The following is a 72,089-nucleotide window of genomic DNA, read 5'->3' on the forward strand; positions in this document are numbered from 1 at the left end:
AAATATTGTAAGGTTTGTTTATATTCAAATGTGTACAAAATTACAGTATGTTAACGTGTAATTTCAAGCTTATTTTATATCACTATAAATTGTGAAAGCCACAATTTATTCTAAAGGCAGCATATCAATCCATATGATCAAAGTAAAAGCAATGATTATGAATTATAGTACTCTCTGTATCACCCTATCCTATCCAGAAAAGAAGTATTCTTTACAAATCTTTATACTATAAGAGAGTTTAATTCATTTTAAGTGTCAAAATCATTGGTTCCCTTTACTTACCTTCACTAAAAAGTTCATAAAAATATATCTTATAAAACTGAGCATACTGAATACAACACAGCCCTTGGTAACTAACAAGTTGTTTGTTAAACTATATCTCTGCAGGAAATAACTTTTTTTTCCTTCTTCTTAAATTGAGGCCCTATTTTTATAGATAACTTTGATTGTTGTCATTTCTGACAATATGAGTTTTTCAGGATTTGCTGTTCATTTACAGCTCTGAATGACTTTTCAGTTCCTAACTTCTACTTTTGTGACACAGAAGTCTAAATGCCCCATTACGGTTGGTCCCAAGTAGTGGCATTTAAAATGTGCCTGGCTGGGTGGGAGAAGGGCTCTCCACTGAGGTATCATGTGTTTATTCCCCTGCATACCTTTCACGGTCGCTTGGTTGCTGAAATTTCATGCTTCCCATATACCTGAAAATTTGGCTTCATTCTGGCTTTGATATTTTGCTGTTTAAATGTCTCTGGATTAGACCAAAGGTGTAGTGCAAGTGGTAGAATGCTTGCCTACCATGTGTAAGACCCTGAGTTCAATCTCCAGCAACACACTCTCTCTCTCTCTCTCTCTCTCTCTCTCTCTCTCTCTCTCTCTCTCTCTCTCTCTCTCTCTCTCTCTCTCTCTCTCTCTCCTGATTTCTGACCACTGCTATTCTCATTTAATATGGAAGGGCACTTGCTAGACCAACTCTTACCTCATTCTTCCTTCCTGAAGTTCAGTTTATAAACACTACCAGGCTCTGAAAGTCATTGACTGCAGGTTATTCCTGATGGCATCTGAAATTCTCTTAGTTTCTAGGGTTTCCACCCCTGACTTCCAGCCAAGTCATTACCCTCACTTCTGCTGTTCTGATTACAGTGTGTAGGAAGCTCTTCATGGAAAGCATTAAACTAGGGGAAGGAAGTAGGTAATAGCTGATAACACATTTCATCAAATCAAAACATTGGGGCTCCAGTGGTAGAGCACCAAATTTGAAGTCCCAAGTCCAATCCATGGCATTAAAAGAAAAATACTCCAGCCCAGAAATTTGAAAAAAAATAAAATGTAATAATCTACTTTTCTTCCTTCCTTCTCTACCTTCCTTCTTTCTTTTCTTTCTTTTTTTTCTTTCACTTTCCTTTCCTTTTCTGTGCTGGGGATTGAATTTAGGACCTCACACATGCTAGATAAACTCCTTTCCTTAGCCTGTCAACTGTTTTCTTAATCAGAAAAAAAATTTAAGAATAGTAAAAGTTAGTCTTACTGATATTCAATTTTCTGTGTCTTCCACATCATGAGTACTTTAGCCATAAATATGATCTCAACAAATTTAGAGTTTAATTATACTGTTATCAGGTCTATGAAAAGATGAATAAATTCATCAGAGTAGGTTTTAATGTTTCAATCAAATAATAATAGTAGTCTACTATATTCAATGTACCATTTTAAGTGCTCTAAGTAACACACTAGGCAATTTTAAAATAAAAAAAAAGAATTCAGTATACAAACACTGGCCAAGACTGAATCAAGGACAATTGCCATGTCTAATTGGCACTTTCCATTAGTGAAGTTGGTTCTTTCATTTGGAATGTATGTTACCTGAATAATACTATCACAGAATCACAAATAGTTAAGTGTTAAAATTCAGCAATATTAAATTAAAAAAAATCAATATCAATAAATTGCTCTCTGGGTCCTTGATGTAAAATGAAACTATGTGTATTTAATGTGGAATAAAAAATCTAGGGAGCCACAGAGTAAACAGTTAATATCCATTCTCCTAGTTCAATAACTTATAGTAATAAATAAAAACCAGACTAGTATGTATAATGTTAAAACAAATTATATGATAAAGCTGCCTTTGAGTTCACAAGCTTTCAGTAAGGCCCAGAAATCATTGCACAAATTTGTTTTAATATTTTTATATCATAAATTTTCCACATAAGAGCAAACGTTTCATCAACAAAAATTAAAATGCAAAAAGTTATATTTTTTTAAAAAAAACATAAAACATAAGTGGTTTTTTTTTTAAGTTTTTTTTTTTTGTCTTGATACAGACCTACCTTGAACTCACTGGGGTTATGGGTCTCACTGTATCCAGCTTCCTCTCTGTGTTTCTTTCAATGTAAACTTTTAACTCATTTTTAGCTGTTTTTCTTATTAATAGTTGGGACTTGCATGCATAGCCAATGGGAAATAGTGAAACTGTGTGTGTTTTTAGGCTTTTGGTTGGCATTGATGACACAGGTTTGTTTCTTGCATTAAGACAAAAGACGATACATGTACAACAAACACAGTCGGTAACAATCAGTTTTTAAAACATCATTGTCCATATTGGGCAGATTATGTTCTCATGGCACTCTGTGAAGCAGATGTCAATTCTGCAGATTGTCTTCTGGCTTGTCCCCTTCATTTTCGGCCTTGTCCATATCCTGGTCTACTGAAACAGTGGTCACAACTGCATTCTGACTTTGAAAAGATACATCTGTGCCTGATGGTGGTGGTTTATACAAAAAGATTGCCAGGCCATTGAAGAAAATGGTGACAATTTTACAAGTAACACCTAAGTGCAGAAAATAAACATCAATCAAAATTGGGTCCTTCAGTTATTTCTAAACTTGAGCATTTGTTTACACAGAAAGTCACCACAACAAAGAGAATTCCGTGGCACTATATTTCTATGCTTTAAAATAGTCAGGAGGGGCTGGGGATATAGCCTAGCGGCAAGAGTGCCTGCCTTGGATACACGAGGCCCTAGGTTCGATTCCCCAGCACCACATATACAGAAAATGGCCAGAAGTGGCGCTGTGGCTCAAGTGGCAGAGTGCTAGCCTTGAGCGGGAAGAAGCCAGGGACAGTGCTCAGGCCCTGAGTCCAAGGCCCAGGACTGGCCAAAAAAAAAAAAAAAAAAAAAATAGTCAGGAGGTTGATAATGGTGGATCATGAACTTAATCTCAGAACTCCAAAGGCTGAGGAAAGAGGATCTAGAATTTGAGGTTACCCTAGACTACATAGCAAAATTCTAGGCAATATAAAGATGACTCAGAAACAAAAGCCAACAAACAAACAAACAAAAATCAGCTGGGTACGGGTGCTCAAACCTATAATCCTGAAATAGTGAGGAGGCTGAGATCTGAGAATTGACGTTCCTAGCTAGCCCAAGCAGGAAGGTTGGTGAGTCTCTTACCTCCAATAACCCACAAAAAAGCCAAGAGGAGGAAGTGGCACAGCAGGGGAAAAAAGAAAAAAGCTCAGGGACAGTTCTCAGGCCCTGAGTTCAAGTCCATGACCAGCACACCCTCCTCACCCCCCCACACTCATTAAGAAAGAAAACACGTACAGTTCAGTAATGAACTAGCATTTCTTTTCTTTATAAACAATAAAAATGCACACTGGTAATTGTTATACTCTTAAATAAATCCATGCTCCTTTCAAACACACAGGGTCTTACTATGGTGCTACAAGTTGGCCTGGAACTCCTGATCTGTCTACCTGAACCTCACAAAGGCTGAATAGCTCTATACTGCATTTTTAACCTTGTGAACATAATATTATATTCAAAAAATTACAAACAGCTAAATGACAATGATAAAATGAAATCGTTTATGTCATCCTTGAATTTGAATAAGTGGAAGAATTCTAATGTCCAAAATGGAAGATAATAGGGCTGGGAATATGGCCTAGTGGCAAGAGTGCTTGCCTCGTATACATGAAGCCCTGGGTTCGATTCCCCAGCACCATGTATATAGAAAGTGGCCAGAAGTGGCGCTGTGGCTCAAGTGGCAAAGTGCTAGCCTTGAGCAAAAAGAAGCCAGGGACAGTGCTCAGGCCCTGAGTCCAAGGCCCAGGACTGGCTAAAAATAAATAAAGTAAATAAATAAAAACTTAAAAAAATGGAAGATAATATTAAAAACAGGAAATACTACAGGGAGAATGTACTTCTAAATGCAGAAGAAAGACTTTGGGAACTATATCATGTTGGATATTTAACCAAATTTCTCTCCGATGTCAGTTAAAAATACAGAACATTAAAACTTATTTCATAGGCTTTTTTTTCCTAACTGATTTTGAGCTCACCATGTGAAGACAAATGAGTTCTAGTACTAAGGATTTCATAAATGTCACTAAAATTAAAAGTGTTCTCACAGCACATTTTTCTAATTTCTGAATTATATTTGTTATCACTGATATTTTACGTAAAAAAATGTGCATTTGAAAAACATGACCGTTCACTGTTAACAATGTTTTTTTGTTGGCTTATTTTGAAAAATGTAGAGATATGTAACATCTTTTAGAAGGTAAAATTCTCATGTTCATCACTGGACAGAGGAACAATTTCCCGTCCATGTCTTTTGGCAAAACATAAAAACAAGCCAATTTATTAAATCCAAGAATGGGTTGAATAAAAAGTGAATTTTTATAATTTTCTGAAGTTGTATATTTATTTCTCCAGTGCATATTCTCTTTCTGAAAAATTATGAATCCACTAGGATAGTCTGGTTTTAAGCACAGGTGAGTATAAGGTAGTCATGGTATGTGTTTCCACAAGACAGCAGGGACAACCACAGGGCAGACACATCAAAAACATCTCTACATACTCTAATTTCTTAAGACTGTTGTTAAATTTTAAATGGTGGGGTGTGTGTGTGTGTGTGTGTGTGTGTGTGTGTGTGTGGGTGTGTGTGTGTGTGTGTGTGTGCTCTATCACAACAGCCACAGCTCTACTTTCCACTTCTGGCCTTTCTTTCTTTTCTTCCTTTCTTTTTTGGGGGGGAGGGGAGGGGGCGTTGATTGGATAAGTCTCAGAGACTTTCCAGCCTGGGCTGGTTTCAAACTGCAATCCTCAGGTCTCGGAGTAGCTAGGATTATAGGCATGAGCTGTCAGCATGTGGCAGCGGCAGAGTTCAGAGCACTGCATTAGCTTACGTACCTTTCTCTATCATTGACCCACACTTCCATTCCTCCCCAGACAGCCTTTGTACTTAGACCCTTCAGGTGTCAGCCTTGTGAGCAGCCACGAGGACAGGTGAGCGACCAGTGCCTAGCCTTCAAGGGTAAATTTTAACCTTGTAAGTACCAACTATAACCACTGGAGGATTTGCTTGCTCTATTTTTTATTCTTACCTTTTCTTTCCCCACTTTCTTAGTGGAATGCTGCTGAACATTCCACCGTAAGTCTGACAAAGCAATCAACGGTTAATGAAACTTCCCAAACAATCAAGGTGTCACTTACTTATGGCTACTAGCATATGGGCCATCCTGATGTTATCATACACCCAGCAAGCTCCTCTAGTACCACATTCATTTACATCCCAGAGAATACATGTGCTATCTATTGTCACACCGAATATAATTGGTCCGGGTATTGTGCCTAAAAGAATTATGGACAAAACACAAATGGGTGAAGATCACGACTTATGATTACAGGCTTTTAAAAATATAATTACACATATATTCTTATAGATAAAAATAGGCATTAACCTTACCACAGACCACATGTAAATTAACCAAATCATATGTATGTCAAAGAGATGTAAAGAAGCAAGACAGAATATCTAAAATAATTACATGTAATTACATTTCTAACCGGCTCAGAAAAAAGGATTTTAATAGAAATCTCTAGAATATATTGTTTTAATTTAATAAGGAACTTAACGTATTTTTTATTTTGAAAATTACATTCTTGTATTTATTGATCACTACAGTTATTTATTATTTTTACTTATAATGAATATATATTTGAAATTACTATCCCAAAAATCAAGGTAAATTTTATTTGATGCATAACTGAGTCCACTGACCTATAATATATGGTCTTTTGTCTGTGCAGAGACATATACACTAATGTGGCCATACGTATATAAGTTAAAATGAAAGTGTGTGCATGAGAATGCGTATGTCTGTGCACATATTTAGTCAGGTGAGGATACTTCTGTGCGTTCATGTGAACACAAATACTTCTAGGAAACCACGAAGCTCTAAACTTGCAACACCATCCATCTCTGCAGAGTCCATATTAACAGATGGAACCAAATGCAGATTTGAAATATTCCAAAAGAAAATCATTTATACAAAACAGTCCAAAACAATGAATTTTCTTGTCACTCTTCCCTCAACAATTTAGTTTAACAACTATTTTCATAGCATTTCTCTTGTTTTATCTGTGTAAACTGGACATGCTTTAAAGTATATGTAGGATGACTGTACATAAGTCGCCTCCGCTTGTTACGGATCAAACATACATATGAACACTTTACTGGCCAACCACCAGTGTCTTACATCTATAATCTTAGATACTCAGGAAACTGAGATGTGAAAATTGCAATTTGAAGCCAGTACAGACAGGAAAGTCCATGAAACTCATATCCACAATCAACTATGAAGAAAAATAGATTAAGCCAAAAGCGGGGCTATGGTTCAAGTAGTAGAGCACTAGCCTTGAGCAAAAAGCTCAGGGAAAACACCTAGGCTTTGAGTTCAAGCCCCAGGACTAGCGCACACACACACACACACACACACACACACACACACACACACACACACACACACACACTTGACTGTGAGGGATCATTTTCTAGCCTCCTTTTACCACAGTTAATTGTGTAACACTTAGCAAAACCTTGAATTTCTCAGGGAATTCATTTCCTCATCTGAAAAATGAGAAAATAGTCTAGATGATCACTGATGTTCTAACTTTTTGTTTTAATTAAAAATTTCAATGTTAAACTTATAATATTAATTTCTTTTAAATCCCCATATATCTGTTACAACATAAAGTTTTCTCTCATAAATTCTTCCAATAATATTTTTTCTAGTGTTGGGATTTGAAGGCAGGACCACTTGCCTTCTAGGCAGGCCATCTACCAAATGAGCCACTTATTTTGCATTGGTTATTTTGTGAGAAGAGATCTCAATTTATGTCCTAGTCAGCCTTGACTGTTTTCTTTCTGATGATGCTCCCTCACCTAGCTAAGAAAACAGACATACACAAGTGCAACTAGCCATTGTTTGAGATGGATTTTCATGAACTCCCTTACTCCCTAAACTAGCCTCAACTTGCCTCAAACTACAATCCTCTAATCTCTACCTTCAAAATAGCTAGTATTACTGGATTGAGTCATTGCAACTGGATAGCAATTCTTAACCAGACATGATATCTTGATCTCATTTATGTTTCAAATGTTTCATCTCATTGTTTTTCATTGGCAGTGCAACATGGTTGTATTCTAAATGGGGAGGACAGAAATTATATGTGGGTGGTCATATTTTACATTTCAAATAAATCATATACACTTTCTAACAATGGTTAGTAAATCAGGAAAATGGAAATGTACCCATTGTAAATTTCATGTGAATGTACATCTTGAACAATTATGTAGTTTTCTTTCTTTTCTTCCCCCACCCCCAGCCCCCCGGCCAGTCCTGGGTCTTGAACTCAGGGCCTGAGCACTGTCCCTGGCTTCTTTTTGCTCAAGGCTAGCACTCTACCACTTGAGCCACAGCACCACTTCTGGCCGTTTTCTATATGTGGTGCTGAGGAATTGAACCCAGGGCTTCCTGTATAGGAGGCAAGCACTCTTGCCACTAGGCCATATTCCCAGCCCTTCTTTATTTTCTTGACACATACCATATGTGAACAAATTAACACCAATGAAGCAGAAGAGCAAACACTTTCCCATAAATTATTTAAAATGGCATACCCAATAATCGAAGTAACATGAACTGTATTCCAAGTGCTAGAGACCTTTGCCTGTGATTAACACACCTGGAAATATTAAACACAAATGAGTTTATATTGCATGTTCATACTTTCAATAAGTTTGTACTTATATCAATTTAGCATTTCTATATTAAAGTAAATATTGTTCATATGAAATAAATAATTTTTGTAAGGTCCCATGCATAGTTTAGTCATGAAGGTTATAAATAATATTTTACAATAAAACCAAGCTAAAAAAGAAAACAATGTTAACAGAACTAATATATTACAACAATGCCAAAAAGTCATAATCACTAAGAGTTTTACCAAAATTCATGGAAAAAAGACATTTATTAATAAGATTTATTTCTCATTAAACTGCTCGGCTATTATAAGAAAATATATTCCAACATAAAAAACACCAAAGACTACGTAAAGACAAGCTCACAGAAACATTGTCAGCAGGGAAAAGCTGAAAGCCTTTCTTCTGAGATCATCAGAAAAAAAAACAAAAAGATTTTCTCACAATCTCTGCTCAACATAGCATCCAAATTAATAGCCAGAATAATTAGGGAAGAAAAAATGGCATGCAAATTAGACAGAAGTAAAACTCTTTTCTTTCTGCAGACAATAGCACCTTACTAGAAATTACAAAGATCCCACCACAAACTATTAGGATGAGAATGTATTCATCTAAATCCACTCAAAGTTCAGCAGGAACTTAACTGAAGGGAAGAAGTCTTTGCTTATTTGTTTTGTTTTTGTTGCCAGTCCTGGGGCTTGGACTCAGGGCCTGAGCACTGACCCTGGCTTCTCTTTGCTCAAGGCTAGCACTCTACCACTTGAGCCACAGCACCACTTCTGGCTTTTTCTACATGTGTGGTGCTGAGAAATCGAACCCAGAGCTTCAGGTATACGAGGCGAGCAGTTTACCACTAGGGCATATTCCCAGCCCCGGGAAGGAAGTCTTATATGCTAGAAAAATAATTTTTAAAAAGGCTGATGATGGGCTGACGATATGGCCTAGTGGTAGAGTGCTTGCCTCATATACATTAGGGTTCAATTCCTCAGCACCACATATACAGAAAAAGCCAGAAGTGGAGCTGTGGCTCAAGTGGTAGAGTGCTAGCCTTGAGCAAAAAGAAGCCAGGGACAGTGCTCAGGCCCTGAGTTCAAGCCCTAGAACTGGCACACACACAAAAAAAAGCTGACGATACCACAAATATATGAAAAGATATGCTATGCTCAGAAGTTGGAATAACATAAAACAACAAATAGGATTATTTAAATATCCATAATACCTAACTGAAATAATCTACAGATATAACAAAATCCACAGCAAAATAAAGTATGTAGGAAAATGAATGAAAGAAATGAAATTAATCAGTCACTCAATGATAGTATAGCATATTTTCTCTCATTTATGGAAGATAATGGATAGCAAATTAGAACAAAACACACCAAAACATGGAAGTAAGAGCACATATTCTAGGAAAATGGAAAGGGGAGGGACAGATGAAAGAAAAAGGTAGGGATAAGAAAGCTTAATAGTGGGGTTGAATGTTATCAAAGCATGTTATATATAAGTATGTAAATGTCATGATGAAACTCTTTACTATGTACTATTTAATATTTGCCACTTTAAAAATGCCAGTGTGTTCTTTTGCAGAAACAGAAAACTCTTAAAACTCAAATGGAAGTACAAAAGACCTAGAATAGCCAAATCAATTTTGAGCAGAACAAAGCTGAAGGCACAAGCTAATTTGAAAATTTAATACAAGCTATAATCATCAAAACACATGATTCTGATATAAAAGCATGTATACATCAATGAAGCAGAATAGAACACCCTGAAATAAATCTACATGCTTGTTAATTGATCTTTGACAAGCAAGATTGTCAAGAACATCTAGATAGTAGCCAGATTTTCTTCAGTAAATTGCATTAAGAGAACTAGATCTTCACATTCAAAGGAATGAAATTGAGCCCTTATCTAATACAAAATACAGATTTCCATTAAAACCAACATAATGGTGCAGAGTTGTAATTCCAGCTTTGAGAGGCTGGGGTAAGAGGATCAGGTGTTGAAGGCAAGCCTGAGCTGACAGTGGCACCCTGCTCAAACAAACAAAAGAGAGGGGAAGCAAAAGAATGAACTAAAGTCTTAAAACATAAAAGTTCCTGACATTAGTTCAATGATTTTTCAGATATGACATCACAAGTACAGGCAATAAAAGCAAAAAATAGATAAATGGTGTTCCATCAAACTACCACATTTTTTACTACAAGAATCCATCAATGTAGAGACAACCTAAAGATATTTTTAAAACCATACAATTGGACAAGAAGTTAATATCCAAAAGAAATCTGAAAATCAGGGCTGGGAATATGGCCTAGTGGCAAAAGTGCTTGCCTCCTACACATGAAGCTCTTGGTTCGATTCCCCAGCACCACATATATGGAAAATGGCCAGGAGGGGCGCTGTGGCTCAGGTGGCAGAGTGCTAGCCTTGAGTGGGAAGAAGCCAGGAACAGTGCTCAGGCCCTGAGTCCAAGGCCCAGGACTGGCCAAAAAAAAAAAAAAAAAAAAAAAGAAATCTGAAAATCAAACAACATAGTAATAACAGAATTTTTAAAATAAGCTAAAGATTTAAATGGCCATTTTCCCAAGAAAGACATACCAATGGGAAAACAAAAGAAAAAACAATGCTTCGAATTACTAGGCATTGGGTAAATATACATCAAAACCAAAACAAGACACCACCTCACACCTGTTAGTACTGGCTATTGAAATACAGACAAAAGACAAAAATGTTGGCAAGGATACAGAGGAAAGGATCCCTTGGGAAACCCTCGAAGGATGTAAATTGACACATCCATTACAGTAAGTAGAACAGAGGCTCCTTAAAAGAGTAAAAGCGGAATTAACATGGGCTCAAGCAATCTTCACTTCTGGTACTTATCAGAGAAATGAAATAGGAATTTCAAAGCAATTTTGTACTCGTGTGCATTGCAGTATTATTCTCAATTGCTTAGATATGGAATCCACCTCAGTGCCAATCAGTGAATGAATACACAAAGGAAATGAGGCGTATAACACCCTTCTGTCTCAGAGATGAGAGAAAAAAGAAATTCTAATATATGTGACATGAATGAACTTAGAGGACTTGATGTCAACTAGGATAACTGAGACAAAAACAAATTACTGCACAATCTCACTGATATGTGGATACCAAAAAAGCCAATCTCAGAGAAGTAGAGGTTAGAACAGTAATTGTAGGAGCCCGAAGGTGAAGAAACGGGATGATCTGGCCAAAGGATGCAAAATTTCAATCATGTCGGGTACGTTCTGGAGACTGATTGCACAGCATGGCCATTGTAGTTAGTAATATTGCATTGTATACTTAAAATTTACAATGGATAGATTGTCAATTTTCTCCAAATACACACCTACACACATGCATACACACACTCAACAAATGTATGGTCATGGGTATGTACAGTAGTTGGATGATGGTAATCAATTCATAATACCTATGGATTTCAAAATATTGCATTGTACACTTTAAATATATACAAATTTCATTTGCCAATATCAATTAAGTTGGAAAAACTAACATTTGTATCAAAAAATTGAAACCATAAATCTTTCATTTATCAAAACTTAGATAAAAGGGTAATGAGTAAATATTAAGAAGCAAGGTACTGACAAGGGAAAAGCCTAGAATTTGTTAGGAAAGCAACAGACAGACTAGGAAGTCTGGAAGGGCAGGGAAGAAATACTTTTGTCAAGAATGTGGAAGGAAGAAGAGCACCGCAAGTCCCACACCCGAGCCGCAACCAGGTGACAGGAGTAGTAAGGTAGAATGCTCTGTGCTTTGGAATCTGGCACAAGTGGATCGCTTTTAATTTCCAAAATTCCCAAATATAATTTAACACATCTCCAGTTCATAACTGAAGACTTCATGAAACAAGCAGAAAAACTTTAACACCAGGATAGCCAAGCAGAAAAATGCTAAGGCACTTATGCATATATGACCTAATTTACTTCCCACTTATCTGAATAGCTCATCCGATGCCATCCCATCGGAGCGCGTGACATCTTTAGGACAAAATTCACTTGAACAATTTACTTGATCAATTTATGCCCCAGTTCAACCCCTCAATCCATATTCCCACCATGGAACATGCTATCTTAGAGACTGTAAACTTGGCCATATAATACATACCTTAATATGGACACAGTTATAGGAGTTCCAGCCATGAAGGTAAAAATCACTGTAATGAAGAAAATGCCAAGAAATATGGGCAAGTTTGTACACTGAGTTGCACATTTTCCAGCTTTAGCTTCAAAGATAAAACTTTCTTCAATAGATGCAATTTCTAATTGCCTTCCAATGCAGGAACAATTGTGGTATATCTGAAAATATTGGGCACAAATGTACTAAAATTGTTAATTTTGACAAAGTATTTTATCACTGTCAAGTCAGTGATTTCTAAACATTTCTTATACTCCTTCACTACCCTAATCCACATGCAGTAAGCAATGCTGAAGAAGAGAAGTTACGACGTTTCAGAACTAGAAACAAGCTCACTTACAAAGGAAATCATCTGTCTTGATGTTTGGGGCTGTAACTCCAACTTGTTGCCTGTTATTGGCTCATGTAAAAACAAACTGACAAGAATATAACAGTTTTATGATCTCACATATACTAAACAAGTTTAACATACCATAATTGCTCAAAAGGTACTTCCATACTAACTTTGTTCTTTTCTATTATAGAGGGCCAAAGAGAAATCTATAGTGACAACCTTCACTAGGTTGAAGGATCAAACACTGTAATTCTTGTAAATGCCACAGTACTAATTACCTATTATATCCTATGACCTTGGAAAATATTCTGCTTTTCACTATAGCCTCTATACTTAGAATTTTTGGTTTGGCTATACTGAGAGAAAACTATAGCCTTCTTAAAGTGATACATTTATGGCAATAAGAAAGAGAATATATTGCCTCATTATCCTGAAAGCTAATTTTACACACAAATAAACACCTCAAGTACTTATCATATATCCTCTATGTAGATTGTTAAAATATGAAACATTGAAAGTTAACATGCTAAAATAAAGCTTGAGTTTGGCCTTTATAGAAAAAAAATCCAGACATTAAAACTGGTTGTTGGTCATAACCATTACTTCCTGAAGTCTTTTCTTAAGTTTTTATAGGTAATACTTGATAATTATAGATTTGGTTTCATTCCAATGACTAGAATTGCATATACTATCTCTGAGTCGATTAGGTCTACTCTGAGTCAACATGGATGTATTTACAATAGACTTTTCTCTTTTAGGGGTACAGGGGCTTAATCCCAGGGACTTGTTCTTGCTAGATACATCTTATTGAATTACATCCCCAGCTCTAAATGGCTTTTTTTTAATCCCACACCCTCATTATATATTTCTTAGTTTTAAAATTATTTTTCATTAATGGTACAATGACTTTCAATTCAATATATCAGTTTGTAAGTATAACGCATCTTGATCAGTGCCACATCTTGTATCATTCTCGCCATTCTATATCCATATAGGAAACAATGGGACTAGGTAAATTGCGGGGATGGACGGTGCGAGGAGAAATGGGAGAGAATGATGAAGGGCAGCTCGATGCTTTTTTATATAACCACCTTTAAAAAGTGTATGTTGCATCCCAAGTGTGGTAGATCAAGATTGTAATCCTAGCTACTTAGGAAGTAGTTCATGGTTCGAAGCCAGCCAAGGCAAAAAGAAATTCGAGACACCGCGTCTGAACCAAATGGCTGGGTGCGGTGGGATGCACGTTATCCTAGCTATCAGGGAAGATCAACGGCTGGATGCGCACAGCTGTCGGCGCAGCTCGGGAAAGCGCAGTGGGAGCGCACAGCGCAGGCAGTGTGGGCAGAGAGCAAGGCCCTAACGTGACAACGCCAGGAGGGAACTCAAGTGCGAGAGCTTGCCATGCAAGCACAACGCTGCCAGGGAATGGGAAAACTTTTTCTTAGTTGTTTTATTTTGGTTTATTCCCAGCAGGAAGATTAAAACTCAGCCTAAGATAAACTGTATTTACTACACATAAATATATTAAAGATATTTCTACATACATATATATCCATGCATGCATATATGGACATATAAAAATATATAGCTTTACACACATGCATACATATCCATATTGATTTTAGAAGGAATTTCAAGCAACATTATAGATTTTAATAATTTCTAATTAGCTTTATAGAAATACTTCCTTACAATCTTCAACTTACCTTCATACTGAAAATGAATAGTACTACTACTACTACTAGTAGAGTACTGCTAGAGTACTAATAGAGTACTATTACTAATAGAGTAATAATACTACTACTCTATTTCAATTTTATGTTCAAGCTCTAAAGACAGAATTCAGAGACTCAGACTTTTGTTCACCTTGCTTGCTTGTAGCCACTACTCTACCAGTTAATTCATGCCTGGGCCTAATCCCTTCACTGATTAAGTGGATAAGTAGAGAGGGAGTCTCCTAGACTTTTCTGCCAGGGATGACTTCAAACCACAATCCTCCAGTTCCCAATCTCCTAAGTAGCGAGGATGACAGGTATGAGAAACCAGTGCTTGGCTATCCAAGGTCTTTGTAAAGTTACCACATTATCTACAAATAGCTAATTCTTCATTATCTCCTCACACCTAATCCTTCATGTGCGTAAATACTCAACAACATTGTCAACAATAGTTGCCCATGCAGGAAGGAAAAGGAGTCTTTCTCCACTTGAGAAATCAGCTAAAGGGGGAGCTGGGCCAGGAAAGAAAGAACAGACTCTGCAGAACACCAGGAGAAGGATGCGGAGAGGAGAATCAGAAATACACAAACACATTCCTGCAGCAAGAGCTTGGTTACCTTTGCTTTCCTATTCAAACCAGAGTTTAAACACCCTGCAAAGCAGGGAGAAAAATATTGCACTCCATCTCCTCCACAGAGAGGATAATAATAGGATCTTAAACAGTTACAATTGGCATTGCAAGGTGCTGTCAAGTTCCCCAGTTCTCCTGTCCTGCAAATAAGAAAAGAGAGAAGGTTAAATTCTCTACGGCATAATTTCTTAACAAAGAGTTGAGAAGCATATTTCATCTCGCCAGTCAGTACTCAACACCTAATTACCCGAAAGAATAAAACAAAAGTTTTTTCCATTGCACATAAGCTCAACTTCTTGTGAAGGAGAGGCAATAAATTAAAAAAAAAAGTTACACAACATAACTGTTATACAGCAGTAGGAAATAGGAAGCCAAGTTTCTGTGTCTGTGCTCTACTGTTCCCATGGGGGAGTGGTTCTGTGAATCCTGCCATGTTCAGCTGTGTCCCTGACCTCTGTCCATCAGATGCTATTAGTTTTCTCCAGTTGTGGAAACCAAAATCTCCCCATTTGTACCATTTCCCTAGAAATTGTACAATTTCTAGGGCAATATTTTGCAAGGATGAATAAAATCAACTTGTCCAACACACTCAATTCCCAGTGAGAAAACAGGATTTACGATACTTTCCTTTACATGCCAAATACAATTCCCTGTGTCCCAGGCCAGGCCAAGTGATGCTTTATACTGTGTCCTAAGAGAAAACAACATCTTTTGCAATATTGAAACTTGCTCTAACTGAACATACTCTCCAACTGAAGGTACTCTCCAAGCAAGATATCATATGGAGAAGGTGTTGGGCCCTATGCTAGCTAATAGCATTACAAAACTGAACAAAACAGTATCATCCTTTTGATGGACAGATAAATTACATTCTAATGTGCTTATTAGTATGGTTATAGGTACCTACTTTTTTTCTTTTCTGATGGTATTGGTGTTTGAACTCAGGGCCTTCTGCTTGCTAGGCAAGTGCTCTCCTACTTGAGCCGTACTAACAGCCCTTTTTCCCCTTGGTTGTTCTTTGGGTAAGGTCTCATGTTCTGCATGGACTGGCCTCAGCTGAGATTCTCCAATCCCTACCTCCTTCACAGCTAGCATTAAAGACAGGAATGCCCTACTACTCCTGTCTTGATGGCTAAGATGATTTTTTAAAATTGTCTCATTAACATTTTTTTGCCAGTCCTGGGGCTTAAACTCAGGGCCTGAGCACTGTCCCTGGCTTCTTTTTTTGCTCAAGATTGGCACTCTACCACTTGAGCCACAGCGCCACTTCTGGCTTTTTCTGTTTATGTGGAGCTGAGGAATGGAACCCAGGGCTTCATGCGTGCTAGGCAAGCACTCTATTGCTAAGCCACATTCCCAGCCCTATCTCATTAACATTTTTCCCAAGCTGGTTTGGAACTTTCATCTCCAGTGCCTCATACATGAACTACATTTAAGAAGCAGCAAGAAAGAAAACCTTTCATAAGTGGAAGCTTGGAGGAAACTAGAGAAGCTTCTGCTTGAGATGAGCCTCAAAAGGCGACATTAGCCAGAGAACGGGAAAGGCACTTCATACAAGACTGGCACAAAAGAACAGAGTAATAAAACATCATTGTACGTGTAGGACTAAGAATGATTACTTCAAAGGATAAGAGTGATAGAAATGTAGTTGAAATCAGTGGCTAGTTAATGAGGGCTTCATAGGCCTTGTAAAAGCAATCCTTGTGAACAGGTCAGAGTAGTACAGCAGTCAGGTGACGGAAGCAGGACATCATGAGTTCAAGACCAGCCTTGGATACATAACATGACTTTATCAACAAAAACAACAAGAAGGAACTAGAAATATGGCTTGGTTGGTAGAGCTCTATTGCCAAAAATAAACATTAAAATATTTTCAGGGCTGGGAATATGGCCTAGTGGCAAGCGTGCTCACCTTGTATACATGAAGAAGCCCTGGGTTCGATTCCCCAGCACCATATATTAGAAAATGGCCAGAAGTGGCGCTGTGGCTCAAGTGGTAGAGTGCTAGCCTTGAGCACAAAGAAGCCAGGGACGGTGCTCAGGCCCTGAGTCCAAGGCCCAGGACTGGCCAAAATATATATATTTTTTTTAATTGAAAAGTGACACTGTAAAATGTTGATTTTAATGAAATAGTCCTAGAAATTACACAGAGTACAGCAAGTTACACAAGAACTCAACCACAATCTATGTGATATACATATATATATACATATAATCCTTTTTTATATATAATCCTTTTATAGCAAAAGATTAGAGACAACTTTTGGGTGTCGTAGCAGTAAGATTCAGTGACTGATTGAATGATTGTTGAAGACGACTCCTTTAAAAGACAGAAGAGTCAAAGGTGACTCTTGCTCTTCAGGTAGAGAAGGAAAACCATTACAGAGGAAGAGGGTATGGATTTCTACATAACAAGTTTGAGAGTATTCAAGTTGTGAATGAACCTGGCCAGAGACTAGAACTCACACATCCATTTGCATGAAGATGTAGATGAAACCATAGGAATAAGAAGACCACCAGCAGAAGGTGAGGCAGCAACACCGCAGTTGACATGGGGCTTGGCAAACATGCAGTTTCTAATGCAGACTCCTTAGTCTCATTACACAAATGCCAAAAGCCTGTAGAGTCCTAACAGGGTACATATGTAAAAGGAGACCCAGGTAGTTTGACGGGATGGGCAGGATTGGAATAAATGGGAGTAGAAAATGATGGAAGGGGTAAGACAGATCAAGCTTCATTATACTCACGGATGAACTGAACCTCCTTTGCATGTGTACACTAATCCCTGCCTCTTTGTTCCAGACCTTGATATACCCTGATGTGTATTTAGGAACAAGGCCACATGCACCTCAACGTGACGCCATTGTACTTGCCTTCACTCGCTTTGTCCCGCCAGCTCACCTTGCAGTAAAGTGCAAGAGAGTCAATGAATTCACATCTATTTTCTAATTCTGGGTGCTAAAGTAAGAGCTTACCTGTCTAGAACTTTTTGTATATCTAAGAAAAGCAGGTAAAACAAGTTCTTGGTTCAAATAGGTTGAGGTAAAGATCACAGGCATGAAAAATCAGGTCCTCACAACTCACCTCTACCGGCTTTCAAACATTTCCAGACAGATATGCAAGATAGTATTTGGACTAATTTCCACATCTTGCCTTCACTGTTTATTCATTTAGAGTATTATCTCTGCCATCCCGTTCTCACCTACGAATCTCTCTAAACCCAGGTACACCAGAGGAAGAAAACAGGATCGTGCCCAGAGGCCTACCCAGGAAAACAAAATCAAAACCTCATCTCAACAAATAGGCCAAGAGTGGTGGAGCACCTGTGCTCTCAGCTGAGCAGGAACAGGAGGTGTAGGAAGGAAGATAATTGTCTGAAGCCAATCCAGGTAGGAACATGAGTGAGACCTTGTTTGAAAAATAACTAAGACAAAATAGAACTGGGAACAAGGCTCAAGTGACAGACTACCTTTCTACAAAGGTAGAGATCCTGAATTCAAACCTTAGTAATACCAAAAACTCAGAAAAATCTTAATCTTTGGTAATTTCTCTTTTCCTAAAGAATATTTAAACTCCATTTTGCTATTAGGCCAGGGAGTCTCCTGAAACTAGTCAAACTAAGTTGAAAACCTCTCATTCTTTTGAATTCCATGGCGTATCTCCAATTACCTACTTCATTGTTTATTCACTGTTGTATTTTCTAATCTCTCCTTCAGAATGAGGATGTGGCCACTAAGATTAATTATAGAAAGCATTCAATAAGTGTTAAATAAATGTAATGGAGATTAACCAAACACTGGTCATAGAACATGCTGTACCACATAAATGCCAAGGAATGACAGATACATGAATAGCAACCACAAATCACAATTATTGACACTGGCAAACATTTCCATGCAAATTACACTTAATTTATGTCATCGGAATACTGTATGACACAAAATTACAGAGTCCTGGACCAGGAATACCACCTACTTCAACAGTCTCATGTCATGTGACTGAGCAATAAAATCTGCAAGCAGAGCTCCATTGTCCCCTGCCGTGCAATGCCACCTGCCTGATTTGCTTCTCAGGGCTCAGGAATTCATAGTAAAACAGAACAGGCCAAGGAAACCAGCCACAAGTACAAACACATCCACAGGACAGAGAAGCACGCATCTCCAAGTAATTTCAACCCCTAAGACTAGCTTCATGTTCTCTTCCGATCTATTTTAATTTCCTATTGAGAACATTTTCAGGCCACCAGTAGTGATGTACATCTATAATCCAAGGCACTCAAGAGGTAGAAATTGGAAGAATTGTTGTTTTGAGGCCAGTCCAGGCAAAAAGTTAGTAAAGCTTCATCTCAGTAAACAGGGAGCCATGGTATCATAGGCTGTCATGTAGTTCCCAGTTGTGTAGGAAGTACAGGTAGGAGGATTACAGTTCAAAGCCAGTCCCAGGCAGGGACATGAAAAACTACCTAAACAATAAGGAACTGGGGTGTGGCTCAAGACTACCTCCCTAGAAAGAGAAAGAGACACAGACACACAGAGAAGCAGAGGCAGAGACACACAAACAGACATAAGCTGAAACAGAGAAAGACAGAGACAAGGAGACAGAGAGACAGTCAGAGATAGAAAGCAAGACAGAGACAAAGAGGACACAAAGAAGAAGACACAGGAGAAAGACAGGAAGACACATGGAATGTTAGTGGAAGGAATAGTTCTAACTTAAAATTTTTTAACTAATAAGAAAATATAACACAAACTTTTTCCCAAGGTGGGCCAGTGTGTTTTCTCTTATTCTAGCAAAATGCAGAGGACAGGGCAATGTATACAGAATATCAGTTGACTTGGTTGGTGGTTCTGAAGGCCAGAAGTCCAAGACCATGTGACCATCTGTTAGAAATCTGGCATAGTCCTCTTGCGCACTGTAAGATGGCGGAGGGTCTCAGGGCAGAACAGAGAGAGCAAGCCGGCTTGGATCTCTTTTCTCTTCTGATACAATTGTTAATTCCACCATGATGGCTCCCTTTGAATAACTGTATCTGGTCCTAATCATCTTCCCAAAGTCTCAACTCCCATATCATTAACATAGGAATTTGAGGATTTTTTTTTCCAACACAGGAACTTTTAGGAGACACATTCAAAGCAGGTCAAATCTAAATCCCTTCTTAGGTAAGCATTCCGTTTATTACGCTTTATATCCCTAAACAAAGAAGTGTGCCAAGCACAGGGCAACTGCTCCTTAAATGTCCTTTCAACAAACATCCACAGTTTTAAAGGAGCAATTATTTAGACAAAACTCAGCCTAGTAATTTGAAGCCAGCTTGGGAAAAAAGTAGGTTTGAGAAATCCCTTTTGAACCAATAGCTGGGGCCGGTGGCGCATGGAACAGCATCCCTTGGCTTTTCCTACTGCAGAAAGCTTAAACAGGAAGATTGTAGTCCAGGCCAGCCTCAGGCAAAAAGCAAGCACCTCACACATAACCAGAGCAGAAAGAACCGGAAGCATGTCTCAAGCAGTAGAGCAAATGCCTTTGAAGTTCAAAGCCCTGCATTCAATCCTCTGTATCATAGACAGAAAGAAAGAGGGCGGGCAGTGAAGGAGGAAGGAAAGAAATTCCCACGTACCACATATTGTTACGCACAACAAAATGGCTTCTAATTGGTTAAAAGAAACAAATTCCAGGGGCTGGGGATATGGCCTAGTGGCAAGAGTGCCTGCCTCATATACATGAGGCCCTGGGTTCGATTCCCCAGCACCACATATACAGAAAACGGCCAGAAGTGGCGCTGTGGCTCAAGTGGCAGAGTGCTAGCCTTGAGCCGGAAGAAGCCAAGGACAGTGCTCAGGCCCTGAGTCCAAGGCCCAGGACTGGCAAAAAAAAAAAAAGAAACAAATTCTATATGATGTGCCTGAAAAAGCACGTATTTGTAAATGCACACATTATTTATTACTCTGGTATGAAAATACTGAAATATATTTACCCATTGTAAGACTCAGACACACCAGCAAATGGTCCGTTTTCACATTTGGCATAAATAAATACAAAAGTCAAGGCGAGAGCCACCGTAGATGTCAGCAATGCAAACTTCATGGTATTTTTACATGCCATCTTGAATTTTGAAACAAGGACACCACCTAAAATCTGACCAAGGGCAGCACCAGGAATTAGAACAGCCCCTAGTGAGAAACAAAACCATGAGAGACACACATAGAAATTCAGTCACGCACACCAACAATTGGAAAATATTAAAAATAGCAATAAGGATGTAAAAGCAAAAGCAGTTATCAAACACACAAGTGTACAAGTGACCTCACTGTTCCACTAGGCAATGGCTTAATAAAATAATATGCTGAGTATTTACTCTCTTTACCTCATGTCCACTATCTCAAGTTTATACAATAAATTGTCTGATACAGAAAATCAGACTTTTATCAAAGTCAGTAAGAAGTATACATTTCAAATAGGAAATATCCAAAGTTATATGTTACCCTTATAAAAGCATAATGTGTTAAAGTAAAATAAGTACATGAAATTAAACAACAACAAAAGAAGTTTTACCTCCAAGGGTAGCTGCAAAGCTGGATGTCAATCCAAATTGATTTTCTATAAATTTAGGTAAAAATGTAGCAAATCCAGTAGTGACTAAAGCTTCAGAAGAGGTTGATAGAACTAAACACATAAAGACAGTATTCCTCATCAGATTCTAAAGAAAAAAATACAGTTCACCAAATGAATGACTCTCAACATACTGCCCAGTGCAGCATTAAGCACAATGCAATGGGTTTTTAATAAACACATAGTAGCCTGGAAACACAGGATGTCTTCCAACATAAAAATATAAATAACTATGGATGATTAATACATTTACATTTACAATGATGGAAAACGTATATGTGGAGCACTAGAAAACAGAGCAGTCACTCATTAGGACAATGATTAAGCTGTTATCATACTCGAGGGGCCAGAAAGAGCAGGTAAAAAAGCCTGCTCAGGAAGGCTCCCTTCCCAGACTTACTATAATTATTCACACTATCCCTTGTTACATTTTTAAATTATGTTTTGAAGCCATCTGTCCAGTGAATGAATGTCTTAAGACTGTAAGTACAGGTGCAAATAGTTTCCAAGGAGCAAGCTCATATCTTTCCATAATTCAAAACTCAGTAATTGAAAATCTTAGCTATACACGTTAGCAACTAACCCAGTGTCTATATTGCTATATCTCTCATAATTAGCCTAAACTAAATCTCTCATATTTAGCCTAAACTAGTAAATTTTCTGAAATCCAAGATAGATACATGTGGCACTGGTTGCTGACTGGGGAGTAGAACTTCTTTCCAAAGACAAAAGAAAAAGATCACAAATTGAATATAGGAAGATAAGTCAAAAGCACACTAACATGTAATGTCTCATCTGTACATTTAAACAGAGAAGATCAAACAGTATCCATTTGTTATTGCTTTATTTTACCTTAAGAGCAGCTGGGAAATCTTTAATACTTTTCCCAAAATTCTCATCTGTGTGATGTAAAACAGTACTTTTATTCTGATGAGCCTGGGAAGTTTTTCCAGCTTGAATCTTTGCTGTACCTAAGAACATAGCAAATTTAATCACTTGCTTATCCTTTCCAAAATGGTTCCTTATAATTAGCATATACTTCCACAAGTATACAAATTCCCTAAGAAATAGGGCCAGTTCTTCTCTCACTAACACTAAGAGAATTCCCATCAGTCTAAACATTTTAAAATAAGACAGTTTTGCTTCCAACACAAACTTATTCTTTTATTTGGAGTCTACGACAATTGTTCGTATCTTTCAAGTGGTTCTTTTTTCATCATAGATGTATTTTAAAATGTTTATGTTTTTTACCTTGGCCTTCTAATGGAAATATTTGCCGGCAGATGAAATATCATCACACCCTTTGATTTAACAATAGTTCTGTGAATAAATCTAAGACCATGTTAAATGGATAGTTATAAACTGGATGAGCCAGGATGGAAAGAAATTAATATTATTGTTGCTGTTATATTTAATGTACCAAGTGTATTTCCTTTGGTGTACCCCATGTGGTTACTGTATATGATTTTGGTACACTGGATAGTCTACATATGCTTACCTGAACTAGGGAAGGGAAAGAAAAATGAGGGAGGGGGTAACAAATATGACAAGAAATGTACTCACTACATTATTATGTTACTGACCCCCCCCCCCGCGGTACATTGCCTTATCAATAAATTTAATAAAAAATAAAAAGAAAGTAATTTTGCAAATTTTCAAAACAAAACAAAAAAATCAATGAGTTCACCTACTCAGAAGGCATCAAGTTTTCTTTTGTTCATGTCCAAAATGTCATCATCTATCCTTTTACAAATAACAATGGAAACAACTAATGGAAGGTGAATGTGTGTGTGCATGTGTGTGTGTGTGTGTGTGTGTGTGTGTGTGCACGCACATATATACGCATATATGTGGTGAAAAAGTGAATGACCTGCAGAGAGATTTTAGTGATTATTCAAAAGGTATGCCCCTATACTTTCAACTATAAATAATTATCGTGAATGATGTAATTAGATTGGTCCTTGAAACTGATGCCCAATCGAACATGAGCTGACAATTTATCATATCTTTCATACAGATAAAGTAGGAATCAGGATAAAACAAATGAGTAAATACTAGAGATGAATATGCATAGTTTCAGTAATTACCAGTTTGAAATAAAACTGATGAATGTTAAGATTGTTAGCTTCTATTTCTCAAAATAGAGTTAGATGTTTATAAATTTATGTAGGCAACTGATATTCTATAAAATAAACAAGACAATTTTTGGTTCTTATTGATCTTATAGAAAGCAATATCTGATCTAGAATAAAATGCTTTAGTTTACAACAATATATTTACCTGGTAAATGTTTTGGAAAGCAAGAGAAAGGTATTATCAACGACCAAGCGAAGAGCCAAGCTATAAGAAATCCAATCCACCAAGCCCCTAGCCACCTTGGGTCATCTTCTGTAACACCAGCACTGTGAGGGGAAAACAGGAAAACGCAGCTCAGTCATGTCAACTAAAACTCAGTTATGCATTCACATAGTTTACAATTCATTTACTCCATTATGAATTCACATTATAGTTGGATGGCTTGAGCTACAATATCCTGATATCTAAGTGTGTGTGTGTGTGTGTGTGTGTGTGTGTGTGTGTGAGTGTGTGTGTGTGTGTGTGTGTTTGCGGACTCGAGTGCCAGTCCTGTGGCTAGAACTCAGGACCTGGGTGCTGACACTGAGCATTTTTGCTCAAGGCTGGTGCTCTACCACTTGAGGCATAGCTCCACTTCTAGCTTTTTAGTGGTTAACTGGAGATAAGAGTCTCATGGCTTTCCTGCCCAAGCTGGCTTCCAACAGCTGTCCTCAGACCTCAGCCTCCACAGGAGCTAGGACTACAGGCACAAGCAACCACAGTCAGTAAAATTTTAATAACACCAGTGTAATAAATCCAGAAGCATATAGCAGACATAAATGAGTTATAAGAAAAATAGTTTAGGGGCTTGGAATATGGCTTAGCGGTAGAGTGCTTGCCTTGCATGCATGAAGCCCTGGGTTCAATTCCTCGGCACCACATAAACAGAAAAAGCCGGAAGTAGCGCTGTGGCAAAAGAGGTAGAGTGCTAGCCTTGAGCAAAAAGAAGCCAGGGACAGTGCTCAGGCCCTGAGTCCCAAGCCCCAAGACTGGCCAAAAAAACAAAAACAAACAAAAGAACAACAGTTTAGGTTTTTAAATGGCAAATATGTCATAAAAGTTTTAAATATTTAATAGTAAATGTAAATATATTAAATCCATGAAAACATACATAGAATTTCTATATATTTTTACTTAATTTTAGTTTTGTATATATCTTTTACTTTATGCAATGAAATAATCTTATAGGCACATGTTTAGTTTAAAAGCTGATCACACTGCATTTCAATTCTAGCATTTCTTTTAATTTGACTTAATTTTTTTATATAATGGTTCTCTTATTTTAATACTGATAGGCTCTTTCCAAAAGCTTTCACCTCTATCATTCATATAATTACTCACTGTCCTAAAAATCTGCTTGTCCCATTCCGGGTGTCGGTGTGCATATCTATTTCATTGTCTCCCCATGACTGGACTAAGAGTAACAGGGCAGAGAACAAACCACATACCCAGCATGATTTCTTACTCATCACTGTGTTCATGCTAAGCTTAGTACAGTTATGGCTCTCCAGGGCAAATTATGAAATAGTGTCTCACCAAAGGTCACCAACTTCCCTATTCAGGGAAAGAATGCAGTGGCTAAGAGGGCTCTTAGATTTAAAACATCTTCATGTCTTGACAATTTGCCATTTGCCAGTATGTTTACATCGACTGCCTTATAGAATGAGGCAGGATATAAGCTAACATAAAGACAGGATATAAGCTAACATAAATATGATATCTGGACTATGGTACAGGATAAATAATATGATCTACTACTATTTTACTACTGTTATTGTCACAGTTGTTAAAGCAATATAATGATGATTTCTACAATATTACCATTGATACCAGAGAACTTATTCTAACAATCATATTCCTTTCAAACGATTCATGCTATCCACTGCCAAGTAAATCTACTGAAACCATAGTTCACTTTTATTCCGGTTACCTGTGCTCCTAAATAATACTGGGATCCCAAATACATATATTTAATAATTTCACCAGAGGACATGACAATGAAAATGGCAAATAAAATTGTGTATTCAATTTTGTTCCCTAAAAATTCTTCATGACATCCTGAATAAGCATTGAAAAACATTCAGTGATCTTCACGTTTCTAAAATAAAATAAATTTAAATGAAAGAAAACAGATATCGCCTTGCCTTTCTCCCAGAGCAATGTCAATGTACATGGTTAACAGCTGTCCGCCCAACACATAGCCAATTGCGGGACCTAAGATTGACATAGAATAGCCGATTCCTAGAAGAAGATTAAAGGCATTAGAAACAGCCATGTAGACAACGTTGTTTCACATTATCGAAAAATCATGATGCTAAATACTTTACTGTACAAAATTCTAATTAGACCCGCATCAAAATTAAATTGATTTCCTCCCTAAAATAATGATATTGGAATGATATCCATTTGGTCAGCTGTTAGGACACAGCACCTAAAATGTCTGACTCACTGCAAAAGTTGTTGGATTGCAATAATAATTGTAATAAGCCAAATAATTACTAAGCCATGGGCAGCTATACCATGACAACTGGTGGCAGGATAGAACACCCATCGCTATCCTTTACTAACAGTAATAATACTGTTTACAATCTTGCAGAGGAACATAATGTGAAACACTGTGATCTTTCCCACTCTCCACGTACTGGAAAGCATTCATTAGCATCACATATGGCCATTTTCAAAGCCTAAACTGGCTAAGTCCATTTCATACAAGTAACCAATGCACTCTTAGTTATTTGGTTAGACTGCCACATTTTAATATGCAATGGAATTAAATTAAGCATATATCTGCCAGATATTTTAAATTTTCCTACTTTGCACATTTGCAAGAAAAAAAATTCTAGACTATTTTAGTACTGGGGTTCTTATTCTCAGATGGAAAATAATAAAACTTTATTTACACCCCAAACTTAGTATCTCATTGGCAAAATGACTTATGTAGTAAATTATATGTTCAACGATGATGATAAGATGATCTTAAAAATATGTTTTTATTTATCAGTCAACTACTTGAATATTATTGCTGTGTTTTAAAATGCCAAAAATTGTTTGTAGGAAAAGTTATTTTGGGTGTTGTTGTTGTTGTTGTTGTTTTGACAGTCCTGGGGCTTGAACTCAGGGCCTGGGCTTCTTTTTGCTCAAGGCTAGTATTTTACCACTTGAGCCACAGCCCTACTTCTGGTTTTTTTCTGTTTATGTGGTTCTGAGGAATCGAACCGAGAGCTTCATGCATGCAAGGCAAGCACTCTACAACTAAGCCACATTCCCAGAAAAAGTTCCCATAGAAAAAGTTTTATTAGGAGCTGGGAATATGGCCTAGTGGCAAGAGTGCTTGCCTCGTATACATGAAGCCCTGGGTTCGATTCCTTAGCACCACATATACAGAAAAAGCCCAAAGTGGTGCTGTGGCTCAATTGGCCCAGTGTTAGCCTTAAGCAAAAAGAAGAAGATAGGGATGGGACTCATACCCTGAGTTCAAGCCCCAAGACTGGCAAAAAAAAAAAAAAAAAAGTTTTATTAAAAATGCTAGAAAATAATGATTTATAAATTACTTTTTGTGGCAGATATTTTGAAATGATTTTCAATTGGTTTAGACTGAAAATATCAGAAAAGTACCTTATGAATTTTGTAAGAATACAAAATTGTGGTAATTTATATACTAGTCATTGTTATTACATAATACTAATTAACGTATCATATGATATTTAGAAGTTTCCATATTAGGAGTGTGCTGAAGTGAACTTAGTGTTTCTGTCTCTGTCATGGATGCACTGAACATACTGACTTCTGGTAACTGTGACAATCAATCCCTAACAGACCATGGAAGAATGTAACCTCAATCCACTCTATTAACTGACAACATGGCAGTAAATCAAAAAATAAATTTAGTGATGTATTACCTAATGGAAATAACTATAACACTACAACTAACTTTTTTGTTTTGTTTTGTTTTTGTGGTCCTTGAGTTCAAATCTAGGGTCTATATACTAGCAAGTGCTCTACCACTGAGCTATATCCCCAGCCCTAACTTTTTAATGAATTTGTTATTCTTTCCTTGTAAAACAAACAGTGAGACAAAATGACAGAAGGACCATTTTGTTGGAGAGTAAGCTTACCTATATAGAGAGAAGATTTGTGTGTGGGCACAGAGTCGTCAATGAAGGCTGTCCCCAGAGTGTAGAGAGGGGTTCCTCCCGTCCCCAGTAACAGTTGTCCCAAGATGAAGACATACAAGTAGTTAGAAAGTGATGAGCTCGAAGACGTACAGCCGGTGCTATTCCTTGTTGTTAAGCAAGTATCTTTTGTGAAAGAAAACATGAACTGTGAAGTTACAGGAATGAATCACTTAACCATCTACTTTATAAATGATAGCGGTCTATGATAACCTTTGTGTTTCTTCCAATCACTTCATTTTGATTACATTTAATCTATAAAAAGACATGAATCACTTAGAGAAGAATGTTGAAATATTGCCATGTAAGAATTTAGGAAGCATGAAACAGAACTAAGAAACACCACTTAAGAATCAAAATTACAAATGTTCAAGCAAGCAAATCTACACACAAATGGTACTGAGAAGACTTTAAGAAAGAAAAATGATGATGAGGATTGCTGCAATGTCAGGGCCCAAACAGGCTTATGAACACATGGAAATGGTGTCACCGAAGGAAAGAAAACAATGTCTGTGGACTAAAATAACTTAAGACCTATGTGAAATTAAGCAAAAAGGAGGTCAGAAAAGAAACTCACACAAGAGTGGGGAAAAGATAATAAAGATTGGAAAAGTCTTAAGAAAACCACCAGAAAACTGGAAGTGGCACTGTGGCTCAAGTGATAGAGTACAGAGAGGCTCAGCACCCAGGCCCTGAATTCAAGCCCCAGGATCAGCACACAAACACACACACACACACACACACACACACACACACACACACACACACGCACACGCAAACGCACAAGAAGACTATAGACTTGAAAACTAAAGTGGAATAAAGAAAAACTAAAGATGCTATGGTTTAAGAGATTAGAGAATAAGTTATAAATATGAGCTTAATCCAAAAATAACAAAACAAGTAAATAGGCAGGGGAAAAAAAATCTCAATTTTTAATTAAGGAAACTTTCTTAAAACGGACACCAAAGACACATACCTGAAGTTCTAACTATTCAAGAGGGTGAGATCCTGAGGACCATAGTTCAGAGTCTCCATAGAAAAATTCATGAGATACCATTTCTAATAAGGCAGCAAAATGCTGGATGGAGGCAAGATTTAAATGGCAAAGCACCAGCCACGAACAAGAGAACTTTTGCTGTTATTATTGTTGTCGTTGATGGTGGTAGTGTTCGTCGTGGGGCTTGACCTCTGGACCTGGGCGCTGTCCCTGAGCTCTTCAGCTCAAGGCTAGCACTCTCCCATTTTGAGGCACCGTGCCACTTCTGGTTTTCTAGTGGTTAACTGGAGATAAGAGTCTCAAAGACTTTCCTGCCCCAGCTGGTTTTGAACCGCGATCCTCAGATTTCAGCCCCCAGAGTAGCTAGAATTACAGGCACGAGCCACCAGCGCCCAGCTGCAAGATAACTTTTCTAAAGTTAATCAACACAGATTTGGGGTTCAGAAGGTCATAGAGCATCTCACTAAAAATGAATGTGGGACTTCCAGCACGAAGATATTCCTTTGTAAACCTAGTGGAATTTAAAGGTGAAAAATATTATTTTGAACTTTCAGGCAAAAAAAAAAACACAAACAAATGTACTTATATAGATGGAAATTAAAAATAAGTAAATTTGAACTTGGTGCAGTAGCAAAGAAATGCCAGCAAAATTAATCAACGGAAGTGGAAGGTTTCCCAGAAAGGAAACCTGCCACATGGTTCGGGAAGAAAGTTTATTGGGGGGGAAAGGAAACTGCCAGCCCACACAAGATGAGGAGACAGAGGGGAAGGAAGAAGGGAAAATGAGAAAAGAAAGAAGGGAAAATGAGCAAAAGAGCAAGAGAGAAAAGCAAAGAGAGAGGGGACTGTACTGAGCCGGATTGTATAGGGAAAAGCGGGAGGGATGGCCAGGTGGATTGGATGTGACCCCAGAGGAGGTCACTGCCTCAGGTGTGCCGGTTACCTAGGTAACTCAGACTTAAACAGGTGGGGGGGGCAATCTGCGTGGAGCCCTCCTGGGGGTGGACCTTACAGGAAGACTTTTATCAATGAAGATTTTATTCTCAAATTGGCTCAGATATATAAAGCAAAGAAACAAAGCTTCTCTTTACATCTCACAGAAATTTCTATGGGAAAAATAAAATAACCTACAAGGCAGTCCAGTTCAGCCTACTATAAATATGTTCATTCAGAGCTAGCAGGTGGACCTGAAGAACATCAGAAACAAGTTCAAAGTAATCCATTCGCTTATCTTTAAGAGACGGCTAGATACAATACATTCAACTGTTCTGTGAACTATTCTATAGTATTCTTAGTCAAAGAAACTATCTGAACTGATTTCTGCCGAGAAATCATTTTATTTTTTTAAAAAAAAGCTTTCAATCTGATTTAAGAAAGAAATTTGATAATGGGTATCAAATACAGTTAGACAGAAGGAATAAGTGTTTAGTGGTGTACAGAACAGTAGAAAGATTTTAACAACTTATTTCTGTTTTCTTTCCTATGGTTTATCCCCTGTTGTCACTGTGTTTGATTTTCTTATCCTGGGTGCTATATATACATTTATCTGAATTAGGGAAGGGAAGCGGAAGATCAAAATAGTGAGACAAAGGATAAAAGGTGAACCAATGCAACAGCGATACTCACAGGACAGTATGTTGGAAGTTAACTGTACAATTCAGGGAGGGGATTGGTGGGGGAGGGAAGGTGGGAGAAAAATTAGGGAGGGGGTAACAAATATTACAAGAAGTGTTCTCACTACCGTATGTATGTAACTATGACGCCTCTGTACATCACCTTGACAATAAAATTAAATTTAAAAAAAAAACCCAAAGCTCCAAACATGACGAAATGATGCGTAAAGGCCATGAAATGCTAAATGCTCTGACTTAGTTATTTCCCCATTGTAAAAGTGTAATTCACACTGTACCCCACAGATATGGACAATTACTGTTAGAATTTTATTAAACGCATGTGATCTAATAATGCACCACAAGATGGAGCCACTACATAGTTTAGGAAATGAGAATTTCACCTGACAGCTAACAAGTATTTATAGTGTCTGAAGCAAAAACCACAAAAGAAAAAGGCCAAACACTTAGAAGTTAAAGATCAAGCTTAGGGGCTGGGAATATGGCCTGGTAAAAGTGCTCGCCTCATATACATGAAGCCCTGGGTTCAATTCCCCAGCACCACATATATAGAAAAGGCCAGAAGTCAAGAGGTAGAGTGCTAGCCTTGAGCAAAAAGAAGCCAGGGACAGTGCTCAGGCCCTGAGTGCAAGGCCCAGGACTGGCAAAAATAAATAAATAAATAAAATAATAATAAAAAGAAAGATCAAGCTTATTCTAAGTTGTCTGTGTGTGCATGTGACCTGTCCCTTGAACTCAAGGACTAGGTTTTGACCCTGAGCTTCTTTTATTTTTCTTTCTTTCTTTCTTTTCTTTTTTTCCCTCAAGGCCAGCATTCCACCACTTGAGTCACAGCCCTATGTCTGGCTTTTTTCTGGTTTATTGGAGTTCAGTTTCACAGACTTTGGAGCCTGGGCTGGCTTTTTTTTTTTTAACTTTTAAGCCACTCTGTAGCCCACAACCCTAGGCATTCTCCATAAAGAACGAATGGCTAGAGTCATCCAGTCCGGGGCCTGGCAGCTGCAGGGGTAGGAGTGTCTTCTAGATTCACTCTCCAGCCTAAATCTCCTGGGGCAGAGATTTAAGAGGCTTCAGGGAATCCAGTTCCCCAATTTTCCAGAATCTGGTACTTTGAGATACCTAACTTTAAACAAAATCCACCTCCTTTCCACTTTTCTAGGAGAGTGACTCCCATTGTTTCTCCAGTCCCCACCCCAAGTCTGTCACTGTCCTAACAACAACAACAAAAGAGCTACAGCCTTTGTTTACACTTATGAAGTTTACAAGGCCTATTAGCATTTTCTGGCCAGGGGCGGGCGATTAGATCACTCAGACATTCCTTTCTAATGATGTCTTTTCACTCGCTTTGACACCAGTCTCACCAGCCTATCTCAGAAAACCCGATTAAGAGAAACAAAGGATCTTCGAAGGTCAACGTCTAAGGTTTGAGGTCTCCTTAAGAAATGACTCAGGAGACCTAGCTGCCTCAGCGCACTGGTGTCCACAGCTCAGAAACAGCTGAAAGGATTTTCTTCCTGCAGGTGAGGGGTAACAGTCCTAAGTCCAAATTGATATGCTTTCCCAGAAACTAGAGACCAGCCGGGTGACAGCAGAGGCCTCTTCTGCTGTTCTGATTTCTACAACTACAGGAGGTAGATGGAAAGAACTTGCACAAAGAGTCATGTCAACAAATGGACAGTCTACCTTTATGAGCGTGTAAAGGCTGGAGCCTTTGTTTACAACCCACCTGTCTCTGATGCCAGACTGGCCGCTCTTCTTCTCTCGAAACGTAATCCTAATCTACTCCCAGTGAAGTGATTTTCAAATGGACCTACCATATAGCATCCCAGAAATATAAGAAAAATCACAGCACAATACTTACTAAGGTCAACATTAGGACACTAGCCAACGCAATATTGTATGGAGCACATGAAAAATGTGAATACATAATTTATTATGAAATGAAGCCATTACTTGGATGAAAGCAGAAATGGAATGTCAGAAAAGAAATAAATGAGAGAAAGATGAGGTAGGTTGTGGTAGGCAAAGAAGAGATAACTGAAAGAGACAAAAGAGGGAGAAACAAAACACAGATCTGATAAAACATCAAGATAAAGCAAGATACAAGGAAAAGGCATGAAGAAAGTGAGAAGTGCCTGGTAAACAAACAAAAGGGAAATATTAAACAAGTAAAATATAAAGATATAAAATAGTCAAACAGGGTGAAAGTACTTGAAAAGGAAACTAAAATCATGGAAGAAAACACTTCAATGATATGATTTAAGACAATAATGCTAAAACTCACACATATGAATGAAGGCTTTACACTTCAAATACAGCAGACTGGACACATTTGGACAGTCATGCACTACAGGTATGTCACAAGTCTCAAGTACTTCTAAATGATTTCAGAACACACGGATGGACAAGAGTTATGGAATATTCTGTGCCTCTCTTCCCCTCTGTGGGAGTAGTAAGTGGACAAGTAGTAAGTGCATTTATATGTAAAAATAAAAGTTCAAAATATTATATGTATTCATTCCTTTTTTGCCCCCCTCCATCAGTATCTAGCACCTCACAGACCTCTTCTCTATAAAGACACATTTTGGAAAAAGTCTGGTTGAAGTCTGACAGAGGTGCCAAGTAAAACTGAACATGGATACCTACTTAAACGATTATGAAAGAGTGTCATGGCTACTTTGAGTGCTTGAGGAACCAGTCTTAAGGTCATACTGGGTAATCCTCATGTCAAGTCTTAAAGACAGAGCACGTCTCTCATTGGATTGGTTCTGAGAGAGATTCTGAGAGCAGAAATCCATAATCAGAGAGAGCCTGAATCTTTCCCATTGACCCTAAACTCCATTTCACCTAAGTGTGAGAGGTGTGACCTCATTTTTAATAAGTTTACTAAGTTGTCATAAGACCTTCAGCATCCTATTATCATGGCATAATTAAAATTTAGCCATCCTCACCAAAAACCAAATAATCAACAATAAAACAAACAGGTTTGCTATTGTAATTAATTGGCTCTAGATTGCTGTTCATACAACTTGAACAATTGTTCAGTAAAAACCCCTATGATTTGAAAAAAAAAAAATTTAGCCATCCTACCTAAAACTGGAGTTGAAATGGTAGTAACTACCAGCCCATAGAGCAAAAGAGAAGCAAGTGCGGGGACAATCAACGAGCTCTACAAACCTTCCTCTGTTGTCCACCAGAGGCCCACCTATCATCTGCCTGAAGACCCAGTTCCCACGGCCACTCAGTCCATTGGCGATTTTACGTGGTCTCTAGCTCTTCTATCCCTACTGAGTTATTATAAGCTCTATGAGGAGAAACGTTAGGTTTCAAGTGAGTTCTCACATTCCAAAATATATTTTTCCTGCAGCCATTTAAAAAAAAACAAAAACACCATCTCAATTTCCTCTTGGCATTTAATATCTATGAACTCTGCCAGTTTGTGACCCTCTTCCTACTTTATTGTTGGCTATTGCATTAAAATGATAATAAATATTTAGGGAGCAGTCTCAGCTTTGAATTTCAGGAGCTAATAATGACTGTTCCTTGAGGGAAGCATTTACGCCTTGGGCACCAGGGTCAACAAGACTTGAGGAAGCAAAGCTTCTACTAAGTTAGGGAGTAGGCTGGTAGTGGCTCGTTCCTATAATCCCAGCTACTCAGATCTGAGAATCATAGTTCAAAGCCAGCCCAGCTAGGAAAGTGCAGAAGACTCTTACCTCCCAAGTACAAAAAAAGAAAGCCAAAGTGGAGCTGTGGCTTTAAGCCAAAAAAAAGCACAGGGGCAGAGGCCAGGCCCTGAGTTTAAATCCCCTGGACTCACATTAAAAAAATAAAAACACATGTAAGTAGATACTACAAGGAGAAGCACCACCAATCTACTGTCGGTCTTTATTCTCTACCTTGAACCTTCTGGCTAGAGGAGACCATCGAACGACTTCTGTTTTATTATGAATACCATGTCCTGTAGGGAAGGAAACTGTTTTGAAAGTTATACAACAGAAATCATTCTAAAAAGCCAGCAGCTTCTGGTCATTGGGGAACAATACCAGACAAGTAAATTTCCACAACAGATGTCTGTAGCAAATCTATCTTGGGTGCAAATGAGTTTCTCACTCAAAATGATGCTGCATGCAATATAATGATCAAGAAAAAAGAATTAAGTCAGTCAAATAATGGTGAGTGGTTGCTAGATAGATTACAACCAATAAAAAAAAAATTCCTATCTATAAAATGCATTTACACCAGAGAGACAAGTTCTAGTCTAGATAGATATACTTTAGCTCACCTTGAGGAATCCTAACACATTAGGCCTGAGCTACTGCTGCAATTGGTACATCAGGCAATTTGTCTGTAGAGGAGCTAGACACACTAGAATTGTGGAAAAGTGCATGATTTTGAACCCACGTTGAGCTTTCTTTAAAGTCATTAGAGATATTTTTTTTTGCCTGAGATAATTCTGCAAATATTACTGTAGCTGGAGAAAGACAATGGGATACACATGGACGGTGCCATACTGAGGCCTCTTCCAAAACTGATGACTTCACTGACAGTAGCACTGACAAGTAGCAACACTGTCTTTATACGGGGCCCCATTCCAGGAGACATTCTCAGCTTGCATTCCTTACTCAGTCTTTCTTTTTGTGTTTGGTTAAGCTTCTGCCTGACCAGCTCATCTGTCAGAGCAGTGCATGAATGGATATGGACGTGTACTTTAGACCTTCTTTCCTTCTCCTGAACATGGGGATCCATTTACCATGGCTTCTTAGGAATGTGACTGATTGAGGCTGTTACTCAGAACACTTCATTTGCGGTGCTTGATGGTATACCCTTCAGACTCTCTATAAAACAGGTTGTACATCTTTTCTCCTGTGTTGCCAGCATGGGGAAATGTCAGTAAGAGCCTCACAATGAAGACACAAGTTTTTGTAGTAAGACCATGCTAACTTCTCTTTTTGATGACAACCTTCCTCTATTTTCAAGAGAGGAAGTACAAGCTATCAAAAGCGTGAAGGACAGTAATACCAGATGCCTGCCCCTGAAGTTACTTTGGCCTTCCACAATTACTTATTCTATCACTTAATTTAACAATGTTAACTTCATGTCAATTTTTTAATTTTTATAAGTGTTTTTTTTCTTTATTGTCAAGGTGAAATTTTATGATTTGCTACATAAAATTCTAGAGAAGTATAAGAAATTCAGGTCACGTGGTGCTGCCAAGTGTCCAACCTACAGCACAAGCCCTGTAATCCTCTCTACTCCGGAGGCTGATATGGGAGCACCAGAGTCTAAAACCAGCTAGGGCAGTACAGTGCATGAGACTATGATCTCCAATTCTCCACCACATAGAAGTGGAGCTGTAGCTCATGTGGTAGAGCAAAACAGCTAGTGGACACTGCCCAGACCTGAGTTCAGGCCTCTGTACTGGCACATAACAAATTTAACATAAATAAATAAATAATAATAAGCCGGGTGCCAGTAGCTCATACCTGTAATCCTAGCTACTTATTAGGAGGCTGAGATCTGAGCCAGGGCAGGAAAATCCATGAAACTCTTATCTCCAAAAAAAACTACTTTAAAAAAAAAAAAAAAAACAGGAAGTGTTGCTGTGGCTCACGGGGTAGAATGCTAGCCCTGAGCAAAAGAAGCTCAGGGATAGTATCCAGGCCCAGATTCCCACCTCCTCCCCGAAAAAAAATTAAAAATAAAATATAAGTACATAAATAACCTCCAGCATATAGGAGCAACTAAATACCTGCTTTCTAAATGAAGAGTAATTATAGATAAGAGAAGTAATGGTCTCATTATGAAAACGAGTGTCCTGCGATTTCCCTGTGAAAATTTCCAGAGGCTACTTCCACCTTCCTCTCTGTAATACACGCAAGCCTTTTCCTAGTACAGACCTCGCTCTCTTTAACTCTTCATTAAAACCCGGCTGGTAGACTCCTGCATTATCTAGTGGATGAGCTCAAGTTTATAGAAATGGAATAGAAGATAGCTCCACAGGCTCAAGAGGAACACCACGCAAGCTCTATTATAAGAGAGCCTAGGTTTGACAGCCCAGGCTAGCACTCACCGACACTCTGTACACTCTTCATCATTTACACTCGTTCATGCATAGGCTTTTCTAAAGCACCTGAAACACTTCCCCACTGCCATTTAAGTACAGAGAGCTATTTGTTACATTGGACTCTCCTATTGCATGGTATGATGCTAACAAGCATCCATGGTCACTACTCGCTAGCTGCAAGAAGGATTCTTCACCCAAGCTGTAGCAATAATATAAACAAAAGTTTCCACATACAGCAAATTGAGTGCAGTTGAGAACCTTATTCTGCTCATGACTGCATTACGACAAAGATTAAATAATACTGAGGTATGACAATGATGGTATAGTCTTATTCCCCACAGAAAAGCAATCCCTTGGTTCACACCCATAATCCTGGATAGACATGAGACTGAAAGATGGAGGTTCAAATGCCAATGCAGGCAGAAAAAGTACATGAGACTCCCTCGCCAAAATAGCAAACTGCAGAAATCTAGGAGTGACAGGTAAGTAGGACAGAATCAGCTGAGAAAGCAAGCCCGGTGAGTGTGAGGATCTGAGTTCAAATACCACTATCACAAATGAACAATAAGCCTAAAGAAAACAAGCAACACTGAATCCAATGAGAATGTATGATCTAAATATGAAAATCTATTGCTTTAAAGATCATTAAAATGTAAACCACCAGACAGAACTTATAGGGGAATGAATAAAGGTTGTACTCTCAAATGAAAAGAAAGAAAGAGACAGAGAGAAGCAAACAAGCAAGCAAAGCAAGCCACCTTGGTTTGTAGCTGAAAAATCAAAGAAACCACTGCTAAGGCCAATATCTACATACTAGGTAGATAAGACTGTGCCTATTTATGCTTGAACAAATATGAAATCTGGAACCAAGACAATATCTCCACCAGACTATGTTTGCCATGAGAAACAATAATGAAGAACAATCTTTCTTTACTGCTTTATTGTGCAGGTGCACTTGACAAATGCATGATCTTTCAGATCTTTCATGGTGTCACTAAGCTACTTATTTCCCACTCAATTCCCTTAGCAATCTAGTATTACTCATTGTTTGCTATCTTGTTCAGAGGATTCACCTCAGCCCTTCTAACAATCTGTCAATTCTACCAGCTAACATATCTATACTTTTCCTGCATCCTTACTTAAGACATAAGATTTGCCACCAATGTGATGATCATGACAGCTAATACCTTATGCCTTTCCTATAGTCTTAGTCCAAAGAAAAAAATATTAACAAATCACTCATTTTTCTCTCAGAGTGTATGGATTCCTTCTCTGTGTAGTCATAATAAGGGGTCTCTTGCCCTTACCTCAAAACCGTTAGAGCAGTGTCAGAGCAAGTAGGAAAAGAAGAAAGTTTGAATAAAATCCTCGGTATAATAACATTAAAAACAAGAGTATCATAAAGATACATATAGACTGTAAAACCTAGCCCAAAGACTCAAAAAACTATATAATAAAAGCAGTCAAGATCCTACCCTTTAATCAAAATATAATTCTGGCAATATCCAACCCAGCCCACCAGAAAGCAGAAAATAGATAAACAAAAAAGAAAAAGGACAAGCAGAAAATGATACCTAAAAGTATAACCTTGAACTTTAATTAACTTTTACCAGAATTTGAATCTACGTGTCTAAATATCATTCATTAAAAGGCAGGCGTTGGCGCTGGGTGCTAGTGGCACATGCCCATAACATAGCTACTCAAGAGACTAAGCCATGGAAGACAGAAGTTTAGAGCCAATTTAAGGAGAAAAGTATTTGATTTTCTTCCCCCCAAAAAACCCATCAAAATGCCAGAATGAAGGCATAGTTCAAGTGGTAGAATGCAATCTGTGAGCAAGAAAGCCAAGTGCAAACGCAAGCTCTGAGTTCAAGTCCTGAAATCTAGTTTTACACACACACACACACACACACACACACACCCATCACCATCACCACCAGATATTCTGAATAGATTAACAAATTATAATCAAATAGGTATAATCTCAGTTCAACTGTAATGATATACATAAGCTAAAATTTAAGAGGACCCTTAAAAAGACCTACCATCCAAATATTAATCAAAAGAAAGTGAGAAGTTATATCAAGGTGACTGTAGAGAAAATACATTGATCAGAAACAGAAAAGGATTACAAAATGTAAAGATAGCGGATCTACCAGGAAAATGTAGTAGTTTTAAACACATATTCATCAACAATGGAACTGTATAGCATGGAACAGAAAACTAACAGTAGGAAAAAAACAGAAAAACTTACAATTACATTCAAAGATGTCAAGACTCCCTCTGAACAACTTATAGAACTAGACAGAAAATTAGCATGAATGTAGAATAACTATCAATGTCTGTCAAGATCATCTAAAACGACATTCATAAAGACTCTCCCAAACAATGAGAGAACACACATTATTTTACAATGTCCTGAGAACTTTTTTAGATAAACCATAATTTGAATAAGGCAATCTTCAATAAAATAAAGAGAATTAAAAGTATGTTTTCTGATCACTATGCATCGATAACAAAAATACAATAGAAAATTCCCCGAATTTTACAAATCAAAAAACACAGTTTCAATTAATCTGTGGCAAAATAAAAGCATCCAAGAATGTAAAAAAATACATTGATTCAAATGAAAATGAAAGTATGATCTAACAGTATTGCAACATAGAGCAAAGCAATACTGTGAGGAATAAAATGAGAAAATTTGAATCGATAAGGTAAAGCTTTCCTGTCAACCAAGAGGGAAAGAACAAATTAAACCCAAACCAACCAAAATCAATAAATTTAGAAATAGAAAAATAAAGAAAATCAATGAAACTAAAAGCCTTTCATTGAAAAGATGAATGAAACTGGCTACCTCTAGAAAACTGATAAGGAAAAAGAGAGACTAGACAAATACCATCGATGTCAGAAAGCCAAGGACTTCACTACAGGCCCTAAAGACAGCGAAAGCAGAGCAAGGGTGACATCTTAGCTCCAATGGGCCAATTCTGTGAAACACAAATTACCTACACTTACCCCAAATCAAGTACATTTGAAGATTTCTAAAATTTATAAGGAAAATGACATTTGGGAGGAGAAACATTCGAACTGAAATATTGCCCAAATAGACATCTATAGGAACATATGACTTCTTTTGAAGAATTCTAACAAAAATATAAAGAAAAATTAGCATGTGTTGCAAACATAGCAGCTTGCTTATAGGTAGAAAACTAAATAAGGATCACATATATTGTCATAAAGTGTGCCAGCAAAAATCTACACACACTTCTGCATGAGCCTAATCACTATGCTACACTGCTACACACTTTCATTAAATAAAATGTGTATTAACATCAATAAAATGGGGGAAAAAACTACAGAAAAACTCACTGGCCAATTTTTACACTTTTAAGAACCATGACTACAAAAATAGAATTTCTTCATTTTTTTTTCCCATCCCACAAACCACATTTTTACCAATCTTTCTGAGGAAGCTACAAAATCAATTGCTTAATCACTCCATGTGTATCTCTAGTGAACACAGCTAACTATGCCTATGGTCTGAAAGCCCTATGAAAGATTTTGACTTTATATATGAAGATAAATAAGGCCCAACCCAAACATGATGCTGCATTTTCACACTCAATTAGAAATATTGTAGTGAAACCAACATTACAGCAATCACTCATGACACAAACCAAAGCAAAAATAGTAAAGAACTTCTGGAAATGCTTCTCATTTTTAGCTTCCTTTTTTACATTGCAAAATTTCTGTGATCTCAAATGTTACCCATGAAGGTCATTTATGGAAAATAAATTTTCCCTCTGATAAAACATTATTCTTCCCGATTCAGTGGAGCTCTTTAAGAATTCCTTGCTACTTTTTCCCCAAAGAAAATCTGGAATTGTCTTGTGCTTCTATTGTGCTTAATTTTTATGAAATTAATATACTATTTTGTAAGGACTTAGAGAGAGAGAGAGAGACAGACAGACAGACATTATTCTTTAGGACTAGTTTGGGACAATAGGGTCAGAAAATCCCAAGCTCTCTAGCCTAGCTTCTCTTCATTCGATTGAAGAAGAAATCATCAGATTAACTAGTACAAGAGATCCATTCATTCATTGTATATTTGACAGCTCAATAAATGTTTTTTGTTGGTTTTTTTTCCCTCACCTTAGATATTTTTCAGTTAAGATTCCATACTTTTTGCCACAGCTGGGTTTGAACCACCATCCTAGCTATGCCTCGTGTGATCACAGACGTGTATACCATGCTCAACTTGCTTTGTAAAATGAGATCTCACTAACTTGTTGCCTAAAATTGTCTCAAACTGTGAGCCTCCTGACCTCTCCCTCCTGAGAACTAGGGACCGTGGGCATGAAGCATCATGACGGCTCAACAGTGATTTTTTGATAAAATAATTGACCTAATATGCTGTTCTAGGCATTCATCACAATGACGCTTCTAAACTTAATAAGGGTGCAAAAAATATTGTCAGACCCAGGACAGAATAGAAGATGATCACAACCTGGAAGAGGAATAATAAAGCCAGGGGTGGGAGCAGAAGAATGACTACCAACAAGCAGGACAATCCAATCTTCTGGTCACTACTAGCTCAAAACCTTACACATCCTGCTTATAAGACTCACAAAACGCAGTTCTATTTTTACGTTGACGTAGTAGGACTTCTGTACATCCGTCACTTTTGCCCAAACGCATTTAACCATGAAACAGATTATTAACCTATCCAATATGTTTAGAAATTAAGTCCAACAGGTTATGATAGTTTCCACAAGGCTGGAACATTTTTTCGCCCTTGCTGAAGATCACAAAGTTCTTAAAACTCCTAAGAACCAACAAAGGATAGTTTGTGAGCAACATAGAATTTACGCTGCTATCTCGTCGATAATATTTCCTACATATTTTTCTCTGTAAGCTTTATTTTAAAAAATTAAGTCACTGAATTTCAACAGTACTGGCTATGTTAAAGCAGCTAGTATTTTTTCTTAATTTATTTTCTCACTACTTTATTCTTTACCTATATAGTGCATGTCTATGGGAGGGTAGAGGGAGGGCACAGAATCTGAGGGAAAAGGATAGAAAAGTGCAGCAGCGCAGCTTACCAGACACAGATAAAAGTGAACCGTGCAACTCGGGGGTGGAGAAGGGAAGGAGCGCATGGGAAAGAGGGGGAAAAGAGGACGCAATGGGAAAGGAAATGTACTTATTACCTGAGATACATAAAAGAAACCTCACTGTGTAAGCGACTATTAACATAAATTACTACAAGGGGGAAAAAGATAGAAAAGAGCAGTTAGTATTTCATGGTGGTTGTGAGGCTTCTATTTTAAAAGAAGACATTACAAAAATCCTAAAATGAAAAGAAACTTTTCTCTTTTCCCACAACTGAAGGTCTCACTATATAACCAGCCACTCAATTGACAATGTGCTTTCAGATTTGGGCTATGATAATCTGGATCATACTTTCTAAAATATATATATATATATATGTATATATATATACATATATATATATATTGATTCCTGAGTGCTATTCCAGATTTCCTGAAGAAATGCATCCACAAGTCAGCATTCAGTAAGGACAGTTACCTGGGTAGTTTAAATTATCAAAGGAGGTGGCACAGGGGACATTGAAGTGCATCTGATATAAAAGTTGCTCAGCAGCATAGCAATGGCAGAGCACATGTAAGGTTCCAATTCCAGAATCAACCCCTTCTCTCCAAAAGACCTAATTTTAATAATCCACGAGAAAGAAGAAAGCTGTAACTAAAAGTTCAATGAGACTCAACTCTGAATCTCACTCTGATCATTTCCCTAACAAAATGTCATTTCCTCTGCAAAACCACAGTCTCTGCAGAATTCTCCCTGAAACGCCAATTCTGAAGTCTTAGAAATTTAATGCTTCAGCTAGTAGAAATTGGTATCACTGAAGGTTACCATTTGTTAGAGAAAAGAGGCAGACAATAGAAACAATACAACTTAGGTCAATAAAGAAACAGAAGTTTATAACAGTAATTATTTTTCTTGGTATATAATTTCTTGGTATCTAAAAATAACCTCCCTCAATAAGCTGGGCGACAGCAAGGGAAGAGTGATATTGTCCAAAACAAAATGTATTCATAACCTGACATATGTAACTGCAAACCCTCTGTACATAACCTTTATAATAGCAATAATAAAAAATAACATCCTTCCCAGAATCTCAAGGAGATCAAAAGATCATTTTGGTTAACATCATTAATATAATTCTAATCAAGAAGGAATTAAGAGCATGGATAAAAACAGGATTATGTGATAATGACTCTTATTTATTACTTTTTAAACATTTGTTATATTAAAATGTCAAAAGTAAGTTTCACTGACTATCTGAAGTGAAAAAGAATAATTTCTTAATGTCAAATGACATATTTGAACATTTTTATAACAATATCTCATCTTTGGTTTGTATAGAAATTAGCTCTCTGTCTTTCTGTCTGTCTCTCTGTTTCTCTTTTTTATCTCCTAACAACTAAAACTTCCCTGTGATGAATTTTTGTCAGCTCCACTCAACGTTATATATCTCTAACCTTTATGTGTCCATTTACAACTTCCCTACAATAAAAAAAATCTCCCAAACCTACTTTATTATTATTATTACAAAACAGTTAAAAAAATCAAGCTGCTCGTACATATACCTTTCTACCTTTTGCAAACACTCTTTTGTGAGTGTGTGCGCACACTGGTCCTGTAGCTTAAACTTGGGGCCTAAGCGCTGTCCCACTACCACTTAAGCCTCAACTCCTCTTTCTTTTTGGAGGTTAACTGGCGATAAACATCTCAGGGACTTTCCTGCCCAGGCTGGCTTCAAACCACAATCCTCATTAGATCTCAGCCTTCTGAGTAGCTAGGATTACAAGTGTGAGCCATTCCTCGTATACCTTTTACTACTCTAAACCTCCTGTAGAAATTATCCAGGCTATCATATTTCATAGTTTGTGGGGTTTTTTCCATGTACTATTACATTACTTTAATCTCCTTCTAGAGATTAACTCACTAAAAGTGAGCACTGATTTTCTTCAAACAAACACATACACACAAACATTCATTAATTCCCTCAGTGTTCATTTCAAATTAAGTTACATCTATGATTTCAATTAATAAACGTATTTCTTAATGGCATACTCTCTTGCTACATAATATTATGCTTTGTAATATTATATTACTTAAAGAGATTGTATGTTTCCTATTGCTCCTAATTTATAGGAAATTCTCAAGTTATTTCTTTTCCATTAACACACAGTTTTTTTCTACACACAATTCTGGTTTTATGTTCCAGGTTTCCATATTTACAAAAGTGGATTTATTAACTCGAACAAACAAGCTATGATGTTTTAAAGAAACATAGGATATTATTTTAAGTTCTTGAAATTAGTAAAAAAAAAAAATAAGAATCACTCAATAGAGCTAATAACATACTATAAACAATAAACATAACATTTAGTAAAAAATAATTGCTAACCATTTAATTAAGCATAAGATCTAGAATTAGTTTTAGCTGTTGTTAATCACTTACAACATGACTAGATCACTTTGACAATAAAGGAAAACAATTTAAAAAGAAAGAATTCATAATTCCTAACACTCATTCCATTTTTAACTGTCTGGATTCTTTCAGATGCCTCATGTAATTTAAACTGAATTATGTATATTTGTTATACTGTGAACATCTAAACAACACACACACACACACACACACACACACTGTTATATTCCTGGTAACAAAGGTTTTTCGCACTAAAAAAATGAATGGAGAACTCAAAAAAGAAAAAAGTGTCTGGGCACATTCATAAATTGACTTGACGTGACATATCCCTTTCCCCCAAACTAGTGACAATACCAGTTAAAAATTAGAATGAGGAAGTCCTTCAAAACCAATGTTTGCACTTACAGGAATTAAGCCTATTGAATGAACATTTAGGTATTTAGGTAAACATGTTCAAGATATATTTTGTGACAGTGTAATGTAATATGTAATTCACACTTTATGAAGTCCCAACTCAAATCTTTTATTTCCACTCCAAATTGTCCTCTACCCTGTCTCCTACGTGCTTATACACAGTCCCAGTTGGTCAGGGCAGATACCAAGGAGAGAAAATGCATTCCTCCTTCACAACAAATGTAATAGTGAGTCTTACCTCTTTTTCCTCTAAAATACTTACCAGTCATTCTCCAGACACCTGTGATTATCAACACAGGATCTGCAACCTTTCTACCTCATCCAGACTATGGCAAAAAGTTCCTCGTGATTTCTTCCCTATTACCCTTGCCTTTCAGAATTGTAGAAGCCAAAATGATCATTTTCTTTTATATTTTATTATACTTTATTTTCTTATAGTACTAGGATTTTTGAGCTCAGAGCTCATGCTTGTTCACTTAGTACTATCCTGCTCAAGCTCATCCAACTTTCTGCCGGTTATACTTTGGTGGTTATTTTGGAGATGACATCTAGTGTACTTTTCTTCCCTCTCTGGTTTCAACCTAAGATTCTAAAGATCTCAGCATCTTGATTTAGGCGAGGATCACAGGCACGAGCCACCAGGATCCCAGCCATTATGTGACACCTTTCCTCAAGCTGTCCTCATGCTGGGATTAAACTAACCAGTCCTAAAACTAACCAAGCCCCAAGATTCTTAGTCAAGATTTTCCTCCCTCATGGAAGCATTTGTTTTCAAGATCAATCCCTTGTTAACCAGTCTTATCATACTCATCGTTGAAGCACATCTCGTTACCCACTTGTAAGTTAACCTCAATCGTAACTACCTCATGTATTTGTTAATTAGTTGTATATTTCTCCCTAACAGTATAATAAAGTCCTGATGACATAAACTGCTTTACTATTGCTTTGATTGTTTATGACACAGGGCCTCACTGGAGCCCAGGTTGGCCTTGCATTCACAGTCCTCCTGCCTCAGCCTCCTTAAGATACGTGTCACATGCCAGACCTCTTGTGTTGCTTTTATCTCAGTGCTATATACAGTCTACATTAATGTATATTTGTTGCATGAATGGTATAATAAAGTGAGGGAGCTGGGAACATGGCCTAGTGGTAGAGTGCTTCTCTTGTATGCATGAAGCCCTGGGTTCGATTCCTCAGCACCAAAGATACAGAAAAAGCTGGAAGTAGCACTATGGCTCAAGTGGTAGAGTGCTAACCTTGAGCAAAAAGAAGCCAGGGACAGTGCTCAGGCCCTGAGTTCAAGCCCCAGAACTGGCAAAAAAAAACAGAAGTGAAGGAAACCTGAGTTTTTCTACTTCAGTGATCTAAAAAATCTGATCTATTAGAATGACCAAAAAAAAGTCAGCTAGATCAACAAAGATTACAACAACCTGGACAGCACACAGTAATAAGTAACTGATCTGGCTGCATTAATCTCAGCTTCATTTCTGGGGACACACACACACACACACACACACACACACACACACACACACCACCTACACCTTAATTTGTAGCCATTTACCTTTAAGAACTGCAAGTTAATTATGCCCTTTAAGTATGGCAACATTTAATTCTGTGACAATCATGGAAAACAAGACAAGCTTGTGTAGTACAAGAGAATTTATGTTTGAGTTAGAGTTTAGAAAGGAAAGATTTTTGTAAAGCAAGGTTTGTTTACATTAAGAACAGGAAGAGCGATACTTATTTTTCAAGCTTGGTTTCTCAACGGAACAGATAAATTTATTTAACTTCAATACAAAGAAAGACAAACTTATTGTAGTTTGAATTGAGTAGATACTATACTGTACAGAACAGTTAAACACACATTACTGCCTTAGAAATAAAAAAATGCCAATTTATAAATGAATATGACCTACATTTTATAGGAGAAACGTTTTTAAATGCAAGTCATTTATATAATGTGCTTTGAAGGATTTGCTAGTCCACTTGTCACTTTTTAGTACACTAGTATCTTTTATATGTAATGTATGCTTTTTATTATTGTAGCAAAGCATTTCAGTAGAAAGAATTTTGCAACAATATGGGGGAAATTTTTCATTGCTGGATTTGAATTATACTGGATTTTATCTGTGTAGTCTTGTCTTTATTTTAATGCTGTCTGGAAGGGAACTTGTTAGCCAAATAAAGCAGGTAACCTCATTTTACTTCAAGGGCGTACTGTGTAGTGCTGAAATTGATCTGGAAGTCTGATGATTTTTTGAAAAGAAAAACAAGTTTATAAAAATTGTACAGAAGAAATTAAATGTGTGATGGAAATCCTGATGGTGGAGCACGTTGAATTTTCTGATATATAGTGTTATTTTCCTGGGATCCCCTATGACTTCTTTGTATTTCAACTAATAAAAGAGAAACTCTGTCATTGGAAAAAAAAAAAAAAAAAAGAACAAGAAGAGCATCAGATTAACCGGAAGGGTGAGAATCCAGAAGTCACAGAAGGATTGCCACCTAAATGCTCTCCACATGATACCATTTCCACTATCATAGATCAGTACCATGTGTTCTTGTGTGGCAGATTAAAGTTTAGACTGTTCCTGACTATTTAGATTTCAGAGATGTAAAGCTAGAGCCTAGGCTACAACATGTACCCCGCTCCTAAAATCACCCCATCTGAGTTAGGCCACATGTGCTTTAAACGAGTTTGTCCAATCTATTAGATTCCATAAAAGAACTCTTCCCACTGACCACTTCTCTCCTTATGCATTCAAACTAGACCATATCTTAAAAGCTCCTAGTCTTCCATGTTTGAATCCTCTATTTGTGACTCTAAAATGTGGTATACTTACCTAAGAACTGCACTGGTAAAACCACACTGCAAAATGCACTTGTTTGCATTACTTTATAATTTAGAAACTGATTTTGGGAGAGCTCAGCACTTCAGTGTTAATTTTCCTTAATACAAGTATTAATTTTGTGTTTACAAAAAATTAAAATGTTTGGATATTTACAATTAATTTTTACAAAGAATGCCTAAAATACAGCCAACTCAACATCTTTCTCTCTTACACTAGAGCTTTTTTTTTCACTTGTATAATTCCTGAAGTCTTCTGAGTTTGTAACTGATTTTATTATTGATGATTTCAAAGTCTGCTATTGCAAGTCCCAGACAGGACATATAAATGCCAAGGCGTACTCTCATTAACACATTCCTCTAACTTTACCCTAATTGTTTTTCCATTCAAAATAATTCTTTGAAAACTATTGAATAATTACTTTCCTTTCTGTGATTTTTGAATAATACACTTTGTCTAACCAGAGAGATCAACACCAGACCAAAATTAGAGGTTTCTCTTGAAACTGGGGGTGTGTCAAAAGGAAAGCCCATGCTTTTAAAGTTAGTTTCAGCTTAAGAAAAGCTAACCAGTTTAAGAAATGTCTCCTATAAATGTCACCTCTTCTTTATTGTCTCAAATCAAGAATCCACAATGTGCAGGGCATAGAGCCCTAAAGACTGTCAATCATAGAATGAAAAGAAAAACTGCAGATGACAGAACGCAGGAGGTCACAACACCTGCAAAGGAGGGGGAAATGTAAGAGTTGTCTGCTGGGGAAAGAGAATGGGAGGATTCAAAACTTGGAAAACACTGAGACAATGTACAGCTTATCTCTGCAATCACTACCTTACACAATTCACAGACAAACTGAGGCAATGAGGAGGGAAAGAGACTTATACCTTAGTTGACTCTCGCAGTAAAGTAACACAGGAATAGAACACATGTTCCTCTTACGTATGGCTTGCTTTCAAACACAACAGAAACTTACCTTCAAAAATGGACCCCAACTTATATTTGCCACTGAAAAACTGTGGCAAAGAAAATACAAGTGCTCCCAGTCCTATCATGAATGAAGCAAACGCAAGCCACCGGGGCTTGTGTCCCCTTTCACCGAAGAATGACACAAAGAGCGACAACACGCAGAAGGCGATATCATAGCTGGATGAGATCAAGCCGGTCAGGGAACTCTTCATTTCATAACGCTTCTCAATTGTGGAAATGCTAATATTCACCAGGCCATTCACTACAATACCTGAAAAAAAAAAAGGAAAAGGAAACATATGCAGTATTGTCACTTTACTATATATACTATATAAAAATATACTACAAAGTGGTTCGATCTTTGCATTAAAAAAAAAAGAATCGCGGCTGGGGATATGGCCTAGTGGCAAGAGTGCTTGCCTCCCATACATGAAGCCCTAGGTTCGATTCCCCAGCACCACGTATACAGAAAACGGCCAGAAGTGGCACTGTGGCTCAAGTGGCAGAGTGCTAGCCTAGAGCAAAAAGAAGCCAGGGACAGTGCTCAGGCCCTGAGTCCAAGGCCCAGGACCGGCCAAAAAAAAAAAAAAATCTAGAAGCAAACAAATAAGACCAAATCACACAGGCCATTGTTCTAATGATAAATTGCTGCCCGCCTAACGAGACTTTATGTTGACTTTGCTGTAAAAAGGGGAAACTGAGCTTTCATATCTTTTTAGATTTTTAACACTTTTATAAATATTAAAGTTTGGTTTTCCTTTTGGATAGGAAGCTCAGGCTGACTTTGAACTTGAGATCTTTCACAGCCTTCACCCTTATGAGGGCTGAAATTACAGGTGTGGACCACCACTCCCGGTTTAAACGTACATTTAAAAGATTTGTAAGTACAAATAAACTAAGAATGGTATTTTGATGAACAGTACTCTAAATTTTGTTCAAAACAGAAGAAAAAAGAAATCCTTACACTCCATCTTCTTATCATAATTATAATAAGAGACTAAAAGAGAAGACTAAAAATCCACTTTTGACCATGCCTCTCCAACCAGGCATGGGAGCTCATTCCTGTAATCCTGGTTACGCCAAATCTAAAGCCAGCCTGGCCAAAACCTTTACCCTATTGTGTCCTAACACACTCATGTAATAAGTACAACCCACTATATTAGTTGTAAATACATGATGAGAGAAAGCACATTAGGAAATGAAGTTCTAAAAGAAGCGTATCTCTGAAAAATGTTGCATTCAACTAATTTTATTTTTCTTCTCAACTAAGCATCTGATAATGCACAAAGGTGATGATCTTCCTAGGAATCAGTTTTGAGAGGCAAAGTAGTAACGTTTTCAGTCATTAAACTAAGGCAAGAGTTAAATGACTGGGTCACTTTCATCTCAGGCGTGTGTGTGTGTGTGTGTGTGTGTGTGTGTGTGTGTGTGTGTTGGCACTGGGGCTTAAACTCAGGGCTTTCTGTTCTTGTTTAGCTCCCCCTCCCAATTCCCAAGATTGGTGCTATGACTTGAACCACACCTCCACTGCCAGCATTTTTTTTTGTCTGTCCTGGGGCTTAAACTCTGGGCCTGGGCCCTGTCCAAGAGCTCTTCAGCTCAATGCTTGCACTCTACCAGTTGAGCCACCAGAGCCACTTCTGGTTTTCTGGTGGTTAACCCCAGGATGGCTTTCAATTCTCTTATCTCCGTCTCCTGAGTAGCTAGGATTACAGGTATGAGCCACAGTACTGGCTAGATTAGTATGCTTCTTAAATTGTGGATCTCTACAAAGAAGAGTGCCAATTACTTGGTACTAATTAAACAATATTTTATGTCAGATATCAAATGATATCTTGGAATAACTTAGAAATATCGGAATAAATAGGAGACCTTTTGCGTTTAACTTCTTGAGTTCTGTATTCCTTTGGCACTCATGCTTCATAGCCCCTCATTCTAGACAAGATGAAGGCATTCATGATGACAAACTGCCCAGAAAGGAATGTGGGAAAGGGAAAAAACAAAACAAACAAACAAACAAAAACCATGGTCCCTAATCTTAGGTAGAAGGGTTTCCTTACAATCACAAACACTTAGCATTTAGCAAGTGAAAAGCAGGAGGTATGAGCTCCTTGGAAGTAGCCATAAGAATGGGGACTATTGATTTTATTAACTTAGAAAAAATAAATTTCCAGCTGAGGGCATGGCTCAAGTGACACACTGTCCCGGAGTTCAAACCCCAGTAGGGTCAATAAATAAATGAGGCGGGGGAGGGAGGGGAGAAAGAGGATCCTATCCCACAGTATTTCTTAGGTAGACCCTGGAATAGAAAATACTTTGAGTCAAATCACACACACACACACACACACACACACACACACACACACACACACACACACACGCCTACAAACCCTATTCAAACTTTCAACCTCACCCTCAAGACTTTCCACCGCTTTATAAACGTGCCATACCGCCTCACTGTGACTCCCCGGGTCGGGGAACCTCCAGGCCAGCTTCCCCCGGAGCCTTTCCCCCTCCACCTCCCTCCCTCCCTCCCTCCCTCCCTCCTCCAGGCCGGGCTTAGGGCGAACCCCTCGGGGTAGAGATCTAGGCTGGATCCGCACCTCCCGGGGGAGAGTGAGTGGAGAAGGAGATCCAAGAACAAAACAGGTACTGGGGAACTCCCGGGGTGGGGGGGAGGGAGGGAGGAGTCGAGGGAGGGCCCCCTCCCCCCTCCCTCCCTCCCTCCCGACTCGGGGCCGGCCCCCCCCTCCAGCCCGCCGGCCCACGTCCATGGCTACGGGGCCCGCGTCACACCCCCCACGTGCGCGCCCCTTTGTTGAGCATCCCGTCCCCGGATCCTGACCCGCAGACGTGTTCACCCTCGGGGCGGGGGGGGGGGGGGGGTCGGTGAACCTCCTTAATAAAGGATGGGGGGGGAGTGCAGGTTCTATACCTCAGACCAGATCCGCACCCCCCCCCCGCAGGCTCCTTCCCGGCGGGGAGAGGGGGGGGAAGGACTCGACTTGCAGTTTCCCCTGGGGTGGGGAGGGGTGGGGTGGGATCAAAGTTGGGTGTGGACGCGGCCCCGCCCCGCGCCCGGCCCGGCGGGATGGCGGGGGCGCACGGCCGGAGGGCCGGACCCCCCGTGGGGCGCGGCGGTCGGGGCGGGCGCGTGCGGGGTGGGGATCCCCGGGGTCCCCGGGCCGCCCTCGGCGCCCCCTAGAGCTCGCGTGCGGGGGGAGGGGGGGGCACCCACCTTGCGTGAGGGCCAGGAGGCAGTAGTGCAGCAGGAAGCCGCGGGGCGTGTTGCAGCGCTGCGCGCAGCGCGGGTGGCAGTCCCGCCAGCCGCACGGACCCTCCTCGCCCTCGGCGCCCGCCGGCGGCGGGGGGCCCGGGGCGTCCGGGGGAGGCGCGGCGGGCGGGGGCGAGGGCTCCGACGACGCCGGGGGCCCGTGCGGATCCTCTCCCCGGGGGTCGGCGGGCAAGCCCGAGACCTCGACCCCGGAGGGCGACGCGGACGCGGCCGCGCGGCGCGGGGGGTCCGGGCTGCAGGGCACGAACGCCGGGTTCTCGACGCCTTGGGCGCCCTTCATGGTCTCGGGCGCTCGCTTCCTCGGGACTCCTCCCGGCGGCGGCCCGCGCGCGGCCAGGGCTCCCTCCGTGTGGCGCCTCCCCTCGACAGGTGACAGGAGCCCCGGGCGCCACCGGGGCCCGCCCCCGGGTCCTCCCACTCCCGGCGCGGCGGCGGCGGGGCGGAGGGTGGTGGGGGGCGGCGGAGGGGCGCGGACCCTGCCCCGCGCTCGGCGCGCCCGCCCGCCCCGCCCGCCCCGCAGGCCCCGCGGGCCCCGGCGCCCGCGCGCCACACCTGTCACCGCGCGCCCGCCCGGGATGGGGGGTGGGGGGGCGGCGATCGGAAGCGGCGACCCGGGGAGCGGGGCGAACCCCGCGACGGCGGACAGCCGGGGAGACACCGGGGGGGGGGGGGGATGGGGCGGGGAGGCTGCTGCGGGGAGCGCCGTCCACCCCCCACCCACCCCACCCCACCCCCCGGGCACACGCGATTGCACCCGGAAAGCTTCCAGGAAAAACGCTTCCCGGTAAGACCTGTCCCCCCCCCGACCCGCCTCCCCCCCCCCCCCCCCGACGCCGACCGCAGCCCCGGCTCTCCGGCCCCATCCCACCCCCGCCCACAGCCCCCATACACCCCACGAGTGGACGAGCAATGGGTCACCAGTGTACACAGTGCGTGGGCTATAAGGTGCCAAACGAGATATATGCACATATATATACATATATTATACACATATGTGCACACATATAGACACATATATACATATATAGTCACTGCTTTGTGAAACTTTTCTTTCTGCGCCGCATTTGCTGGTTGGAGAGACTGAAATGCCAAGGATGTATCCTACTTCCGACGAGATAGCTCTCTTGTTATTTGTTCCTTCGCAGTAATAAAAATAAATGTTCAATTATTTTTTAAGTATTGGCTAGCTACTGAATTATTAAGTGAGCCTAGCTGGTGTATGTGTGTGTGTACACTAGTTATGGTGTTAGAAAAGTGCGCTCCAGGGGTCAACCAGGGAAGAAGGTCAGTCCTGCCACTCAGTTCTCTGGGCCCGACCGGGTTGGTTGGTTGGTTGGTTGGTTGGTTGGTTGGTTTTTACCCCTTAATTAGTTCGTCCTGCTCTGAGAGATGAGATCAACACTTAGTATTTTTCTGATATTTGTGAGGTTTGAAAAACTCAAAGCTAGCCTGGTGCCGTCTATAACCCTAGCTACTCTGGAGGCTGCAATCTTAAGAGGATCGCCATGCTTAGCCACCCTGGACAGGAAAGCCCTTGAGACTCTTATCTCCAAGTAAGCACCCAAAGAAAGAGCCAGAAGAGCTGTGACTCAAGAAGTAGAGCAATAGCATCGAGCAAGAAAGCTCAAGGGCGGCACCTAGGCCTTGAGTTTAAGCCACTGGACAGGCACTAAAGAAATAAGAAGACTCAATCCTACTCTGTCTTAGATAAATCCTACTAGACCCTGTTTTGATAGAAATAGACTCCAACGTGTGTAAGTGTAAATAGTTCTCACCATTTTACCACAATGGAAAGTAAATGATCCATCTAGCAAAGATGCGATCATATATAATCATGACTTTTGCATTAACAAATTTAAAATGCATTAACAAATCTGAGTAGCATAATCTCAGACACTTAAAATCATGCTAGAGAGAAGTCTTTTTTCTTGTAGATTTTGTCAAAAAATGGTAAAAGTGGTATTGCTTCATCTTAAATGCATGTGGTTCTTCACAAGTGTGACACCAACACCATTTCCTTATACCTTAACAACTGTCGGCTGCAGTGAAGAAAGGAAGAGGCCTTGGTTTTGCAACAAAGATAATAAAAGTTTGGGGGCTGGGGATATGGCCTAGTGGCAAGAGTGCCTGCCTCGGATACACGAGGCCCTAGGTTCGATTCCCCAGCACCACATATACAGAAAACCGCCAGAAGCGGTGCTGTGGCTCAAGCGGCAGAGTGCTAGCCTTGAGCGGGAAGAAGCCAGGGACGGTGCTCAGGCCCTGAGTCCAAGGCCCAGGACTGGCAAAAAAAAAAAAAAAGTTTGGTAAATTTTATCTTCTATTAAGTCTATAGAAAATTGTCAGATTTCAATTGTTTGATCAAACTATGAGAAAACCATTTTAGTGAGCATTGTCAAAGTATATACCATGTTAAATTTCACAAGGTAATTGAAAAACTGCCATTATTAGTGGATTTCATGTACTTGGTATTTGCATTTGTCGGTATATATTTTGTTTGCTATCTATAAATGCATACATATATTTATTTATTTATTGAGGCCAGGTCTTACTATGTAACCCAGATTGACATGGAATTCTCTAAATAATCTAGGTTGCCATTGAACTCTCAATCCTCCCACCTCCGTTGCTGGGGTGACAGGTGTATGTCAACTGTAACATAAGCTGTATTTTTGGAGTGTTGTGAGTGCAGACAAAACTGTCCACGTTTTATAGGAAAGCTCCAACCATACACAAAAGCAGATGCTGCTGCTAGAGCTGGATTATAATTTCATCTCTTCACTGTATTCTATTAACTCACATTTCTATTTCATACTTTCCGTTGCACAGAAAGATATGTGGAGAAAAAAGTGCAGCTATATACTTTATATTTTTGTTATACTAATCATGAATCACTACTGACTATAGATAAACATATGTAATCATAATTTTTTTTTTTTTTTGGCCAGTCCTGGGCCTTGGACTCAGGGCCTGAGCACTGTCCCTGGCTTCTTTTTGCTCAAGGCTAGCACTCTGCCACTTGAGCCATAGCGCCACTTCTGGCCGTTTTCTGTATATGTGGTGCTGGGGAATCGAACCCAGGGCCTCATGTATCCGAGGCAGGCACTCTTGCCACTAGGCCATATCCCCAGCCCTGTAATGATAATTTTTAAAAAGGAAAGCAAATAGTTTGTGTATGTGTACCAGTGCCAAGCTTGGACTGAGGGCTTCGCACTCTCTTAGGCTTTCTTGCTCACAGAACGCACTGTACCACTTAGACCACATCTCCACCTTGGCTTTGTGCTGACTAAGTAGAAATGGAATCTGACAGACTTTTCTTGTGGGCTGTCTTCAAACCTCAGTCCTCAGGACTCAGTCATCACACCTGGTAAAACACGTGAACATGGAATTCAATAATACCATTAGAAAGCTAAGACTGTAAAAAAATTACTACAGCATCACCGGTACCTTGCTATAGTTTGTGCAAAACACAATTATCTCTACTAATATAAATCTCACCTTATACTGAAGAAATAGCTGTATGTAGGGAAACATTCTTTTTCATTTGTTTGTTTGTTGCCAAGTCCTGGGGCTTATCCCTGAGCTGCTTCCTCTCAAGGCTAGCGCTCTACCCCTTGAGCCACAGTGCCACTTCCGGCTTTTTCTGTGTACGTGGTACTGATGATATGAACCCTGAGCTTCATGCATGCTAGGCAAGCACTAAGCCCGGTTTCCAGCCAACACATTCGTTTTACCAAAGGAAATCAATTGAAAAAGAGAACATTCTCCCCTAAAATCTGTTCCTCTTTTTTATGGTCAGATTTTGTTTTATTTTTATTAATAAAAAGTCATTGTACAAAGATGTTTTTTTATAATGTTTCTATATATTTATAACATGTACTCGGATCAAAATCGCCTCTTGTACAATACAATTTTAGTCCCTTCTCCACATTTTCAAATGGCATTTAGAGAGTTACATAATGCTATTGCACATATATGTGTAATGCATTTTGATCAAAACATATTTCTTTTTACTGAACAGCTGACATGAATGGTTGGACTAGTCTTCAGTATGCTGTAACTCTATACAAGAAATGGATCACAAAATCATGGTCCCAAAAAAATAAAAGCATTTTTACCGAAAAGAAAGCAACTACAATACAACTCTTGTTAGTCATACCACACCCACAATGTATTATCTGCTGCTTGTGAAGTAGTAGGATGTGAAAGGTTATTTAAAAGGTTTATTCATTGAGCTGTGAGGGACATCAAGGTATCATTTGTTCTAACAACCTGCCTCACAGAATTTTCATATCAAATCCACCCTAAAGCTCAATGTATTCAGGAACACAAAGGCAACTAATTGCAGATAAGGTGAGGGAGAAACTTTCATGTATTCATTCATACAATCCTGTCTTAAGTTTCAGAGAAGCAAAAGGAAATGCAATGTGAGCTGAGGCTGTGAACTAGCAGATACTATAAATTTGCAGAACAAAATACTTTGGGCTACTTTAGTCAGAAGTGTGAGGCGATTGACAAATTCTTAAAAACATTAACATTTGTACTTTATCATTACTTGTGGAAATTCTCAGAGTATGCTCTTAAAAGAGACAAGCATGAAGATTTTATATCTCGCAAAAGAAGTATGAAAATAGAGAAATGTTTCAGTGGGCATCAGAGAAGGGACAGAATCGACTGTCCATTCACAGATTGAAGGACAGTGATCCCAAAGTGTGGTTTATGAGAACATAGGAAAATTTATTAGGCCAAAGGATGAAAGAGGCGACTATTTCTGATATAGTAGAGAAAGGAAGATAGTGTTTTAAAAAGTAAACAAATACATCTAAATATATATGGTCAGTAGACAATAGTTGGACACAGACAGTAGTAGACATAATTCACGGTTGGGAGGCTTCCTGGGAGGCTGAGAATGAGAAGATGGTACTCAGGCTGAGCAGAAAAGTCCATTCCTTCACATCTAGTAGCTGGCTGCTTGTTATTTCAACCATGTTGAAATATGGTGCCCAGTCAACAGGGGCAGAAAAATCTTAAGAGACCTGGACACCATCCTATATGACTGTGACCCCAGCAAGGACAAGAAGCCTCCAATTAAGCAGGTCCAGTTTCAGACATGTACCCAGGTAGGAAGAGAGCCCCACTGATAGCATGGCTCAGCAGTATCGAGCCAGCTGAGCAAGCTGGAGGCCCCGAGTTCAAACCCCAGTGCCACCAAACATTCAAAACTCCGACCATTCAAAAACAAGGAAATAAATCCATCACTCAGACAGAGCGTCTAGGCATAAACAAGAAATGTTAAAAGAAGTGGAAAAAAGCAGAATGACACCAGCTTGAAAAACTGATCTATACGAAAGAATAAAGAGAAGTAAAAAGGAAGAGATACAACTAGCCCTCATACATAGATATGCAGGGTCCCTCCCCTTATTGTCTCAATATCTTTAAAAGAAAATTCACAGTTTAAACAAATATAATAGAGTCTTTGGTGTTAAAGTGATGTTAAAAGGTAAAATGTCTGACAGAACAATGAAGAGAAAAATGGAATGTGTTGTAAATATCTTACATGGGAACTGCTATATGCATGTCTGATAAGTGAATTACTATCAAAGGTAGAATAAGATAATGATTCATGTCTCAGACCAAAATCATTCAGAATGTGTTTGAATTTTATTATCACCTTAACCTTATGTATGATTTTCTGGATATAATAACTAAACATGGGGTAAATGATACAGTTATTATGGATACAATCACTTTTCAGTGAATTACTATGAAGAAATTGACTAGCAGGTAAATATCAACATAGAGAATTTAGTAAGTATTTAATAAATTGAATGAATGAATTTATCAAATAATGATACAGACTTAATAAGTTTAATAAATGATTTAATATATGTGTTCAGATAGGATAACAAACAACTATGTGCTTAGGCAATGAATAACTTTCTCTCCAGCTCATGAAGAACTCATAGATTTTTCCATGAGAGCTTTCTGGAAATGTCTCCTAAAAATGGTGAATTCATAAATCCAAGTTCTTTCCACTTTCTGGTCCTTTTTTTTCTCCCCTTTTTATATTCTTTGCCAGGGGCAAGGGAACCACAGCTGGACACCTTAAACTCTGGGCCTCTCACTCTTCCTCAGCTTTTGTTTGCGGAAGCTGGCACACTGTTACTGGAACCCTACTTCCAGGACTTGAGAGTCCTTTTCTTTCCGAAAGTCAATAAGAAAAAGAGAAACTGTTTGCACTGGGTGTATCTACTCAGTATTGAGATGGATCACATGGCACTTCTATTGATATGCCAGTGACCACAAGTTAGTCACTGAGTTTACCAGGATGCGAAAGGGCTGGAGTAGGCCTGTATGCCCCTCTCAGAAGGAAAGTAAAATGCTTAGAGAACACAGAGCATGGTGTATCAGCCTCATTGTTGTGATTACTTTGTGCAACAGATCAAGCACAAACAATGTAAAAAAAAATCAGTTTCAATCAAAGCATGATGATAAGAGAAATGGGAATAAACATCAGGTTATATATAATGCAGGTCAAAATATAGGAATTGTCGGGCACTGGTGGCTCATGCCTAACATACTGGCAACTCTGGAGGCTGAGATCTGAGGATTGTCGGTGCAAGCCAGCCTCAGGAAGGTTCATGCGATTCTTATCTCCAATTAACTACCAAGAAGTAAACCTGTGGCTCAAGGAGTAGAGTGCTAGTCGAGGAAAAAAACTTATGAACCGAGGCCTGGGAATATGGCCTAGTGATAAAGTGCTCGCCTCGTTTGCATGAAGCCCTGGGTTCTATTCCTCAGCACTACATATAGAGAAAAAGCCAGAAGTGGCATTTGGCTCAAGTGGTAGAGTGCTAGCCTTGAGCAAAAAGAAGGCAGGGACAGTGCCCAGGCCCTGAGTTCAAGCCCCAGGACTGGCAAAAAACAAAACAAAACAAAACTCATGAACAGTGCCAGCACTACAGACTGACACCAAAGACAGAGACAGAGAGAAAGACAAAGAAAGTCAATGTTCACGTTTCTGTGCACACCATGGACCTGTAGCACTTAATAGAGGCATGGTAGGGGAAGCCAAAAATTCCTGTTGTTCTATGCCACTATTTTACCAGTGGTCATTTCTCTATGTCAGATCACTTAGTTCTTGGTCCCAAAGGGCTTCTAAAGCTTATACTATTATCGCTAACTTTCATCAAACAGAAAGAAGGAAAAAGGATGGGGAAGGAGGCTTCCTGGAATTTGCACAAACCACGTTTCCTAGAATAAACCAGGTGCCAATCATACTTGTCTAAAAGATCAGTAATGATAGTGGCTATACCTGCATGCATGTAATTGATTCTTATTCTAGACCACAATTACTGTGGGATAATAAGCGAATTTTATCTGAAATATGATGATTAATAATGATAGCTTAGGAGGGAAAAAGAATGGTCCGCGTGGTAGTGAAAGAATTGTTTTGCAGGGCTCTTCCCTGGGAGGGCTATGCTGTGCTGTATATATTTTTCTGCCTTAGGGTTAAATGATGTCATGGCATTCAGTGAACAAAGTAGATTTGTCTTTAAATATTGATTTTTTTAGTACAGAATACATGCATATGCATTCTGCAAATTGATCCATGCCCCATCCTTTCTTCCCTTAGTTATTTTTTGCCTTAGTTTTTTTTTTTAATGTGGTCTTTTATGACTAGCCTTGGGTGATGAGCCTCCTATTTATGTTTCCTACACAGCTAGGATGACAAATGTGTGAGACCACACCTAGTTTTTATTAGTGAAGATGTTGTCTCCTAAACTTTTGACCTGGGCTGGCCTCCTATCACAATGCTGCTTTCTTCCTCCTCAGTTGCTAGTGATTACAAGTGTGAGTGAGACACTGCGCCCAGGTTGGTTCTGAATTTTTTTTTTTTATCATATATCAACACAGTTACTTTTAGTGAAGATAGAACAGTCATTTTCCTTCCTGGTATATCAAGGATTGCCATCCAATGACATTTTTCATCTTAAGGATCCAATTCCTACCTGTGTCCCTATGTTCTAGCAGGTTCTTACACCTGGTACGTCTATTATGATTCCCGCTTCTTAAATGTGGAGGCCCTTGATGATGCTACCTCTAGAACATTCTGCCTTTCTTTGGTGGATTCATGTAGCCAAGGTGCATAGAAGCTTTCAGGAAGTCTGAGGAAGACCTAAATTCACACATAAAATGGTGGGATAACAAGTGAATTTTATCAGTGTTATGTCTACTAATAAAATTGTTCCAGGTCATGATAGTCTTTTGTAAAGCATTGGAACTTACTGAAATAAATTTAAGAAAAATATACTCTTCAAGTTCTAATCATATCAAAGTAATACTATTTTTTGAAGGAATAAATTATTCCTGCACTCTACACACCCTTAACTAAGTTTTCTCAGATAGTGTCTAAAAGCAGGCCTCAGTCAGCAGTCCTTCAGCTTACACCATCAAAATAGCTACGGTCACAGACACAGGCCACACTCGTGATTTATTGATTGAGATAGGATTGTCCTAAATTTGTCCTAGGCTGGCACCCTGATCTGTCCCTACAGGATAGCTGGAATTATAGGTATGAACTACTGTACTTGGCCTAAAATTTTAAAGCTTTATCTGGAAATAAAATGTCTAGGTATTTAGAGAATTTTTTTTTTGGTATAAGTATCTATGCCATTAGAATGTTTCCTCTCTCTCTCTCTTTTTTTTTTTTAGGACAAGCTGCATAATAGCACATTGCAGTCACTAATTGCCCTTCAAACTGTGACATGTTAATATAATACAAAGATTATATGTAGTTGTACTACGTGCTCAACGAGGATTTTGGAGACGTTTGCTCTACTGCATATAATCATTCAGTGCCCAAACTCAGCGGGGATCCAACATCTTGAAGTGACACATCTGGACCATTGAAAACACAGAGACAGAAAAGAGAGAATGTGAGTAGTGAATTCCACACCTATCCATCCTTAGTGATCAGAATCAGCAACGTCTAACGTTACAGGGACTAGGAAGCATGAAGGATGAGAAGAATAGTGGATGAATGTTATCTTTATGGAAACAGCAATGCCATTCTCATAAGTTTTTTTGTTTTGTTTTGTTTTAAGAACTAATAAGCAAGTATTTATTTGTACTTGTTTCAGATTGCACCTGTAACAAATAGCTACAAACAAGTGACATTCATAAACTTACCCTTCTGGAGACACAAATCACCATAGGGAAGTTGGGACTAAAATCAAATTTATAGTATCTTTTGAAGATGGTTCCTTTCTATCTTCAATGTAGAAATGTCTAATATGGCCTATCACTTCATATATCCCTAGCTTTGCTCTTCTGATTCCACCTAACATTTAAGTACCCTTATGTTACAATCAACTTGGATGAGCCAGGATATTCACTTTATTTTATTGGTCAGATGCTTAGACTCTTAATTCCACTTGCAATATTAATTTTCCTTTACTATGAAACATACCATACCCACTCTGCATGTCAGCGATTGTCCATTTTTCTACCACAGTAAAGACCTTTGTAAGCTTCTGTATACCTGCTAATAAGTTTTTTGGTCTTTCATAGATTTGTGTTTTTTTTCCCACAGCTGAGGACCAAACTCGGGGCCTTGTGCTCGCCAGGGAGGCGTTCTTCCGCTCAGCTAAATACCCCGCCCCTGCTAATGATTGTTTTTTTCTGTTGTAAGGACTTTTATATAAAATATATTTTTGGCATTGATCAAAATACATGGCGCTTATAAAGTGACATTTTGAATTGAAACCCCTTTGTCCAACTATTTAAAAGGTAGTTATTTTTGTTTTTAAAAAAACACCTGTGTACTAGTAAGCTTCCATTTATCATATCATGATGAGTCTTAGAGAAAAGGATAGAGATGGATGAATCCAGTAGTTCATCACCATCGTCATCTTAATATCATTTCTGAAACAAATAATTATTTTATTATGTCATCCATTAATTTATTTTTCATTAAAAATGGAAACAAAACCAATGATCTTTGTAGGTGAGTGCCAGTGGTTCACCCGTAATCTTAGCTACTCCTGGGGCTGACATCTGAGGATTGCTGTTGAAAGCCAACTGAGCAACGAAGTCTAATCACCCTCTAAAAAGCCAGTGGCGAGGTGCAGTGGCTCAACTCAAATGGTAGAAATGCTAGCCTTGAGCTAAAAAGCTCAGGAACAGTATGCAGAACCTGAGCTCAAGCCCCAGGACACACACACACACACACACACACACACACACACACAAACACACTCTTCGCTACTTCTGCTGCTTTTAGGGAAAAAAAATGGTATTATGAAGAGTATTTATAGAAAAACAAAATAATAGAATTATCATTGCTAAATTAAATAAAATAGAGCATTGAAAGCAAAGTGAAAGGAAAAATAATTACTGAACTTTATTCTACAAAATGAACTTGTTCTTCTGATTTGTGGAACCATGCAGAGAGCATGGAAAATATATCCTTGGAAAAAATATTAAGACTAATAAAATAGTGTTCTCTTCAGAATCACAACATTTTTGAAATGACAACAGGCTTAACTAGCTACATCTAGCAAGAAATACACGAAAATGTATCATAAAGATTAAGTACAGGGGGCTGGGAATATGACCTAGTAGCAAGAGTGCTTGCCTTGTATACATAAAGCCCTGGGTTCAATTCCTCAGCACCACATATATAGAAAATTGCCGGAAGTGGCGCTGTGACTCAAGTGGTAGAGTGCTAGCCTTGAGCAAAAAGAAGCCAGGGACAGTGCTCAGGCCCTGAGTGCTAGCCACAGGACTGGAAAAAAAGAATAAGAACAGGACTGAGAATATAGCTTAGTGGTAGAGTGCTTACCTAGCATATATGAAGCCCTGGGATCAATTCCTCAGCACTATATAAACAGAAAACGCTGGAAATGGCACTGTGGCTCAAGTAGAGTGCTAGCCTTGATCAACAGAGAGCCTCAGCGACAGAGCCCAGGTCCTGAGTTCAAGCCCTAGGACTGGAAAAAAAATAAAGTACAGACTTCCTTAGTATCTAGAAAGGATATATAAATATGGAGGTAAAAATCTTATCTTTATTGAATTTATATTTTTACTCTTTTTTTTTTGAAGTTTGGAGTTCTCATAATAAATTATTTTCTACCAAGGCAATACTATAAATTGAATAAGTAGTTCATTATTAGTACTCTATAGACTACAACATTACATGTAAACTCCTTTTTTTTTGTTTTTAACTTCAAGACGTGTATATGCTTCTTACATCAGAAAGAAAACCCATCCTCAGGCACAGTGACAACACTCCTGAGAAACCAGTTAGTGTGGAAATATCTGCAGTATTGCTTTTTTTTCTTGTTACTTGTCCCGAGGCTTGAATTCTGGGTCGGTGTGCTGCCCCTGAGCTTGTTTTGCTCAAGACTAGTGTGTTCTGTCACATGAGCAACAGCTCCACTTCATGGGGTTTTGTTTTAGTAGTGTATTGGACTTTACTACCATCTGGCTTTTAAAACAAGATCCTCTGATCTTGCCCCTGAGCAGCTAGGATTACAGGTGTGAACCACAGGTGCTGGTACTGCTTTTCACATAACAAACTAGATCACGTAAGAAAATGCATTTTACTACATCATGCATAACTTTATCTTGTATCACCTATAGTTCTTACACTGCAACCAGAAATATTGATCGACATATCTAATTATTTAGTAATTAATAACTGGATAATAAAATTCAGCCCTGCAGTGATTCAGTGACTACGGTGGCTGAGCTCTAAGGATCATAGTTTGAAACCAGCCAGGCCAGGAAAATCTGTGAGACTTATATCTCCGATTACCAAACAAAAATCTACAAGTGGTGCTGTGGTCCAAGAGACAGGGCTTCAGCCCTGAGCAAAAAAAGCTTAGGGACTTCACTGCTAGAGGGTCACACCTGTAATCTTACCTACTCAGGAGGCTGAGATTGGAGGAACATGGCTCGAAGCTTGAGAAGAAAAATCTGTGAAACTCTTTTTCTTACAGTTTTTAATTTTTTTTCTTGTGAAACTCTTTTGTTTTAATTTATTTTATTTTATTTTTTTATTTATTTATTTTGCCAGTCCTGGGCCTTGGACTCAGGGCCTGAGCACTGTCCCTGGCTTCTCTTTGCTCAAGGCTAGCACTCTACCACATGAGCCACAGCGCCACTTCTGGCTGTTTTCTGTATATGTGGTGCTGGGGAATCGAACCCAGGGCTTCATGTATAAGAGGCAAGCACTCATGCCACTAGGCCATATTCCCAGCCCCCTTGTAAAACTCTTATCTCCAATTAATCACCAGAAACCCAGAAGTGGAACTGTCACTCAAGGGGTAGATAGAGCCCAAGCTTTGTGTGCAAAACAGTCAGGGACAGGGCCCAGGCTCTGAGTTCAAGCCCCAGGGCTGGCACATATTTGCATGTACACACACACACAAAGACACAAGTACACACACAGTAATATCCTGTTTGTTGTATCTTAATTGGGATCATTTATTAATCAAATTCAGATGCCATTGTGTGCCTGTCTTAAATTTCATTCCCCAAAACAGCACTTTGAATCACAAGGCACTAGAGCATAAGCACCATGAAGGCAGGGTTGGGTTTTGTTGTTGTTGTTGTTGTTGTTTTGGTTTGGTTTGGTTTGTTTTGTTGCCAGTCCTGGGGCGTGGCCTCAGGGCCTGAGCACTGTCCCTAGCTTCTTTTTGCTCAAGGCTAGCACTCTGCCACTTGAGCCACAGCGCCACTTCTGGCCTTTTCTATATATGTGGTGCTGGGGAATGGAACCCAGGGCTTTATGCATACAAGGTGAGCACTTTACCACTAGGCCATCTCCCCAGCCCTTGTTGTTGTTTTTTAACATACCATGTGTTCTGTGGATTCATTCAATGACTAAGAGTTTGCTGAGAGGCATAGTTACTCAGCATTTGGAGATTCTATGTAGGATAAAAAAAGCTGTTTTGCAATTTCCTTGGTAGATGTATGTGGAGTCTCATGTAAGGTTGTGGTCATTTGAAAGCATGATGCTACTGAATACTAAACATAACTTTTATTTGTAATAAGAAACCAAAGTATTTGTGTGCCCTCCTTTATTACAATATTTACTTTATTGCAGTGATCTGAAACCAAACCCAAAATATCTCCAAGTGTGCATATAATAGGATTATAACCATGCTTGATTACTAGGATAAATATTGTTTATGAGGAAGTAAATTTAATTTTCAAGCCAGGAGTACAGGATATATTTCTTCTTCATTCAGTCCCATAGAGGAAAGCAGAGAATGCTTCTTGCAGTTCTACAATGTGGTTTGTTTTTTTTTACATTAAACAAGGACTGACATATTTTTTCTCCTAGTATGACTATAAAAACAGGAGATGGGAGGGAGGGACTGGGAGAGAATGAGGGAACAGATGACACTGAAAGAAAAACATGTACTTAGTTGCTGATGCATTTAAATCTAGCCCTGTCGGCATATCACCTTTATAATAACAACAACATTTTTAAAAGGAATATGGATATAGCCTTAGCACCATGTTCTTAGAAACCCCTGCAACAGGAGAGCTCAGTGGACGAAGAATAAACGCTCAGGTTGAAGTGTGAACAGAGAAAGATGAGGCAGAGACTGAGCTACACCAATTCATGTACCCATGGAGGAGAGAGCAGAATAAGGTATGCCAGAGGTCGAGACACTCGTGCCAGTTTTTCGACTGCGTGCTCTGTCTAGAATTTCTCTCAATAGATTTAGAACCTCCATCGCCAGGGCCACCTTTGAAAAACAACCAACTATCTCATAAACAAGTAGCCCCTGGTGGTCCTGTGCCCGAACCTACAGCACCAATGTGACATGTTTACAATAAATCAGTTCTTCCACTGGGGAGAGAGAGAGAGAGAGAGAGAGAGAGAGAGAGAGAGAGAGAGAGAGAGAGAGAGGGGAAATAACGGAAGAATAAGAAGGAAGAAAGGGAGGAAGGGAAGAAGGGAAGGGAGGGGAAAGAAGGACATACTTATGAGAGGGCTGGGAAGGTCAGTAGTAGTCCATCTGGAATTTTTCTAGGCATGAATGAGGTGCCCAACCTATTTTTAGCGTGTCAGAAAGAATAGTTAAAGCAGCAAATTTGTTGCCAAAAAAAAAATAATAACTGCATGAGATTTTCTTCCATACAGTAGCTTTGGGGGCCAAAAACATTCAGAACAGTAGGCCATGAGAGGAAAAAAAAATACATAACAGGCTTGTTGGTGAATTTCTTCAGTGTCCTAAGAAGTATGCCATTAAAACTCTGTCCGTATAACCTATTACTAATTACGGTCCATCTTAGCAAATCTACTGCTACCCCATAAATTATACTTCTGCATACTCCTTAGATGGACATTCATTATAAATATTAAAACTCTGCATTATATGTTTTCTTCTAAGACTGGAATAATTTTAAATTTTGAACCACTACTTTTTTTTTTAAGTTTCAAAACAACCTTTATTCTGTTTACCTAATACAATGCATTAAAGCAACTTAAAACAAGATGTAGCTCCACTGAATCTGTAACTTGAACAAAATGCCAAAGAGGTACACCCCCCCACCCCACCCCAGGTGCCTTGTAAAGGCAAGATTACAACCGACCATGACATACTCCCTCTCGTCAAAAGGCCAACTTTACCAATGTCATATAAACAGATTTGTAAAAACATTCAACAGACTGTAGCTTGAAAAAAACACGCACATATAAATGGGTTGTTGGGGTTTTGTTTGTTTTGTACTTTCCCCCCATAGCAGCATCCCGGGCCTCTAATGCTATCTCATGGTGACGAGTTCAATGTTAAGCCAGACAGTCTTCCTAATGAACCCAATTCCATTCCTTCCCCACCCACCTTCCCAGCATCTTATTTAGACTTTACAAAGAGGATTTGGCATGTTGGAACTCTGTCCCATGTGGGGTACTGTGCTTTAAACTGCCCTTTTCCTCCATGACCCTACATTCAAAGAGATAGCAAGATCTGCTTTCCAACCAACGCGACTTCCATGCATAGCGAAGGCACACTTGTCAAAACGCTATTTTTCTCCCAAAGAGGAACATCAGTGGGACTTCCCAGACATGTTACTATTGAACCACTACTTCTTAAGCATACACAGTTCTTATTTTGCTTTCTTATTTATTACAGATGTGCTTCTAAGTGTACCACAGTTAGGTCAATCTATAAAAAACAATACCCAGTTGTGAAATACTATACTCATATAACCTATTATGCTATAATACACTATACTATAACCTATAATATAACAGATTATAATACTATAATCTACTGTAGTCTATAATCAAATGGAAACTGTCCAGTCTACAGAATGCTGTCAGATGTAAACCTTCAGGCAAAGAACCCAGGTATGACCACTGCTTTTAGAATAAGTCACACTTTTCAATCTGTGTCCTTCCTGATGGCAAATGACCAATAATTTATTCCAGAGACATGTAAAATTGTAACCAGTGTCTTTCTCCATATACCTTCCTCCCCCCTCCTTCATGTACAAGGACCCTGCAGTTTCCTGGGGGAAGAATGTGCACCCAACAGTCACTCATATGGGTTCCTGCTTTTGCAAAGAAATTAACCTTTGGAATCTTCTTTCTCACTGTTTATCCCTGAGTTCAAGAAGGAAAAGAAGCTATTGTATTTTCTCTAGTTAATACTGGCAGCCCCTGGGCGTTAACTTGCTTAGGCAAAGCAGAATTGAATATTAAACGTGTCAATGCAACAGTAGTCACTCTAAGTGACTTATCTTATACTCAACCTGTCACATATGCAGAGGAGAAATCAACCTGCTATAAGAATGAATAGTTAAAGAAAAATAGAAACTATGCTCATATCAATTGTATAATCCTCAAGTTCCTCAATTCATATTAAATTTTCTACTAGATACCAAGATTAAATGTTCTATTAGATACCAGTGTTTATCAGCTTGTGATACAAAAATTTTATTTACATCCTCTTTTTGAAATCTTTTTGCATAAACTGAGATGAAGGTAGCTATTGGGATATACTGAAAAAAAGTAACCACATTTATTTGCTGTAATACCTTTCTACATGTTAAGTACAGGAAAACAAATTGGATTTTTACCAATGTTAAGACAATTTTTAAAAGCTAATTTACCCTTTGGTTATCTCCATGTTCAATAGATACTAATTGGGTTGCTATGTTACTTATAGCAACTTAAGTAGATTAATGTCATTTAGAATGCTTCTTTTTCAATATGTAAGAACACTTAAGTGGAAAAGGAAAACAAAAGTCATAGAGGAAAGTTCTGTTTTAAGCTATGGGACAATTGGATTTTTGTTCAAAATTAAACTAAAAGAAGCCTTGTAAAAAGAAAGGATGAATTCCTGGGTGATTATGTAAGAGATGGTTTATAAAACCTACATTTGCAGGGAAATGTTGACTCCTAACTTGGGTCCTGGAATTAACTGTCAGTAAGATAAAGGCTAGGTGTACCAGATGTCCTCATCGTGTGTCTGTGTCCTCTGTCCTGAGTAATTCTTCCTCGTAGTCAATGTCCAGCCGTATTGGAATCCAGGAAGCAGCAGAGGAGACCGACTACCCTGTCCGGCATCAATGCATATTTTTGTAAAATGGCCTCACCTGGGAAGTCCTGAAACAATGGACTGTCAGACTACCTTGTCACTGAGACTATTTTAACTATGACTACTTCTTGCCCGCAACTCCCCCTATTTAATCTAACACAAATATCTATTCCAGGAAGATGTACAAAAGTGTTTGTTTCCTGTGGCTGCCACTTGATAAATCCCTTTTCTCTGCCTATCACCATGTCTTTGTTTGATAAGTAAGAACAAATGACCTGACATGTGAATTCCTATCATGTGGACCTAGGATCTAAAACTTCCGTTTCAATGAGAAGTAAAACTAAACAAAACCTACAAACAACAACGAAAACAAACCTGTAAAGGATTGTGATTTGTCTAAGTTTAATAACATTCTTGAACCCAGTCTAAGAAAAGACATACACAATACAGTATGGAGGTCAGATCTGGCCAGCGCCATCATTGGCCACATGGTGAGATGTGCTATCTGGCATCTTGTCCTGATGGGCGTGACTGGATTCCTAGAGGAAGGGAAGTCCCGTCCCCGGGTAATGAGTGCTCATGAATCCCTGGAGGCAGAGGTGGCCCGTGGGCTTATAGGTTACTGAACCTATCAGACAAGTAGCTGGGACTGGGAGCTTCCTGTGAGCCTGCTGGGGACCTGCCCCCTATTTAAGGTCAGCTCATCCCAGGTGCCAGCATGCCAGGCCACGTGTCTACATCTTCCCATCCTATGTCCTGGCTCTTGCCTCATCTGCGGACACCATAGAGCTGAATTGGTTCGTTGGTATTGTATTTGTTCTTTCTTTCCTCTCTAGTCTGTTTCCTGACAGCGTTAAGAGTATATGTGTGGACTGCAGGCCTTTGTAGCAACTGGCTGCCTGTCGACTGCCAAAGCTCTAATAAAAACCCCAAGTTTCGATCCTTCAATATGTGGCTTCTTGAATAATTTACCATATAACAACAGTACATTAACTTCCATAAGGTGGATTACTAAGAACAACGCTGGTTTGTTTTCTCACAGTTCTAAGGCACAGAAGTACAAAGTCAAAGCATGAAAGGGCCATGGTTCCTCTGAAGACTTCCAAAATGAACCATTCTTTCCTCTGAGTTGCCTGTGATTCTGTGTGTCCGTTGCTTGGTACTTGGTTGATAAGCACATTGCCATAGTCTCTGCCTTCATCTTACATGTTCTCCTTGGTGTGTTCTGGTGTATTTCTTCCTTCTTTTAAGCAGAATTACAAAGGCACCGGTGGCTCATGTCTGTAATCCTAGCTACTCAAGAGGCTGAGATCTGAGGATGACAGAAGCTAGCCTGGGCAGGAAAGTCCATGCAACGCTTCTCTCCAATTAACCACCAGAAAACGGGAAGTGAAGCTGTGGCTCCAAAGTGGTAGGGTGCTAACCTTGAGCAGAAAAGTTCAAGGGTAGCACCCAGTCCCTGAGTTCCAGTCCCACAACTGATCCTCCCAGAATTCCAGCTCATCATAATCCAGTATTTACTTACTTTTTCTTGATGATTCAAAGATTCTAAAAAAGACCACATTCACTGGTGGTAGTGGTTAAAAATTAAGCATAGGCGTTTACTGAGACCTACAAATGAATAATCTGCAAATTTATATTAGCAGGATTGAAAGACACTGCCATGAACCCAAAGAAACCATAACCCATTTTTCTGCTTCTTTTTTTAAGACCTATGTAAACCCGCCCCCAAATTCAGTCCCTTGCACAACCTCCAAACTCATGGAAAGATCAGTGCCCCTCGCTGGCAGTAAACAGTCCTAGCCTATTGACAGTCAAGTCAAGTGTTTTCCTTTTCTATTCTCCCATTTTCCTAACAAGGACTGGAGTAGATTGGGAATGATCTTTGACAGTAAGTTGCTAGGATCTTAATTGGGTGTTGTATATGTGATACCCAGGTGTTGGCCTCTAGCCTAGGACAGTAGTCACCAGCACTCAGTCAATCGGGCTAGGAGTCTTTGTTTAGCTGTGCACAGCTCTGGTGACAAACAGCACAGAGGCCAAACAGGGTTGGGCTTTTAAAGGCAAAAAACATATATACCGCACGCAGGTGGTCATGGGATAAGAATCAAGTACCACACGCAGGTGATAGTGCATGTGATAGCAAACAGACATATAGAAGCAGAACTGTCAGTGATCACAAAGACCGATTCGAGCAAAACTCTGGCAAATAGAACAATGAACCATTTAAGCAATCAAAATACCCTTTCTCTGTTTAATTCTTGGTTGTGGGTGTAACTGGTATTTACAGAGTACCCATTTAACTTCTTTAAAACATGCAAATGGAGTAACAATTATGTTTGCTCTCTCTCCTTTCTTTTGCAAGGGTCAAGAAGCTATACATGGAGCCACTTTTGGGCTCCCGGGTTTCCCCTCCCCAGGTCCACTACCTTGTCTAAGCCAGCTGTTTCTAGGGACCCCCAAAAAAGGGGGTTCCCCTACACCTTTCACTTGGTTTCCACATTGTGAACCCTCTAAGACTCACCAGTTCTATTATTTGCATCCAACCAAATAGTGTCTAGGAATGTCTATAAAAAAATAAAGCATTTGGTGCTAGTGGAATTGAGGAGATGTTATTCATTCGATGATATATATTTTGAATGCTTATTGTATAAGATAAAAGTACGGGAAAAGCCATAAATATAAGACCTTCCAAAGGCTCATAATCTGGTAGAGAGCCAGGCAGGTCAACAACAAGAATATACTGTATTCCTTTCAAGTTGGCCTTTTAAAACAGTTTCCTTCACAGTAGGAAGACAGCAATTTGGAAGAAAAAAAAGTCCTTATGCTGACCATACCATGGAATAGTGGAATGGAAAGTTGCATCCATCCTTTCCTTAGTGGCCTCTGTTTCAAAGGATGAATCCTTTCTTACAGGTACTGCAGCTAGTTTTTTCCTCCTAGGTTGTGGATTTCTCCTTTCTACGAGGCAAGCCCTCTACCACTAGGCCGTATTCCCAGCCCTCTCTTTCTTTCTAGACTCTCGCCATACTAATTCTACTTTTTATTTCTAGACCACACCCTCTTCTTACTTGATCCTCCTACCAGCCTTTCAAGCTATTCACCACAAAGCCAGATATATATATTTTTATTTTGTCAGTCTTGGGGCTTGAACTCGGGCTGGGCAATGTCTCTGAGGTTTTTGTTTTTCTCTCAAGGCTAGTACTCTACAACTTTGAGCCACAGCTCCACTTCTGGTTTAGGGTTTCCTACCCAGGCTGGCTTTGAACCGGAATCCCCAGACCTGAGCCTCCTGAGTGGTATGAGCCACCAGTGCCTGGCTAAAACCAGATGTTTTTGACTCTGTCCAAACTCCATGAGTTCTCCGTCTCAAGTCTGTCCACTCACTCCTATATACCAAATAAAGAGACTTCATGAAGTGCAGAGAAAGGAGTAGTATGGGAACCATAGAAAGATTACATTTCAATATACCTTTCTCCATACTTAGGTTTCTTCAGCCTTAAGCTAAATAAGAATTGGGGCCCGGGAGATAGGCATGCAGTCTCTAGTCACTGGCAGGTTCAGCTGTGCGTAGCCGTGGCTCAGGGGGGCTGATAGTCCATTGTCTCAGAATCGCTGAGGTGGGGCCGCACTCCGCCTGGCAGGTGGTCCAGACCCTCCTTAATTCCATGCAGGCTGTAAAGTGACAGCTGAGAGAATGGCTCAAGACCGAAGGTAAAAACAGAGACATCTAGGGTTCCTTGTCTTTATTTATTTATTTTTGGCCAGTCCTGGGCCTTGGACTCAGGGCCTGAGCACTGTCCCTGGCTTCGTTTTTGCTCAAGGCTAGCACTCTGCTACTTGAGCCACAGCGCCCCTTCTGGCCATTTTCTGTATATGTGGGGAATCGAACCCAGGGCCTCATGTATATGAGGCAAGCTCTCTTGCCACTAGGCCATATCCCCAGCCCATTCCTTGTCTTTAATCTGCTCCCCCTTGCTTGCTGGGCA

General features: G+C 39.2%; 1 protein-coding gene and 1 pseudogene across 1 annotated transcript; both read right to left on the minus strand.

Annotated features, from left to right (window-relative positions):
* The window catches only part of LOC125339955, an 11,295-nt pseudogene extending 10,607 nt beyond the window's left edge, over positions 1-688 (minus strand).
* A 1,872-nt stretch (positions 689-2,560) lies between these two features.
* Positions 2,561-51,839, minus strand: Slco4c1 (solute carrier organic anion transporter family member 4C1). Its single transcript, XM_048331438.1, has 13 exons — positions 51,479-51,839; positions 48,248-48,511; positions 27,738-27,920; positions 25,767-25,863; positions 23,788-23,909; positions 22,360-22,478; positions 21,451-21,595; positions 20,873-21,068; positions 14,888-15,041; positions 12,192-12,382; positions 7,965-8,029; positions 5,498-5,635; positions 2,561-2,827 (listed from the first exon to the last, which is right to left on the minus strand). Exons 1-13 carry the CDS (start codon positions 51,813-51,815, stop codon positions 2,640-2,642), a joined length of 2,199 nt encoding a protein of 732 aa, XP_048187395.1. The 5' UTR covers positions 51,816-51,839; the 3' UTR covers positions 2,561-2,639.
* Between the last annotated feature and the right edge of the window lie 20,250 nt (positions 51,840-72,089).

This window comes from Perognathus longimembris, chromosome 22, assembly GCF_023159225.1.
Source record: "Perognathus longimembris pacificus isolate PPM17 chromosome 22, ASM2315922v1, whole genome shotgun sequence".
Lineage (NCBI taxonomy): Eukaryota > Metazoa > Chordata > Mammalia > Rodentia > Heteromyidae > Perognathus > Perognathus longimembris.

Bases quoted from the DNA above. Each gene is read 5' to 3' on its own strand.
- Slco4c1 (XM_048331438.1), bottom strand. From the start codon at position 51,815: ATGAAGGGCGCCCAAGGCGTCGAGAACCCGGCGTTCGTGCCCTGCAGC. The intron at 5,636-7,964 runs GTATGCCATTTT...TAATTCTTTTAG, and splicing joins CATGTTACTTCGATTATTGG to GCACAATACCCGGACCAATT. The intron at 2,828-5,497 runs GTAAGTGACACC...TTCTGCACTTAG, and splicing joins CCATATGCTAGTAGCCATAA to GTGTTACTTGTAAAATTGTC.